At 40.7% G+C, this 72,089-nt stretch overlaps 1 pseudogene; it reads right to left on the bottom strand.

The window, feature by feature from the left end:
- Positions 1-45,056: 45,056 nt before the first annotated feature.
- LOC138434684 (transmembrane protein 126A-like) lies at positions 45,057-45,844 on the bottom strand (annotated as a pseudogene).
- Between the last annotated feature and the right edge of the window lie 26,245 nt (positions 45,845-72,089).

Genomic DNA, 72,089 nt, shown 5'->3' with positions numbered 1-72,089 from the left:
CTCCTGTACAATGTCACGAACCTCAGTCCATAGTTCATCAGGCAGTCTATCTATCAGATCTAGGCCCTTAAATCTATTTCTCACTTCCACTGTATAATCATAAGGGATTTGATTTAGGTCGTACCTGAACGGTCTAGTGGTTTTCCCTACTTTCTTCAATTTAAGTCTGAATTTGGTGCCATCATGGTCAACAAAAGAGTCTGAAATGCAGTACTGGGATGCAATCTCAAAAACGACAGAATGATCTCTGTTCGTCCAAGGCAAACCATTCAATATCACAATAATCCAACTCTATGCCCCAACCAGTAACACTGAAGAAGCTGGCTGAACGGTTCTATGAAGACCTACAAGATCTTTTAGAAATAACACCCAAAAAAGATGTCCTTTTCATTATAGGGAACTGGAATGCAAAAGTAGAAAGTCAAGAAACACCTGGAGTAACAGGCAAATTTGGCCTGCAGAAATTTGGAATGCAGAATGAAGTAGGGCAAAGACTAATAGAGTTTTGCCAGGAAAATGCACTGGTCATAGCAAACACCTTTTTCCAACAACACAAGAGAAGACTCTACACATGGACATCACCAGATGGTCAACATTGAAATCAGATTGATTATATTCTTTGCAGCCAAAGATGGAGAAGCTCTATACAGTCAACAAAAACAAGACCAGGAGCTGACTGTGGCTCAGATCATGAACTCCTTATTACCAAATTCAGACTGAACCATTCAGGTATGACCTAAATCAAATCCCTTATGATTATACAGTGGAAGTGAGAAATAGATTTAAGGGCCTAGATCTGATAGATAGAGTACCTGATGATCTATGGAATGAGGTTCATGACTTGGAATATTACATAATTATAAATATTTTAGTGTTCAATCAAATGCATTTTGATCACATTTCTAAGTAGGAACTAATAGTGAAGTGAAAGTTGCTCAGTCGTGTCTGACTCTTTGCAACCCCATGGACTATACAATCCATGGAATTCTCTAGGCCAGAGTACTGGAGTGGGTAGCGTTTCCCTTCTCCAGGTGATCTTCCCAACTCAGGGATTGAACCCATGTCTCCTGCATTGTGGGCAGATTCTTTACCAGTTGAGGTCTCAAGAGATGCCCCAGAAACTAATAAGGGGTAAGCAAAATTATTTGCTCATAATTAATATCACAGCTATTTTTAAGGAATAAATATTCTTCCCAACTTCTACTTTTTTCTAAGGATGCGCCAGGAATCAAAATAGCTGTTTCTAACATTGGGTTTCATATGATTGGCATCTCTTCCCCCACAAATGTTCCATACTCCCTTGGATAGAGCTGTATACCTAGGGATGATAAAGGGCTATTATAGGCTGAAAGCTTGTGTCCCCTTCAAATTCACATGTTGGAACCCACATCCCCAGTGTGATTATATTTGGAGACAGAACGTTTGAGGGCTGAGTTGGTTTAGATGAGGTCATAGTGGTGGGACCCCCATGATGGGATTGGTGCCCTTATAAGAAGAGGAAGACAGAGAGATTTCTCTGTTTTTCCATGTGAACACAAAGAGGAGGTTGTGTGCACACGAGGAGGAAGTGACCACCTGCAAACCTGGAAGCAGGCCCTCACCAGGAACAGAAATTGCCAGCAACTTAACCCTGGACTTCCCGGTCTCCAAAACTATGAGAAATAAACGTTTGCTGTTTAAGCCACTATGGCATTTTGTTATAGCAGCCCAAGCAAACTAAGACATGGGCATTGTGGTTGAATGGGAGAAAGGAAGCACTGCTTTCTTTCTCTCACTTTTAGAGACCCAGTGCCTTCTGCTCTTTAAGTTTAAAAACCTCTCCCCTCCTCCCATCCATTAGCCTTCTGCTTTTTTGTTCTCCTTTTCTCTTTCCAGTAACCCTTTCTCTTGCCCTGCCCCAAACTGTGGTGGTAAGTAGGTGCATTTAAGATGTGGACGCAGGAAACATTTTAGGATTTCATTTCCCCTGACTGGCAGTACTGCCAGGAACACACTCCTGTTTTCTCAGTTCACTCTCTTGCCTTGGTAATCAGATTTTGTTTGTCATCTTTTTTTTTTTTTTTTTTGGCCAGTTCTCAAGTTATACAGTCCCATTATATCATGCTTAGTTGTGAACCCTTTTAGTAATCACATAATTTTCTTAGGGAATAACCTATAGTTCTTAAAACCCTGGTATAACAAGTCGTCCTTAAATCTAAGTTGTTTCCTACATTAGGGAAGAGTAATACTTGGCACCTAAGGATGTCGCCGAGTACTTCATGTACTCATCCCTGTTCATCATTGTCAGCTGTTTGTTGACACCCAGAGTTTATAATATTGTACAACAGAGCCTAGCACAGGCTCTTGAGCAAAAGACAATAAATACTGACAGCTTTTAAAGAGTTCCTTACAACCTACAATCTCTTAGGAGATGGCAGAATCTTAAAATACCTTTCTTTCCAAATAAGTCCACAGTGATTATCCCAAGTATTATAATTATATCATTAATTTATAATGATGCCACTTTAAGTCAAGTAGAGTCTCATAATTTTCAGCTTAATTTGTAGATATAGTGTATTTGGAAGTAAGGCAGTGGTGGATAAGGAAAACATGAACAAATCTGTTGAAAAAGAAAACTTTAACCAGCACAGGTGAGAATAGAATTAAATCCCATGTTTACTTTTAAAAAGGTCATCAAACCCTGGTTTGAGACTAGTTGGAAATTAGTTAATTCTGCCAGCAGTTAAAGGTTTAAAGCCTAAAGCCACTGCATTTAACACTTCAGTTTAAGGTGGAGGATGAGAACAGGAGCTGGGTTTAAATACCTCCCAGGTAGCTTGTGCTCTATGTGTGTGAGTGTGTGTGTGGGGGGGGGGGGGGGGGCGGTGCAGGGGCAGAGAGTGGTGGTTGACATGCAAGACATTTATTTTATAATTTAAAGGCTGTGGGAAGACTTTTGAATCACTAATTGGGGGTCATGCCATTAAATGTGGGCTTTAGTAGGATAGGGCTTAGCAGGATAGGAGATTCAGTTCATTGTTGGGCCTGTAATTTAGGGTTTGAGTGCTGGATGTCTTTAAGCAAGACTGGGTCTCATGAGTCCTGGATGATCTTGAAACTCTAAAATTCTGTAGTTTCTGCATTATTTGTAACAGTGCAGAATCCTAAAATAAATTATCAGAAGTGGAAAGAAACTTGGGGACTGTAGGATCCAATTTTTTGGCTTTGAATATAAAAAGCATATAAAGAAATCTTTCCAGGTGACACAGTGGTAAATAATCTGCCTGCCAATGCAGGAGACACAAGAGCTGCAGGTTCCATTCCTGGGTTGGGAAGATGCCCTGGAGAAGGAAACGGCATCCCACTCCAGTATTCTTGCCTGGAGAATCCCAGAGGAGAGTCCCAGACAGAGGAGTCTGGCGGGCTACAGTCTGTGGGGTCACAGAGAGTCAGACATGATTGAGTGACTGGGCATGCACACACATACACGTAGAGAAACCAGAGCCAAGCATGGGAGCAAACTAACTCAGGATAATTCTGGTAATTACTGCAAAGTCAGGCTTAGAAACCAAAGTTGGTGATTCCCAGGCCAATGTTCTTCATGGTGACTCAAGATAGGTACCAAGGAGCACCGCAGAATTTCAAGTGCATGTTCATGGCACTCCCTTGATGCCTTGATGCACTCCAGCTTTCACGTCATCCTCCTCCTATCACCTGCTTTCTCTCCAAGCTGTGAAATGTATGTGCATATAAGAAGTATCTAGAATGGGAAAAAAATCAGAATTTCTTCTTAAAATCTAGCTTGAGGCATCTACCTGGGTAGACTTTTAATCCAATTATGAACCTGTAACTTGTTGTGTTTGAAGTGTTATCTTAGTGTGTGATAACACAGTAACATTCTGGTGTGATGAGATAATCTCAATTCACTATAAAACATCTGTATGTGGTGCATTGTCTGATGCTCTCAAGTAGGAATATTGCTTCTCTAGGTAGAATTTTCAGCATCTCAATTTTCTGTCTGACTTTTAAATTGTGCCTAATTAAAGGATTTCACATTCTTTCATAATATCACCTCCTCAAGCAGAAATAAAATGACAGAACCACTTTTTTGTTTTGTTTTTGTTGTTGTTGTTGTTGTTATGAAAGACATTCTGTTAATATTTGGGTGGGTTATTTCTCTTGAAGTGTGTTAATTACATTAATTAGCCTTACTTCAAGAACAGTAGCTAGAAGTTGCTGGAATGAATCTGAGCTGGATTACTGTCCTTGGAAAACCTCCCTTCCCTTCCTCATCCCCCACCCTTCCCCAGCCTTCCCACCAAAAAGAGACCAGGTTATTGGAACGTCCTACTCACTCGGAATTGCCATCATATCAAGTGCGTTATTTTTGAGAGGAAATCATAGAAGCTAGAAAAATATTCAATAATTTTATTAATGTCACAAAGAATGATGAGGATCACAGAATAAAAACTGCACAGGAGTCATGCACACATAATGCAGGATTCTAATATTAACAGAGGCAAGGCCACCTTATGTTTTCCCCATGGGTGTTCGTTGAGTCACCTACCTGGAAAAGACAAGAAAAAAAGAACAGTCTGTGGGGTGGCAGCCCTGAGCAGGCCGGGCACAGTGAACTTCCAATCACCTTTACTGAAGCAGAAAATACTGTGGGCTAAACTCCCTCCACAGACATCACTATTTATGGAAACTAAAAAGGACCACAATTTTTTTGTGTGTATGCTGGCTGCTGATGGAAAAACATTACAAAATCCTGAAAGAATAAAGAACTTGGCTGATGTAAACTCTGTCATCATTTCCGAGGCAGCCATGCCCTATGGACTTTGACAAGGGTCACCTCCTACTAAGGCAGGCGAGGAAAAACAACCGTGATGCCAGGTCTCTATTCAAACTTTGCAAAGGTCATTGCCCTCACTCCAGCTCTCAGTGGAATGCAGAGATTGTATTTTACCCGCCTGTAGGCTCAGTGAAGCTACCTGCCAAGATGGAGCTTCTCAATCTTCCATGTATATGTAAATCATTTGAGGATCCTGCTGTAAAATACAGATTCTAGCTCAATAGGTTGGGGGTGTACCTGTGTCTCTAACAAGCTTCCCCCCAGGCTGATGCTGTTGATGCATAGACCATACTTTGAGCGAGTCAAGGACAGTGGCTTTTAAAATGTGTTGATTATGACCCAAGTAAGAAATGCTTTTATATTATACATTATATTTATATATTTTATACCATAACTTTGTATAAATGCATATTATGTGTCTGTGAATATGAATATAAAACAAAACTGAAACAGCAGCTTCATGGAGCAATTCTTATCTTTATTAGTTAGTTGATTATTTTCTAAACCAATTTCATTTCTGGTGTTATCTTGTGTTGGTAGGGGCTTCCCAGGTGGTTCAGTGGTAAAGAACCTACCTGCCAATGCAGGAGATGCAAGTTTGATCCATGGGTCAGGAAGAGCCCCTGGAGAAGGAAATGGCAACCGACTCCAGTATTTCTTGCTTGGGAAATCACATGGACAGAGGAGCTTGGAGGACTACAATCTATACAGTTGCAAAAGAGTTGGGCATGACATAGGGACTAAAACAACAGCAACAATCTTGTGTTGGCATTTTCATGAATCTACACAATGTGATAAAATTGCCTCTGAGAATATATATGCACAGGGCTTCCCAGGTGACGCTAGTATTAAAGAACCCACCTGCAAATGCAGGAGATGTAAGAGACACTGTGTTCCATCCTGGGGTCAGGAAGATCCCCAGGAGAAGGGCATGGAAACCCACACCAGTATTCTTACCTGGAGAATCCCATGGGCAGGAGCCTGGTGGACTACAGTCCATAGGGTTGCAAAGAGTCAGACACAACTGAAGCGACTTATCATGCATGCATATATATGCACACTCAAATATGCATGTATTGTTAAATCAGTAATGTAATTACATGTAATGTAATCTGAATAACTCTGGGAGCTGTGCCAATGTCAAGTTCCTGGTTTGGATATTTTGCTCTGGTTACATAAGACCTCAACAGTGGAAGTGGCAGTCAAGTGTGCAGTGGAGCCTCTCTGTACGTTACTTTGTAATATCCTGTGAGTCTAGCGCAGTTTCAAAGTGAAAAGTAGGGTGGAATAGATTGGGAGATTGAAGTTGGCATACATACGCTTGTTGCTCAGTTGCTAAGCCCTGTCCAACTCTTTGGGCCACCATGAACTGTAGCCCACCAGTCTCCTCTGTCCATGGGATCTCCCAGGCATTGTCGGTTCTGTCTCCAGGGGCTCTTCCCAACCCAAGGCTGGAACTCAGGTCTCCTACATTGGCAGGTGGGTTCTTTACCACTAGTGCCATCTGGCAAGCCTGCTACCTTGTATAAAATAGATAACTAATGAGAACTGACTGTACCACACAGGGAACTCTATTCAGTGATCTGTGGTGACCTAAATGGAAAGAAAATCCAAGGAAGAGAGGATATGTATACATGTGGCTGACTCACTGTGCTGTACAGCAGAAACTAACACAACATTGTAGAGCAACTGCACTCCAACAAAAAAGTAAGAAAGTGAATCAATAAGTGGATTGGAACATGCAAAATTGGTATCAAGACTACTAACGCTTTGAGAGTTTGGATGACTCTAGGATACTGTGAACTTTGATGGGTTGTTTTCCCAGAGCAGCTGCTAGAGGTGGGTGGGGCTGATCTGAGCCTTGGACTGGGATGTGAAGGTGGCCAGGGTATGAGAGGAATGTGAGGAGGAAGAGAGGAGCCTGGGAAGAGGCTCTCAAGGGCCTGCTGGGCAGGAGATGACACAGATACTGTCTCACAGAGCTTTAGGGGTAGCCCACAAGGGAGGGAAATAAGAACTCACCACTGTCGACTGTCTGCCAAAAATGTATCTCCTGACACTTCCAACCTTTCAGAGTGGAGTCCATTCAGAGTTTTGTTTTTGCTTGCATGTGTTTTCAAAGTCTGTGGTGCTGTGTAATGCAGTGTAAACAGGGACCCAAGAGGACCTGAAGGAGAGGTTTGGGGAGGAGGGAATCTGGAGGATATTTGGAACACAAAAAGTGGGAAATGCTTGTATAAAGGCAAGTCTGGAAAAAAGGGTCAGGGCTTGGGGAATGGCCATGATTGTTAGCCCAAAATTCAGACGAAGGAATCTAAGAAGCAATTTTATGTATTTAGCTTGTTAGATATCATAATAGAGCAACAGTACCAAGCAAACCACAGAATTGTACAGCCTCATTTTTCTCAGAGTAACACAAATCACAGGAAAAAGAGTAAGGAAAAGTACGTTCTTTGGTCAGAGGCTCATGAATGTAGAATAGGTGACAGGGTGTGTCTTCATCAACCTTTACTGTTGTTCATTTCAGTTCAGTTACACAGTCATGTCTGACCTTGCGGCCTCATGTTCTGCAGCATGCCAGGCTTCCTTGTCCATCACCAACTCCCAGAACTTGCTCAAACTCATCTCCATCAAGTCAGTGATCTCATTCAACCATCTCTGTTGACCCCTTCTCCTCCTGCCTTCAATCTTTCCCAGCATCAGGGTCTTTTCAAATGAGTCAGTTCTTCACATCAGGTGCCCAAAGTATTGGAGTTTCAGCTTTAGCATCAGTCCTTCCAATGAATATTCAGGACTCATTTCCTTTAGGATTGACTGGTTGGATCTCCTTGCAGTCCAAGGGATTCTCAAGAGTCTTCTTCAACACCACAGTTCAAAAACATCAGTTCTTTGGCACTCAGCTTTCTTTATAGTCCAAGTCTCACATCCACACATGACTACTGGAAAAATCATAGCTTTGACAAGATGGAACTTTGTTGGCAAAGTAATGTCTCTGCTTTATAATATGCTATCTAGGTTGATCATAGCTTTTCTTCCAAGGAGTAAGCATCTTTTAATTTCATGGCTGCAGTCACCATCTGCAGTGATGGGAGCCCCCCAAAATAAAATCTCTTACTATTTCCATTGTTTCCCCATCTATTTGCCATGAAGTGATGGGACCAGAGGCCATGATCTTAGTTTTCTGAATGTTGAGTTTTAAGCCAACTTTTCACTCTCCTCTTTCGCTTTCATCAAGAGGCTCTTCAGTTCTTTGCTTTCTTTCATAAGACTACTGTCATCTGCAAATCTGAGGTTATTGATATTTCTCTCAGCAATCTTGATTCCAGCTTGTGCTTCCTCCAGTCCAACATTTCTCATGATGTACTCTGCATTTAAGTTAAATATGCAGGGTGACAATATACAGCCTTGTCGTACTCCTTTCCCAATTTGGAACCAGTCTGTTGTTTCATGTTCAGTTCTAACTGTTGCTTCCTGATCTGCATACAGATTTCTCAAGAGGCAGGTTAGGTGGTCTGATATTCCCATCTCTTCAAGAGTTTTCCACAGTTTGTTGTGATCCACACAGTCAAAGGCTTTGGCACAGTCAATAAAGAAGTAGATGTTTTTCTGGAATTCTCTCACTTTTTTGATGATCCAGTGGATATTGGCAATTTGATCTCTGGTTCCTCTGCCTTTTCTAAATCCAGCTTGAACATCTGGAAGTTCATGGTTCATGTACTGTTGAAGCCAGGCTTGGAGAATTTTGAGTATTACTTTGCTAGCGTGTGAGATGAGTGCAATTGTGTGGTAGTTCGAGCATTCTTTGGCATTGCCTTTCTTTGGGACTGGAATGAAAACTGACCTTTACCAGTCCTGTGGCCACTGCTGAGTTTTCCTGATTTGCTGGCATATTGAGTGCAGCTCTTCAACAGCATCATCTTTTAGGATTTGAAATAGCTCAACTGGAATTCCATCACCTCCTCTAGCTTTGTTCGTAGTGATGCTTCCTAAGGCCCACTTGACTTTGCATTTCAGGACGTCTGGCTTAGGTGAGTGATCACACCATTGTGGTTATCTGGGCCATGAAGATCTTTTTTGTATAGTTCTTCTGTGTACACTTTTCACCTCATCTTAACATCTTCTGCTTCTGTTAGGTATACACCATTTCTATCCTTTATTGTGCCCATCTTTGCATGAAATGTTTCCTTGGTATCTCCAATTTTCTTGAAGAGATCTCTAGTCTTTCCCATTCTATTGTTTTTCTCTATTTCTTTGCACTGATCACTGAGGAAAGCTTTCTAATCTCTCCTTGCTATTCTTTGGAACTCTGCATTGAAATGGGTATATCTTTCCTTTTCTCCTTTGCCTTTCACTTCTCTTCTTTTCACATCTATTTGTAAGGCCTCCTCAGACAACCATTTTGCCTTTTTGCATTTCTTTTTCTTGGGGATGGTCTTGATCTCTGCCTCCTGTACAGTGTTACAAACCTCTGTCCATAATTCTTCAGGCACTGTGTCTATCAGATCTAATCCCTAGATTCTATTTGTCATTTCCACCATATAATTGTAAGGGATTTGATTTTGGTCATACCTGAATGGTCTAGTGGTTTCCCTACTTTCTTTAATTTAAGTCTGAATTTGGCAATAAGGAGTTCATGGTCTGTGCCACAGTCAGCTCCCAGTCTTGTTTTTGTTGACTGTATAGAACTTCTCCATCTTTGGCTGCAAAGAATATAATCAATTTTATTTTGGTATTGACCATCTGGTGATGTCCATGTGTAGAGTCGTCTCTTCTTTTGTTGGAAGAGGGTGTTTGCTATGACCAGTGTGTTCTCTTGGCAAAACTCTGTTAGCCTTGGCCCTGCTTCCTTTTGTACTCCAAGGCCAAATCTGCCTGTTACTCCAGGTATCTGCTTACTTCCTACTTTTGCGTTCCAGTCCCCTATAATGACTTCCTTGGTAGCTCAGATGGTAAAGTGTCGGCCTACAATGAGGGAGACTGGGGTTTGATCTCCAGATTGGTAAGATCCCCTGGAGAAGAAAATGGCAACCCACTCCAGTAATCTTGCCTGGAAAATCCCATGGATGGAGGAGTCTGGTAGGTTACAGTCCATGGGGTCACAAAGAGGCAGACATGACTCAGTGACTTCACTTCATTTCACTCCCCTATAATGAAGAGGACATCTTTTTTGGGTGTTAGTTCTAGCAGGTCTTGTAAGTCTTCATAGAACTGTTCAAATTCAGCTTTTTTGCATTACAGTTGGGGCATAGACTAGGATTACTGTGATATTGAATGCAACTGTTGTAATGTGAGGGAAAGACTGACGTAGCCCAAGACACAACATAAACCGATTAGAATCAAATGGTCCAAGATGCCAGACAAGTCGACTTTGATTAGATCTTGATCCTCAATCAGCAAGCTAAACGACACACCCAATTACAAGGCACTTCCAATGACAATTCCAAGGCACTGTCCAAAGACCAAGGAGTGGGCAGTGGCCAAATTCCTGGAAATCTCCACCCCTTCCCCAAAGTTCAGTTCAGTCACTCAGTAGCGTCTGACTTGTTGTAACCCCATGGACTGCAGCACTCCAGGCCTCCCTGTCCATCACCAACTACTGGAGCTTGCTCAAACTCATGTCCATCAAGTCAGTGATGGCATCCAACCATCTCATCCTCTGTCATCCCCTTCTCCTCCTGCTTTCAATCCTTCCCAGAATCAAGGTCTTTTCCAATGAGTCAGTTCTTCACATCAGATGGCCAAAACATTGGAGTTTCAGCTTCAGCATCAGTTCTTCCAATGAATATTCAGGTCTGATCTCCTTTCAGATGGACTGGTTGGATCTCCTTGCAGTCCAAGGGACTCTCAAGAGTCTTCTCCAACACCACAGTTCAAAAGCACCAATTTTTCAGTGCTTAGCTTTCTTTATGGTCCAACTCTCATATCCATACATGACTACTGGAAAAACCATAGCTTTGACTAGACAGACCTTTGTTGGAAAAGTCTCTGCTTTTTAATATGTTGTCTAGGTTGACCATAGCTTTTCTTCCAAGGAGCAAGGGTGTTTTAATTTCATGGCTGCAGTCACCATCTGCAGTGATTCTGGAGCCCAAGAAAATAAAGTATGTCACTGTTTCCTTTGTTTCCCTATCTATTTGCCATAAAGTGATGGGACCAGATGCCATGATCTTAGTTTTCTGAATATTGAGCTTTAAGCCAACTTTTTCACTCCCTTCTTTCACTTTCCTCAAGAGGTTCTTTAATTCTTTGCTTTCTCCCTCTATTAGCATATGAAATTATCCAGCCCATAAAAACTAACCACACCACATTTCACTGCTGCACTCACATTCTATAATGGCCCAGAGTATGTCTGTGGTGGAGTGTGCTTCTCCCTGAATCTGAATAAACCCATTTCTTATCTATCACTTTGTTTCTCACTGAATTCCTTCTGCAATGAGACATCAAGAACCTGAGCTTCATTAGGTCCTGAAACCAGGTACCGTGCATTTTGGCTGGGTTTGAGTCCCAGCCACACGAGTTCAAGTCCTAATCTGAGACAAATGGTTTCACTGTCACGAAGTGCCAAAAATATAAATCATACAATTGTTTGAAACTAATACCTCATGGATTTATTTAGCTTAAGGATGAACTTATACCATTTTTGTCAGGCTTGCTTTCTGTCATTCACTTCATTTTTGCTGAGATGCATGTTCCTTTTCTAACTAAATAATTCTGAAGCATTATATTGCTCTCATAATTCAATTGCAGGTAAATCAGAGATATCTGCAAAGTCTAATGTAGAAGCAAAGAAGGATTCTTCTGCCTGGTATAATAATTCATTTCAATTAGCATGATGAAACCAACTGCAGAGTCATTTTTCACTGAAAATGTTGTGGTGGAGTTCAGGGAAATATTAAAGACATTTCTAGAAGCACAAACAAGCTTACACATGCACTTAGTCACCCTAAGGAAATAGAAGATTACAAATCATCTCTTCACACAGATAACAATGCACTTTCCTCTTCAACACTATGGTGAAAGGGGATTGTATGTAGCTTATTTACAAGCACTCATCATGATCCCAGGACATGTCCCATAAAAGGAATCCTTTTATTTGCATTTTTCTTTTTTAAGGCAGTTATCTAAGGAAAAGATAAAATAGAGTCTACTGTGGGTTTTAATGAAAATATGATAGAAAAATATCAATAAGAACAGATACCATTTCCAGGAACCAAATGATATTGAATAAAACTGATATAAGTAAGGGTTGCCAAGAAATTTCTGATACAAGCTTAAGGAGATTTTAAATTTTGTAAATAAGAAATGTAAAAAGATAAATCTAATTAATACAGAGTCTGTCTTGCCCGTGAATATATGTATTGGTACAGATGGAATGAGCAAAGCGAGTTGACTTGTAACAAACTGAAGAATGAAATAGAGGGAGGACAAGATGAGCTGTAAAACTAATTGGGGTCCAATATGTTTTGGGCTGCATTTAATTTTCTTGAGGGGAAAAGAGGTCAGGAATGGAATGAAGTCAATGAGAACTAGAATAAGACTCACCGGAAAAAGTAAAAAGCAAAATAGCCAACATTGAAAGGTCAGTGAATGTCCTAGAGACAGGAAATGAACTTTAAACAAAATAGAAGGTGGTATTTCTATCTGTTTGAGAGCTGTTAAAATTGCTATTGAAAAAGGCAACATAAATCGCCAGGTGTTGCTTGCATGAAATCTATTTAACTTATTAGAAATATCAAAAACATAGATGTTTTGCACTGGGCCATAAAAGAAATATTAAAACACAGCAAAATTGTTGCTATTTATCAAAATTCACTTCATATTTTACTATAATACTTTTTCTTGAAAGGAGAAAAAAACAACTAAATTATCTCACTTGGGAAGTCTTCATTAAGCTAATGATTATTAGTATAAAACTTTACCCATAAATGTGAAATTAAATAAGATAATTTCCTTCTTTCATTAAAAAGCTGCTGCCAGTCAAAACCTTTTAGGTTTGATATCTGACATGCAGCATTTTACATCAGAAAAATATGACTGCAAGCTTGGTTGATGTTCTCTTGCACTCACTGTCTTAAGCAGTAGCAATGACTTAATAATGCAAATAACAAATTAGCATCCAAATACTTTCAAAGTAAAACTAAAGCAAATAATTGCTATTTTGAATTGCCCCATCTTTTTGATTTTAGAGAGATTGGTTTTAGAAATAAACGTTCATGGGGTGTTTTGAGGGTTAATAATCTGCCTACAACGCAGGAAACTCAGGAGACGCAGGCTCGATCCCTGGGTTGGGAAGATCCCCTGAAGGAGACCATGGCAACCCACTCCATGGGTTCTGCCCTGGAGGATCTCATAGACAGAGGAGCCTGGCAGGCTACAGTCCATGGGGTCACAGAGAGTCAGACATGACTGAAGTGACTCAGCAGAGCACACGGCAATCATTGACATTAACACCAGTTTTTAGACAGTTTCTCTCCTCAAGGAGGCATTCATAATTGTGATGTATTGGTATCCTTGTCTTCTCCTGCCTTCCTGTCTGATGCTACAAGATTCTGGGAAAGACCATATGATGTAGCAGGATGATGCTGGGGTAACAGACAGCATAAACAGGCTTGTAAAACTCCAACAGGTCGCCAACAAACCCGGTGTTGTGCCTAGAGCTTCCAGTTAACACTCGCGTTCTCTCTTTTTCCCCCAAGCATTCTGTTAAGCTTTTTTTTCATATATCACTACTGCATGTAAATATTTGGACTGGCCCTTTCTGGCACTATACACCTATGTTATGCTTTTAAAACTGTGACTTGTCCGCTTCCACCCACTTGTGGCAAAAACTGTTTTGCCTACATTTTTTCCCTAGTCACACGTATTCCGAATCTTTTTGGCATCGCCGCCACTCGACAGTTCGTTCTCATTTGGCTCTGCAGTGGAGTGTCACCAAGGCTCTCTTTCCCCCTCCCTTTAAGTAAAGGAATGAATTGGAAAATGTGCTATACTTTGCTATCTTGGCAAGAGATGAGGAGGGTCAGAAAGGAAACAGGAATGTTCTTTGCTCCTGCAGCGGAGCTCTTATAGAAAGTTGGAATTCAATGGAAGAGTAGCCTATGACATTCATTATAAAGACATATACCCAAAACTTCAAAATTGCTTAAGGGCAGCACTCTGATTGTTGAGGGGACAAAGGGACTTGCTTTGAAGCCATATTTGTTCCACAAATGTGCTTTTTTACTTTGATTGTATGGGAAGAATTTATTTGGGAAGAATGATGGGGTTTGTGGATTAGGATTAAAGATCTAGAGTTCTCCCCTCCCCATTACCCCTCCTGCAAAATAGACCTCTTTATGCCCCAAATTTAGCCATCACGAAAATCTACTGACATTTATTTATAATGTAGTTGAACTATGAAAGGGTAATATATGTTTACACACTATATATGTTTTTTCCCTTCAGTCCCTTGTTAAGCACATGAATGGTAAACAGAAAGAACTTATCTTAAAAATCAGCAGGGCAGCACTAGCTGGAATGTAGTTTTACAAAACCTGGACATCTTTCAACAAGAGTGGGTGGATTTTTAGCGCTACAAATGTTTGTGTATTATGAAGTATTTGCCATGGTGACAAAGCTGGGAGAAACATCCCATTAGCCACAGACGGGCTACAGATTGTTCTGATTATCCATGTCCAAAACTCAGTCTGGCTACGGCTTTGTGTTATTTTCAGTGTTTATAAGTGCTACGTTTTTTCTCTCTTTTTTTTTCCCCTAACACACTAACCTACAACTTAGCAAATATGGGTAAATGTAGGCATTTCATTTAAAGTTATCTTTAAACATGTTTAGGGCTTATTCGTATAATGCATGTGTGGATTCTGTGTGTGTTGTAATTACGTTTAGAGTGAATGTGTTTACAGTGTTAAAAATAATACGCTTTGAAAGAAAGAGAAACTTGTGAAAAACATCCTGCAGCACTTATTAAAAATAAAAAGGGTCATGGAGAGAGAAAGTGAACAAGAAGCAATGAAGTATCTGCCCTAATTTATTTCCAGAGATTTCTGACTATTGATTTCAGTTTTAAAAGTTATAGCCTCTATTTTTAAAAGTGACTTTTATCTCAAGTACATGGGGAGAAATGTGAATTATAAATAGCTGACAGAAAATCTGCCACCGCATGTAAAGAATCCACATTTTTCCTGTTCCAAACATTTCCCTGCTAAGAAAAACATAGGAAAAATTTTAATGACTCCTTTTGCCCCTATTTTTGGGGAGAAGGTTTATAAGCAAACGTCGTTTTATATAGTAGAATGAATCGCCATGTAACCAAAATGTAGTATCAGACAGAGAATTGCTTTGAAGTTACTCATGGCTGTGCAAGGTAGAAGGCAGGTAGAATAAGAGAAAAAGTAGATCTAAAAAAAAAAAGGTCATATAAAGGTTAAAGAAAATAGGTCACAGCAAATTAATCCTTATCATCTGAGTAGCATTGCTGCTAAATTAAACCACAGTGGAAGCTGGAACAGTCTGAAAACTTAGTGAAAAGACATTACACAATTACTTCTGCAACAGCGATGTCTCAAACTTTTTCTTAGTTTTCTGGGTGACTTTTAGTGGAGGTGACATTGATGTTTCTTTCTTACATAAATGAAAAATTTCTAATTCACTTATTTATCATTTGGTCTTTCAGGGCAGGCAATGTAGCAGATCATTTCACTAAACAGGGCTGAGGACAGACATTTTAATGAGGAAATAAAATGCCTGTTACAGGTATCTTAAGCAAATAAAGTTTTGCTTACTCCTTCCAAAAGTTTGCTAATTCAAGTGTACATCTGTGCAAACTAAACAGTTGTTTCAATAAAATATGATAAGATTTTCATAAACCCTAAATATACTCATGCTCAAAAGAGGTCCTACCAGTACATTATACAATTTTGGAAGAGGCAAATTAAAGAAACTTAGTTTTCCAAAGACAAAGGATTCTAAAATCTTATTTCTAGGATATTGAATATGTCTGAATCAAGCATTTTAAATAATCCTATTTCTAAAGTTTGTCTTGAGATTTGATTCTAATACCAGTTACATTTGTTCTTGCCCATAAACAAGTTAGTTAAGGCTGGGAATATACATTGAAGACTTCAGCACTCATGCAACTCAAGTTCCTAGCACAGCTAAACAATTTCAGTGGCCAAGGAGCAGAGAGTCAGAATGGTGCATGAACACCCAGGGCAGTATTCTATGTAATATTTGGCTATAATCATTTATTTCTGGCCTACATTTGCTTCAGAATTTACATTTGGCATTCTCCAAAAGACAATCTGGATCACTGCCTTCTAAACTTCAGCTGAGATGTTCTTTGGAGATTTCTCTATCATATTTGGCTCATGACTAAATAGAAATAGACAGACATAAAAGACTAAATTTCTGACACATCTCTTAGAATGGCAAATTTTAATATTTAAAGAATGCCCGGCACATATTTGTGTTTCAATTGAGCCCTTACACATCTGTTACTTATTTTGGAGCAGCCTCTATCACATATGCAAAAGTCTCTTGCAGATAAATTACTGCATTTCAATCTAAAATTACATATAAAGGATTTCATTCTTTAGAGGAAAATTCTTTGCATGGTTATCACAAAAGGATCACGTGGGTCCCCACAAAGGAGTTCGGCATCATAATGCGAGTGCGTTAACGTATGTTGAGCTACCGGAGGTACTGCTGTAATAATAGTATGCATGCTTTTTTTATTTGAAGGCACAGATGCACAACAACATCATTGAGGGTGTAGACAAACAAAAGCCTCCTATTTACCTTACAACTGGGGGCCTAGGATTTATATAGATTCCTCTTTGGAAAATGCATTGTGTACCTTCTTCATCCCATAACTTCTCTCCCAAAGCCTAGAGAGTCAGCAGGAAGATACTTGCAAGAATGCTTCCTCTGTATTTGCTCTGTACACCAGCTCCTTCACCCCTCCCTCCCACTTGATAAGTAGAATACTAGATGCATACCTCTCAAAGAACCAGCCATTCAAATCTGGGAAGTTTTGAAACCCTGGAAGGCATAGCGCTAGAAGACCCTACCACCCCTTATCTTTATTCCCATGGGAAGAGGACTGGCTTACCTGAATGGTGAGACTGGATACAAGGCCATATTCCCATTAGAAACCCAGCCTTTCAAAAGTTCCCTGGACCTGACTCCCCACAAACAAACCACATTCTCCTTCTTGTTTTCTGCTATCTTGTCTGTACTAACCAGAACAACTGCTCTGCTCACAACTCCCTGAAGGTCAGTTCGGGGGGAAGTAAAGCCTAGTGGCCTTGGGTTTAAGCCATATTCGCTAATACATTATTAGCAAGAAAGCCTTCTTTTGATTCCTATCTGACCCCTTTGATTTACTTACCTACGTCAAATTCAGAGAGAATAAGTAAGCTATCTGGGATTTTGAAAACATCCCCAAAGTTCTCCTTTATAGCAGTTATCTTATTGGGCTTTAAGATTTGCTTGGCCATATACTTTCTTACTGGGCTTCCCTAGTGGCTCAGACAGTAAAGAATCTGCCTGCAATGCAGGAAACCCAAGTTGGGAAGATCCCCTGGAGAAGGGAATGACTACCCACTCCAGTATTCTTGCCTGGAGAAATTCATGCACAGAGGAGCCTGGCGGGCTGCAGTCCGTGAGGTAGCAAAGAGTCAGATATGACTGATCGACTAATGCTTTCACTTTTCATTATTTTCTTGCTAGACTAAGCAACTTGACAGTGAGACGTATTTCTTTCCATCTATGTAAACCCTGGCTTAAGATACAACACAATATTCAATTCATGTGGTTTATATCCATCAACCAATGGCACTAGTACCAAATAAAATAGTAATGAAGTGATAATCTGGTTTAAAAGGACTTCACTCAACCAATTACATCAGCTGTATTAATAGACATAAAATTATCATCTAGGGAAAGTGACATATTGTTTGATTTAACCTAGTCACTCTTAGAAGTACTGACGTGTACCTCCCCTCCTGTTACTCCCCCTAGTACGCTCCCTTCTACTACATACAAACTACTATAATGTATAAAATGCTCCACTTTTCAACAAGCCATTATGGAGACTGAGTAAATAATTAGACAGTGAGTATGTAAATGTCTCATGTATCAGGAAGCTCCAGTCTTTTCTTGAAGAAAATTGTTGTTTAGTCGCTAAGTTGTGTCCAGCTCTTCTGTGACCCCATGACTGTAGCCCTCCAGGCTCCTCTGTCCATGGGATTCTCCAGGCAAGAATACTAGAGTGGGTTGCCGTTTTCTTCTCCAAGAGATCTTCCCAACCCAGGGATCAAACCTGAATCTCCTGCATTGGTGGGAGGATTCTTCACCACTGAGCCACTAGGGAAGCCCTTCTTGAAGAATAACACTTTGTTATTTCCCTAAAGTGTTTCCAATTATTCTGGGCCCAAGGACTGAGCTAGGAGCTTCTTCTCTTCTTTTGCTCTCACAGAAAGGAGAGAGGGCCAAGAGCAAGATGACATGGACCTCTGAATACCTTCACAATCCTTGTGGAATTTCCTGAAGTTATACACACAAGCTTGAAAGTATTTTTCACACAAAATTTGAGTCCTGCTAAATACTTTTCCCATAAATATATGTGGCTCTAAATATGGGCCAACTCAAGTAAGTTGTTGTTCTTAGCAATAAGCATTAAACAGTCATAACTAAACTAGAAAATTTAATTTTAAGAGTCACTGTAAGACAAACAGATTCACATGAAGGGAATCAAAGCAACACAGATTATAAGATCCAGAGAAGGGGCTGAAGAGCTGTGAATGAACAATTCTCCTTTTTCAGCTCAGCTACCCATGAATGAATTGCCGTCTTTCATTTTGTTGTTGTTGTTATTGTCATTGTTTGAGGGTTTGCATAGTTTCTGGTGACAGGTGGTTATGGTCAAGTCTCTTCACCGTTGTGCACACCTGTAATGCTCATATTCTGTCTCAGATAATTGGAGTAATTAGCAATTAATTTTTTTGCCAATAGAGACTACTAAATAAACCTGAAAACCCATTAACAGCACCAATACTTTCTCTTGTGTATTCTGACCCATTAATTTGACTAAATCCACTGAACTAGTCCACTAATCTATTTAATCAAATCAAATCTCTTCAAATTGTCCCTCATCATCTTTATCAGAAAAGGAAGAATGGACTTAGTCATACATATTCTGGATAGAAGAAAACATTGAGAAGCAATATTTACTTAAGTCCTGGCTTAGTATGAGGTGGAAGAAAGAGTGGATCACAGAAGAGGTAGTAATAGGATATAGATGGTCCCCAACTTCCAATGGTTCCACTTACAGTTTTTCCAGTTTATGATGGTGGGAAGGTGATAAGCATTCAATAGAAACAACACTTTGAATTGTGAATTTTGATCTTTTCCTGGGCTAGTGATATGTGGTATAATCTTCTCTTGTGATGTGAGGCAGCCACACTATCAAGAGAGTAAACAACCAACACACTTACAGGTACTCTGTTTTATACTTTCAGTGGTCAGTAAAGTCCATGAGATATTCAACTTTATTATAAAATAGGCTTTGTGTTGGAGGATTTTGCCAACCTGGGAGCTAAAAGATTGTTCTGAGTGCCTTTAAGGTAGGCTGGGCTCAGCTATGATGTTCGGTTTAGTTCAGTTAAGTTTAGGCACTCAGTCGTGTCTGACTCTTTGCAACCCCATGAATCACAGCACACCAGGCCTCCCTGTCCATCAACAACTCCTGGAGTTTACCCAAACTCAAGTCCATCGAGTCGGTGATGCCATCCAGCCATCTTATCATCCCCTTCTCCTCCTGCCCTCAATCCCTCCCAGCATCAGGATCTTTTCCAATAAGTCAACTCTTTGTATGAGGTGGCCAAAGTACTGGAGTTTCAGCTTCAGCATCAATCCTTCCAATGAACACCCAGGACTGATCTCCTTTAGGATGGACTGGTTGGATCTCCTTGTAGTCCAAGCAACTCTCAAGCGTCTTCTCCAGCACCACAGTTCAAAAGCATCAATTCTTTAGTGCTCAGCTTTCTTTATAGTCCAACTCTCACATCCATACACGACCACTGGAAAAACTATAGCTTTGACTAGACGGACCTTTGTTGGCAAAGTAATGTCTCTGCTTTTGAATATGGTGTCTAGGTTGGTCATAACTAGGTGTAGTAGATACATTTTTAATTATATTTTCAAGTTACAATGGTTTTATTGGAATGTAATCCTATCATAAGTTGAGGAAGATCTGTATGAGGGTTTTGGAGAAGATGAATGAGAGAGGCCAAGGGTTGAGAGGAAGATGAGAGGCACTGTTGGGTGATGCAAGACAGGGAAATCTGGGAATGTGACCTAATGTCACTGGGAAGGGTGTTGACACTGGTTAACACTGACGTTTTTTCCCAAATATTATAGAATGAGCTGTGACATGATTGTAAGGTCAATGAGCTATAAGGTTACTTTGTAGCTGCTCAAGCAAACTTTCCTTCTAGGCTACTTCCATATGGATGTGAGACAGAACTCCATCTAAAGGAAAATAAATAAGCCCACTTCTCTGTTTTTCAAAGCAAGATGCCCCTTTTGCTGCCTGATATTGAAAATATATGCATCTAGCTTTAATATAAACTATATCTAAACTCTAAATATCTTTCAGAGAGCTTAACCTGGCCCATTGTGTGCAGTTTGATTGCATTTTACCTTGAATTCTCTTCAGGAGTAAGTAAGATATAAATTATAAATAAAACAAGCTTAAAAAACAAACCCTTCTGCTCCAGGGTTGACAACACTATTAGGTATCCCTGAATCAAAAAGAAAATATGCCTTGTATTTTCTTTGCTCTGTTTAACAAGGCAAGAACCTATTGTCTATTTTAGAAAGATTTTTATCCACAATCTTACCTTAAAATGTAAAGGTGTTGGCATAAGAAAGAGTTGGCTTCAGTTATCTGGAAAATGTGTTTACGTGGAACACTTCATTCCCCTGCAATGTCCACCAAACGATGTTTGTTACGAGAAGCATGGATGAATAACATCAAAGACAGTTGGACCCACCACATTTCATCACCCTTCTGCTAGCATTCCAGAAGACCTTCTCATTCTGCCTTCTTACTGTTGCTGCAAGAGTCAAGTGAAATATCCAGAGTTATCCCTGACAATTATATAAAGAATATTTTGATTTTTGACTCTCCATTAAACTCCGGGAGATAGCGAAGGAGCCTGTGCTGCAGTTCATGGGGTTGCAAAGAGTTGTACACGACTTAACGACTGAACATTAGAAAGTAATGCCTAGCTATGTGACAAGGGAAAAGGAAGCAATAATGTGAAAAGCTTAGGCACATCATAATTTTATCATTTTCTGCAGAGGTTCTTACATGTTAAAATAGAGAGCAATGAGTCATTAGAGGAAAGGTATTGCATCCTTGTGTTACCCCGTTACTGAGTTTAATGCTGAACGTGTTTTCATCAGCCACAGAGAGGGAAGGAGAGGGTAGAGCTGCTCTTCACTGACCTTTCAGGCATTATTCAAGACCATGGCCACATCATGCAAATATTTAATCAGCTTCTGAAAATTGTCAGCAAGAGGCAGTTAGAGGCAGCATTCTTCATCTATTACTGGCATTGCTGTAACAGCACTTAAATACAGAGGAGCATGTAAATCCCCTGTCCTTTAGCTATACTACTGGGAATTCTCACTCCATCAGCAAAACGTGTCTGCCTAAAGGGAGATACAAAGTCCTGAAGACAATTTCATTTGAGAAAACATGGAAAAGTGTTAAATGATGGAAACAAAATCTGGAAATTTTTGATTCTCATTGGCTTACAAAGGGCTTTCACTGCCCCTCAGATTGTAATATGCCCCCCTTTCTGGTGATAATATAACAAAGCTCCCTAAAACCATCTTCTTGATAATTTTTTCTAGACTGTCCAAGATACCTAATCCAGACCACCATGGAAATCACGAGGCTGCTCCAGATGGAGGCTCAGGCTCAAAAATCACAGGACTTCTCCTTCTCGGGTCCCTTTCTTAGTTTTGGGTTAGGGCTCTGGACAACCATGTCAGATGAGGACACAAGGGAAAGACAAGATTGTGTAAAACACAGAGTTTTGCAATCCAGAGATCCCTGTCGACCACAGATCCATAAATTTAGACAAGTCACTTAAGAATAGGAGGGCACACGAACTGGTTTGTCTACAATGGTGCCAGTTAATGGCTACTGTCCCAGAAAATTGGTAAATAGTGCCTCGTTACTCTTAAATATCCCAATTTCCATTCTGTATTATCTGGGCATACTATTAGAGACACCATTTACAAAAATGACCTCTGACTGAAAAATGTATACAAAGGATCATTTGTAAGTGGAAACACACTGTAGTTAGCTAAAATAGGTTCTGTTTACTAAAGAATCAGCTCTGGTAAATTGACAATAAAAAGTAGAATATTATAGAAATGTAAACCCTTTAAGAATTGCTATCTTCATCTCTATGTTGGCAGCAGTGGTAGTAGTTGGGAGGTGTTGTGTGTGCGTGTGTGTGAAATTATTTATTTAAACTGCCTCTTAAAAGGCTTTAGGAATCTCTAAGTAAAAATTTCATAGAAAGTAGCATTATTACAGGGCTTCCCAGGTGGTGCAAGTGGTAAAGAATCTACCCGCCAATGCAGGAGACCTGAGACATGGGTACAGACTTGTGATTGGTGAAAAAGGTTTCAAAAGCACCTGAAAAGGCACAGAGGAAGGGCATGGTCGGGGAAATGGAGTGGCTACATTTCCGAATGACTGTAAGACCCTAGCTTCTGTCTCATGAAGAATATGTGGGATGCAACATACACATGTGCACGCACTCACACACGTGTACACTCAGAATGAAACCGAAAGCCAACACATCTATCACCATGAGAAGCTCAAAGTCGCGTGCGTTTGTCGTTTACTTGAGGGCGTGGCGTAGGATTGCTGGGGCATTTTGTATCAGGAAATTGTGCCAAGAAAGAGAAACCCTGATAGTGTTTCATTCTTTCCAGAGAACTTTGCCCCTGAGAGTGGACTGAGCTAGTTGTCATCCAGCTCGCTGGGGAGTAAAGAATCACCTTTAGGGTCTGGAAGCAGAGCACAGATGTTGCTCTCAGAAGCAGGGTGGGGTCGTGGTGAGGCTTTGGCTATTTCAGAGTCTTGCTCGGATCCCTTTAAGGTCCCCTGGTCTTTCCGTCAATCACACCTAGATGGAAACCACTTCACAACACTCTTTCATTTCTGCCCTTTTTGTCTGTAGCTGTAAAGCGCATGAAAACCTTGTGAAGTATAACATAAGAGGGCCTGATATGATGGTGATTTTGTTCCTCTCCATTCAAGAGGCAGGAGTGAGTCCAGGTATGGGTACCAGGGTCCAGGAGGTGGAAGCCCCATTTATTTCCTTGTAATGGCTCCAGCCGATGTTGCCTTGTATCCACTTAGGCCCACACGACAAGTTCACTCTGGAAATCTCTTCAGCTTGGCTGCGTGCAGATGTAATCGGACCTGCTCTGGGTAGCCTTAATTGCAAACACATTTCTCTCCCTCCACAGCCACTCCTAAGCAGGCAGTGGTCAGAGCCTTGCCAGGGTTTTCTGGCATCTTTTTCCTGCTTTGTTTCCAAACCTGCATTTTTCTATGAGAAAAGATGTACGAGAGATTGTAAACAGGATAATTATATGGCAATATGATTTCCAACGCAGGCTTTCCTTGTGGATTATTTCGAATGTGTAGGGGTTTGTTTTGGTGTGTTTTTTTTTCCACTCTGCCTGTGAGTCAGGGAGATGAAATGTTATTTTGAAAGCACGAGTATATGGATCCACGAGAAACCTCCTACGACGTTCAGACATTTTATGAAAGATTATCGGGAGGAACCGCAAACAAAAGAGAAGCGACGGGAGGGGCGAGTAGGTGCACAGACTCCGGCGTCTGGCTCACACCGCAGTGGACATGGGGGCTGTGTCTTCTCCTTTCTAGAACAGCAGAGAGAAATAAGAAGACACACAACAGCTGTAAGTTCAAAGTGTTAGGGAGTTACAGAGTTATCCTGACTGAGATGACAGTGCTTTGGCTTGGGGTGAGGTGTTTAACAGGACGATCCTCTGAAAAGACACATCCTCCTGCCCCCGCTGTGCCTTCGCTAAACTTCGTGATGTTCAACAGTCCTGAATCTATAGATAGGATGGGGTAATGTCAACACATACTCAGCCTTCACGTTGCCTGTGTAGACACAGTGCGTTGGTTTCTGTGGGTATGTGGAATCCTATGACTTGTGACAGTTTGAGCAAAGAAGCACACCAGAGGGCTGTGGGGCATACTCCCAGGCTGCATTGGGCACGTGGTCAGTGGCGTGATTGGTGCCCCTGTGAGGAAAGGTTTCACAGAGCAAATGATCGGAGCAAAACATACTTTGCAGTCTGCCGTTCGGAATAGCACGGGAAATAAAGCTAGTGTCTGATCTCTACCAGTCCCTACATTTTCAAGAGGGCAGCAGTGATTGCAGATCTATTAGAAACTTTACTAACTTTGAATAATAGAAACTAACATAATTTTCCTGTATATCTCCCTCAAACAGAGCAAGTTCTTTTTCTGAAAAGTTCTTCCATCATGTATTGGGGAACAACCTAATGCTAAAGAGTCAAGCAGTCCTAGGTGTACGTTTATTAGCTGAGTGGTCTTGAGAACATTACTTGTCATCTTTGGTGATACTTTTATCCTAAAATGATGTTCAGTTCAGTTGCTCAGTTGTGTCCAACTCTTTGCAACCCCATGAACTGCAGTATGCCAGGCCTCCCTGTCCATCAACAAATCTCAGAATTTACTCAAACTCATGTCCATTGAGTCAGTGATGCCATCCAACCATCTCATCCTCTGTCACCCCTTCACCTCCTGCCTTCAATCTTTCCCAGCATCAGGGTCTTTAACAATGAGTCAGTTCTTCGCATCAGGTGGCCAAAGTATTGGAGTTTCAGCTTCAACAGCAGTCCTTCCAATGTATATTGAGGACTGATTTCTTTTAGGATGGACTGGTTGGGTCTCCTTGCAGTCCAAGGGACTCTCAAGGGTCTTCTCCAACACCACGGTTCAAAAGCATCAATTCTTGGGCACTCAGTTTTCTTTATAGTCTAACTCTCACATCCAAACCTGATCACTAGAAAACACATAGGTTTAACTAGATAGACCTTTGTTGGCAAAGTAATGTCTCTGCTTTTTAATATGCTGTCTAGGTTGGTCATAATATTTCTTCCAAGGAGCAAGCATCTTTTAATTTCATAGCTGCAGTCACCATCTGCATCAGTGACTCCAAAATAAAGTCTCTCACTGTTTCCACTGTTTCCCTATCTATTTGCCATGAAGTGATGGGACCAGATGCCATGATCTTAGCTTTCTGAATGTTGCATTTTAACCCAACTTTTTCACTCTCCTCTTTCACTTTCATCAAGAGGCTTTTTAGTGCCTCTTCAGTTTCTGCCATAAGGGTGATGTTATCTGCATATCTGAGGTTATTGATATTTCTCCCAGCAATCTTGATTCCAGCTTGTGCTTCCTCCAGCCCTGCGTTTCTCATAATGTCCTCTGCATATAAGTTAAATAAGCAGGGTGACAGTATGCAGCCTTGATGTACTCCTTTCCCAATTTGGAACCAGTCTGTTGTTTCATGTTCAGTTCTAACTGTTGCTTCCTTACCTGCATACAGACTTCTCAAGAGGCAGGTCAGGTGGTCTGGTGTTCCCATCTCTTAAAGAATTTTCCACAGTTTGTTGTGATCTACACAGTCAAAGGCTTTGGCATAGTCAATAAAGCAGAAATAGATGTTTTTCTGGAACTCTCCTGCTTTTTCCATGATCCAGAGGATGTTGGCAATTTGATCTTTGGTTCCTCTGCCTTTTCTAAATCCAGCTTGAACATCTGGAAGTTCATGGTTCATGTACTGTTGAAGCCAGGCTTGGAGAATTTTGAGCATTACTTTGCTAGCGTGTGAGATGAGTGCAATTGTGTGGTAGTTTGAGCATTCTTTGGCATTGCCTTTCTTTGGGATTGGAATGAAAACTGACCTTTTCCAGTCCTGTGGCCACTGCTGAGTTTTCCAGATTTGCTGGCATATTGAGTGCAGCACTTTCATGGCATCATCTTTTAGGATTTGAAAGAGCTCCACTGGAATTCCATCACCTCCACCAGCTTTGTTCGTAGTGATGCTTCCTAAGGTCACTTGACTTTGCGTTCCAGGATGTCTGTCTCTAGGTGAGCGATCACACCATCATGATTATCTGGGTCATGAAGATCTTTTTTGTATAGTTCTGTGTATTCTTGCCACCTCTTCTGAATATCTTCTGCTTCTGTTAGGTCCATACCATTTCTGTCCCTTATTGTGTCCATCTTTGCATGAAATGTTCCCTTGGTATCTCTAAAATGGGTTAGTATACATCAAATGCCCATGAATACCATTCCCTCTCTTATAGTCCCCACCTGAGGTACACTGGGCATGTTAACATTTTTATAAATAACCTACTTGAAGAACAGGGTTGGTAACCATCACAAAGGTGGTAAAGATTCGTATTGAATAGATCACTGATATTTTGCCTCTTAATCTTCTCAAACCTAAACAATAGCAACACTGTTTCTTTTTGAAGAGCTTCCTGGGGGAGGCAGGGAGTGAGACTCTAAAACATTATCTGAAGTACCAATAGTTCACCATTATCTTTATCAGAAAAGGAGACTTTGAAGACTATCAAGGAACACATCAACCTCTACCAACTGACAGGGTAGATATTTGTAACCTGTGGTACCCTTTAGGCATTCCATTGTTAATATTAGTAAGGCAAATCAAATCTTTCACAGAATATTTTAAAATTAAACATATTTGATAAGTCTATTTTCTTTTGACTCCTATGTATATTTTCATTTTAAAAGTTCTTGATTGCCATGTCTAATTTCACTCTAGGAACAGTTAAAATTTTGCTGGAAAGAGTTTCAGGGAAGTCTGTTTGGAAGAAATCTTTGAAAGGTGTTCAGCAATCTCCATAATTCACATAAACAGAGGCAAGAAGAAAACCCAGATCAATGATGTTTTAGTTAATTCCAGAGTCTCATTTATAGCAATTCAGTTGAATTTATTTCAGCTTTCTTCCTTGAAGACTTTTCTCATGGCTGCTAAGTAACATATTCCTTTTCTTAGTCTGCTGGTTGTATTATTAATTAGCATCAATATCCTCTCTCCCCTCCCAAGCAAAAGAGGGTAGGAAAAGAAATTAGAATCTTATGTAATTAGACCTAGCTGATACATTAACTCAATAGCTGAGCTATGACAAATTCTACCCTTAATTCTAGATTATCCATCCATAGATAATGCTTAAGGCAATAATTACAGAGCATTGTGTGACATCTGCTTTAGTAGGTACTAAGACATTTTTTTCACTACTTTATCTATCCTCAACACATAAGATAGCATCTAGTCCGTTGTGGAGTCTCAATAAATGTTTGCTGATTGAATAAAAGAATAAAAAAGGACAGCATGGATCTTTCCATGTGGTCACCATCTAGTGGGAAAATTGACATGTATACCATTAATTAAACACCTCACAGCCCATCGTGGTCTCTTTTCACCCCCCTCTTCATGATTTCCAGACTTCTTTTAGTCACCTTGTAAAGTCTTTTCTAATTCCAGATTTCAAGTAAAAGAGGCTTGGCTTTAATTTTTGGCTTCACTACTAGCTGTGTGCCTTCAGACAAATTATTTACCAACTTTAATTTTTAGTCTTTGATTTATCAAATGGAGGTAATAGTACTTGCCATGTAGAGACACTCTGGAGAATTAAATGACACTGTGTAAAACCTTTAGTGAGGGTTTGTCACACAGTAATTACTTAAGGAACCGAATCTCCAATATTGATCTCTTTCTTTCCTCCTCCCTAGCTCTTTCCCCCAGCTGTATTCACCTTTCCTGGGGAGCCCTGTCTTGCTAGTCACTTTAAGGTAGTGGTTCCCGACCATGGTTGACTTCAGAAGCACTGGGCTCAGCCCAGACCTATAAAACTGGATTCTCTTGAACAGGTCTCAAAACTCGATCAGCTATGTTTGGGGATCACTGCTCTTCAGCAATCAAATGTTCCTCAGGGCAGTGGTTCTCAAACTTGAGTGTGGTTCAGAATTTCCTGGAGGGCTTGTTAAACTATAAATTGCTGGGTCTCACCACCCCCAGAGTTTCTGATTCAGTCGGTCTGGAGTGTGACCTAAAAATCCACATTTCTAACAGATTCCCAGGGGATTAGATGCTTCTGATGCCAAGATCACACTTTGAGGCCTTGTTTTAAAGTCTTGCTACTCAGAGTGTGATCTGCTGACCAGCAGCCTCAGCATCTCCAGGGAGCATCTTAAAAATGCAGATCCTCACTCCCCATCCCAGACTGACATTGAGGTTTGAGAAGTAGAGATTAAGGGAAGAGTTTCAAAAAGGTGGTTTTGAAATGCAGGTTCCTGGGCTCCATATACTAGTGATTCTGTTAGAGCCAAGGAATCTTCATTTTAATGATGTCATTGGGTGCATTCAGTTCCTAAACCGCACCCAGAAAAGCACTGCTCAAGTGGCTCCCTGCAGCAGACTCTTAGCCGCAACAGTCTGTTAGCCACAAAATCAGTCACAGTGCTTGCTGCTTGAGTCTGCCACATGAGCCTGGCCAGCCTTGCTAATTATCTTGCTGTTACAAGGATTCTAGCAACCATGCAATCACATTGCACTGATTTTTTTCTATGTATCAGTCAAAGAGATTATCTGTGCTTCCCAGCAATCTAATCATGACCTGCTAGAATAAGATAAGGATTGAAATGGATTCATTTTGAAGACAGATGTGTCTACAGAAGAATGTCTGAAATCATTACTTATACCCATTCGTCAAGGCTATTTTGATTCTAAGTAACAGAAACCCACTGTCTCAGGCATGCACACACTCAGAGTGAAAAAGTGCATCTTCTGGAAAGAGACAAGGTATATAACAAAAACAAGGGAAGACAGTACGATTGGACATCATCTCCTGATGGTCCAGAATTGAGATTATTTTCTGTGGCAGATTGCATTTTCCAAAATGGTCACAGCAATGTTTTACACCCACATCTCTTCCTGAACCTTACCACTCCTACAAGAGTTGGAGTCTATGACCCTTCTTGTGAAACTTCATGGGCTTTTGTGACTGCCCAACTAAGAGAGAACCATAGTGGCAGAGCGCCATGACATGGGAAGCAAAATCATGTCATAGAAAATTATATGGTTTTCATTTGGCCACCTCTTGTGGTTTTTACTTGGCTATCGCTTGTGGCATTTGCCCCTATAACCCTGAGCCTCAATATAAGAAGTCCAGGTTTCCTGAAGCTGCTTATGTGGAAAAAACCACTTAGAAAGGCCACATGGAGTTAGAGATGCCCAAGGAACCCCATCTGTTCCAGTCCAGCTGTTTGAGTCTTCCTAACCCAGGAACCAGACACGTGAGACAGAAGTCATCAAAATGATTCCATGGGTACTGTCTGACTGAAGCCACATGAGAGACTCCAAGGAGAGCCACCAGTTAACCCCAGAACTGTAAGAGATGTTAACAATGACTGTTGCTTTACACCACTTTGCAACAGTAGTAATGGGAGTGCTCACTGTTGGTCTAGAGCTCCGTGATTTTGCTCCTCTGTTTCTCTTGGCATACCTGATTTATTCTCTTCTGTCTGCAGATCAGGCTCAGGTATGTGTTCAAGTACACAAAACAATATGGTTGTTTGGTTAGACTGCTTACCCTATAGAAGTGCTGTCTTAAGCTTCAACATGCATAAGAATCACCTGGAAATTTTGTTAAAACTCAGATTCTGATTCAGTAGTTCTAGGTGGGACCCAGAAGTGTGCATTCCTACAAGCTCCCAGGTAATGTTGTTTTTTCTCTGTGAACCATTGGACCAGGGTTTCCCTGGTGGACCTGCGCTTCCCTGGATTTCCTGGTAGCAGACAGTAAAGCATCTGCCTGCAATGCAGGAGACCCAGGTTTGATCCCTGGGTCAGGAAGTTCCCCTGGAGAAGGGAATGGCAACCCACTCCAGCATTCTTGCCTGGAGAATCCCATGGACAGGGGAGCCTGGTGGGCGACACCCCCATGGGGTCACAGAGAGTCGGACACGACTGAGTGACCTGCAAATTCCCATTCATATGCTCGTTTGCTCTCTGCCTCTCTTTGCTCTCTCTCTTTTTCTCACTCTCCCTTTGCCCTTCCTTCTAATTATCTTGGATCACTTGAAAACAAGGAGCAGACTTCACGGAAGTTCACCACTAGATCCTTCAGTATAACTCTTCTAAGAAAAAGAACATTTTTTTCTATATAATCAGGATATTATTATACAGTTCAATCTTTCAGAGAAGTTCCTTCCATCACCTTTGATCCAGGATTCAACCATGGATCATGTATCTTTGATACCCTATACTTTAGTAGAGTTACTTTACTTTTTCTGAAGTGCCTTTGATATTCTGGAAAGTCAGTTGCCTAATGAAATGGCCCATAATCCAGACTTGATTGCTTCCTCATGAAGGGACTCAAGCTGTACATTTCTTACTTCCCAGCTCTCAAGGATGTATACCACATGGCAATATGTCAGGAGACTCATGGTATCTCTTTGCCCCTTTTTTTCTGACTAGGTTGGATCACTTAGTTATTATGGTGTCTCTTGTTCTTTTTGAAGTGCAAAGAAGTTATTTTTCAAGAGAGCCCCCATCTGACTTCTTCTTTCATCTTATTGGCCAAAATAGATCACATGGTTACCACCAGTCCACTCATCGACAAAGAAAAGAATATTTTATGACCTGCTTATCACAGGGGATGGAGAGCAACTCAGCCTTCCTGGAGGTGGAGATTTATCAACCTGTGGATGAGCTGATCAATGAGAGTTATTAGCCTGGAAGAATGGCATGTGGGTAGACAATCAAGAATGCCTGCCGCATTTACCTAATGTTATGGAGCTAGTTAGAGGAAGAAATGCTCTCTGATTCCTATTTCAACTTAGCATGCTGCCTCCTCAGGAGATTAAGGATTTATGGCTTATAAAATACTTTATAGGTCCCTTGTGAGAAATCCAATATTTATTTGCCCTGTAAGATAAAAACAGAAATTTATTTTTTTCTTATTTTCTTTTCAGATTTTCTCAACCCATGATTCTTTACAGCGTGATAATGATATAGCCATATACATCCTCTGCAAAAACCCACATTTTTTCCTTCCAAAATGGGCCAATAAGTTACATACAGAATAGGTTCTTGGAATGTAAATAGTATAATTTAAAACACTTTGCACTCTATTATTCTTTCAAAAAGTTCTAGAGATGGAAAATCAAAAGGAATTATAATGCTATCAGAAGAAGCAGCCAAAATTGTAGATGTTTTTATAAAGTTTACCGAGACCATTATTAATGGCTAACCAAACTTTTGGAATCTGCAGACCTGTGGTGGATATATTCAAACTGTAGTTTTCTTAGGAGAATTCTGGCACTTCTGATCTTGCTTCAGCTGAAAACTAAGTATGGAAAACATTAAGTTGATTCTGAATCTTAGAAAAATGTTCAGTTTAATTCTGAAAATCAAATGTAGTGTCTTGGGCTGGATACAAGGACCACTGGTCATGCCAACCAAGTGATACTTTTCCCCAGCTATAGTAACCTGTTGTTCCTGCCTTCAGAAGAAGTAGGATAGGCAACTCTCCATATTCTATGATTTACAGGATTCAAATACAACTGTTTTACTAACTTGTACCAGCACCTAAAAGTTTTATCATTTGAATCTTAAAGTCACACCTCACACCATTTCCAGCAATGATCTCTACCCACACCCACACCTATCCTCACTGGGCCAAAGCTATTTCCCCTTTATTTATCTAAATAATGGGCCCAAAGTTGACTCTGCCTAGGTTTAAGCTATAGTCACCTCTCCACATCTCTCTCAAGCATTGGTCAGGACTGTAGCAATAGAACTTTAGGTTCCATTGAAAGCTAAGTGCCCAGAGACCCAGAGGCCCAGATAAACATGTGCAGAATGGGATTAAGGTGAAGGAAAGGAGTGGAGGTGTAGGGGGAGATGAAAAAGGAGACAATATTGAAGACAAGCTTTACTTGCTTCACAATTTTGCCAAAACCAAGCTTCCATTTTTAGAGCTCACCGCTCTTCATTTTCAGTAAGCCTGACCTCGATCTTCATGAACTCTTTCTTTCTTTGTTGTAATCTTGACTTCAGTAGAATGGTGCTTGTGATTTATCTAACCTTGTTTCACCCTGAAACTTAAAAACAGGAGATGGCCAAATACCACAGAGAACTGTGGGGTTATTTTTGTATGGGCACCAAACAAGATTTCTACATAGATTTATCATCTGCTCCCATACAATGAATGGGTTTTTAAAACATGGAGAGATTGCTCAAAACTATTATTCCAGCTATTTTGCTCTTTGGCATTTACCCACATACCCCAAGAGAGGCAGATATGAAAAAAAACAGTATTTGACCATGTAGCTATAGTTACAGGCCACAAACAGCAAAGGGAACAGAAATTTAAAGATGAATGTAATATGCAACTTTGGCCTGATTCTGTCTCCTTAGATAAACTCTGCTCACCACTTACATCTAAGTGTTCCCTAGCCCTAGGTAATTGACAGGCAGTGGGAGAAGGTAAAATCAAGTCTAAATTGAACACCGAATAGAAAAGCAGCTCCTTTCCAAGAAAAATTCCATTTATTGTGGAATGATGAAAATGCCCCATTCTTTTGTTTAGGTAAATTCCAATAGTGTTTGTGCTGATTTCCCCACAGGGAGAAAAAGAGGCTCTGAAAAACAATTGACACAAAAAAGATTCAGGTTCAGTTTGGTTTCATCCTGAAGGTCAAAGTAAAACAATTCTTTTAAGGGTTTATAAATAAGATATTCATTAATTAAGCTTTACAATATTACTTTGAAGTGAATACTATTGAATTCATTTAACTACTGATGAGATTCTGGTAGAAAAATTAAGCAATTAGACTTGTTCAGTAAAGCATTTAAAAGTCTAGAAAAAGAATTTGAGAGTTTCCTCCATGTTGAATTCCTCTCTGTTTTAGAATCAGAAAATCAGCGTGTAATTGCAATAAGGGAACTTTGCTGTGACCTAGATAGAATTGTAAGTATAACCTAGACAAACTGCTTATTATAGGATCAGTATTTCCCATCTGGAATAGCTATCCAAAACATATCACATCTGGATGAAGAGGCTTCTGGTAAGACCATGAGTGCTTTCAGAGGCCTTTCCCAGAGCTGAACATCTGTCCTGACCACTTCTCTGGTTTTGAAGCAATCTCAGACATCCCGCCCCAAGGCAGTTCTGCTCCTAGATAGTTCTGATATTATGGCCCCGAAGCATCTTGGGTATCAAAATTTTTCCTCAAGGTCAACCTAGCAATCTACCCCTGATGGAACTCTGCCTGCTTCTGATTCCTCTTTTTATATCTCAACAATATCCACACATGCCAGCTTGTTGCTGGTCCCTAAGCCCAGGCATTTTTTGGTTGCCACATCCCTCTTCAACCTGACTCAGGACTTAATTATCGTATACTGTAATCTCTTCCTTCAGCACTCCCTTCTTCCCTGTCTGTCCTTCTGTCTATTGCTAACATTTCTTTCATTTTGTCAGGAAGGATACCTTCACTGCCTGGTCCAAGTCACGGTCTTCCCCCTCAGCCTCAAGGTCTTCTCCCCTGATGCCCAGAATCCCTTATTCTCATCTCACACGCAGGGAGGCAAGGCCTCTCTAGGTGTCCCACAGGCACCTTTCTTTCATTTCTGTATCATTGCTTCCTCAAATTTCTTTGCATGTCTTCAGGATCAGTTCATCTACTAACCTTTAACTGATCCTCATGGTCCACTTCTTGTCCATCCTTCCCCTGTGTGGTTTTACACAATAATTCAACAAATATTTATTGCCATGTCCTTGTACAATGCATTGTAATGTAACAAGGATGCTGCAAGGATAATTCAGATACACAACTTGAATTTGAGGACCTTCCTGTCTTGTAGAGAGGTAAGATATAGATGGACCACATAAATAATTCTAATACACAGAAAGTAGTAAACACCACTAAAACAATATAGATAAAGTGATATAATAGCTCAAAATCAGGAAAAATTACTTCTGAAAATGAAAACCAAGAGTAGAATCAGGACAATGTCATGGGAGAATTAGCTTCTTAGTAAGCCTTGTAGATGGATATATCAGACAAAGAAAGGTATTTCAGGTATTAAAACTACCAGCAAAAACATGGAGTGGGGAAGAAACCAGAAGTAACAGATGTGACCAGGTGCAGACTTGCTAGAACATGGAATATATAGAAGGATGTTGGGAAATAAATATGGAACCAGGGGTGCAGCATTAGAATGGTATGCTATGGTGTCTAAACTACCATTTTGAAGCCTCTGATGATAAGCGAGATGATCAGAGCTGAACTCTAGAAGATGAAGATAGTGTTGGTACAGGCAAAAAGAAGAAGCAAGGAGTTTTAGGAAACTTTTATAACCAACTCCAAGGAAAAAAAGCATTGAAAAAATGAACCAAGATAGTGACATTGGAATGGAAAGGAAGAAATAGATCTAAAAGTAGAATCAACCAAAATTGGCAATGGGCTGAATTAGAGGATATAAAGACTAGGGGAGAAAGTGACTCCAAGATTTTATAATAATGCCAGAATATCGATACACTAAATAGCTGCTCTTTTATTGAGGTAACAAGTACTTACTGAGCACTGACTGTATTCCCAGAAGTAGGCAAGAAAGAGATACAGTAACCAATAAAATGAATAGACTCCTGCCACGAGGGAGCTGCCAATCTGAAGACAGAGCTACATTCACAGAAAAAATGTTGGAGACACTGGGAGAGATCTGGCTCAGAGTATAGAGGGCCCCCCAGGAAGGGGTGGTTAGGTCATTGTTGCATAGAAAAGCCTCAGAGCCTAGGTTGTCTCAAACCTGGCTGCACGTGACCACGTGTACAAGTATGGAGAAGCCTAGACTGTGTGGATCACATCAAACTGTGGAAAATTCTGAAAGAGATGGGAATACTAGACCACCTGACCTGCCTCTTGAGAAATCTGTATGCAGGTCAGGAAGCAACAGTTAAAGCTGAACATGGAACAACAGACTGGTTCCAAATAGGAAAAGGAGTACGTCAAGGCTGTATACTGTCACCCTGCTTATTTAACTTATATGCAGAATACATCATGAGAAACGCTGGGCTGGAAGAAACACAAGCTGGAATCAAGATTGCCTGGAGAAATATCAACAACCTCAGCTATGCAGATGACACCACCCTTATGGCAGAAAGTGAAGAGGAACTAAAAAGCCTCTTGATGAAAGGGAAAGAGGAGAGCGAAAAAGTTGGCTTAAAGCTCAACATTCAGAAAACTAAGATCATGGCATCCAGTCCCATCACTTCATGGGAAATAGATGGGGAAACAGGGGAAGCAGTGTCAGACTTTATTTTCTGGGCTCCAAAATCACTGCAGATGGTGATTGCAGCCATGAAATTAAAAAACACTTACTCCTTGGAAGAAAAGTTATGGCCAACCTTGATAATATATGCAAAAGCAGAGACATTACTTTGCCGACTAAGGTCCGTCTAGTCAAGGCTATGGTTTTTCCAGTGGTCATGTATGGATATGAAAGTTGGACTGTGAAGAAAACTGAGCACTGAGGAATTGATGCTTTTGAACTGTGGTGTTGCTTGAGAGTCCCTTGGACTGCAAGGAGATCCAACCAGTCCATTCTGAAGGAGATCAACACTGGGATTTCTTTGGAAGGAATGATGCTAAAGCTGAAACTCCTCATGGCCTCATGGCCTCCTCCTCCTTTGGCCACCTCATGCAAAGAGTTGACTCATTGGAAAAGACTCTGATGCTGGGAGGGATTGAGGGCAGGAGGAGAATGGGACGACAGAGGATGAGATGGCTGGATGGCATCACTGACTCGATGGACGTGAATCTGAGTGAACTCTGGGAGTTGGTGATGGACAGGGAGACCTGGCGTGCTGCAATTCATTGGGTCACAAAGAGTCGGACACGACTGAGCTACTGAACTGAACTGAACTGATCTCCTCTTGGAAAATTCTTCTGCTTCTATTTGGATACCTGCATCTCAGCCTTAATTAAAATTATACACAGGTTATACTGAATTCTTTCTTTCATTGTTACCCAAAAGATGTCTTTTCCTTTGCATTTGTATCAGGTGATGGTATCAGACAATATGACGTGTGGTAGTGAAAGAAGGGGTCTAGCAGCTGATGTCATGCAAAGAGCTCTAAATTCAGTCAGTTAACCAGACTTACTCTCTGGTTCTCCCACTGATTAGCAGGATGAATTTTTAACAAATATTTAACTTCTCTTAGCCACAGTTTTCTCACTCATAAAAGGGCAATTTAAAAGGAAAGTCAGTTTTGCTTACATCATATTTTGTTGTAAAGATCAAAAAATAAAATCAATTTGCAAAAGACTGTGGGTCCGCCAGGCTTCTCTGTCCATGGGATTCTCCAGACAAGAATACTGGAGTGGGTTGCCATGCCCTCCTCCAGGGGATTTTTCCAACCCAGGAATCAAACCCAGGTCTCCCGCATTGCAGGTGGATTCTTTATCATCTGAGCCACCAAGGAAACCCTATAAAACAATACTAGATGTATCTGTTTCAGTCAAGATTCCTAGAGAAAGCAAATGGTGTACTTACATTAGATTGGAGGAGAGTTCATTTACAAAGGGCTATTTTGAAAGGGCAAACAGCATCAGGGGAACAGAACAGTTCTCCAGGGTGAGTAAGGTCAGAGGAGCTGTTACCACATCCGGGCCCAAAGGGATAAGAAGTGTGAGTCACTGTGGGATAAGAATCAGGAAAAAAGAAAGTCCTATGGGCTACAGAAGGCTGCCTTCAGGCAGCATAGCTAAGGAAGCCCACAAAATACCTCTGTCATATTTCTTCTTTCCAGTTCCCAAGGTCCACTGGCCAGTGAAGCAAGGGGATGTGTTAGTCACTCACTCATGTTCGACTCTTTGTGACCCCATGGACTGTAGCCTGCCTGGCTTCTCTGTCCATGGGATTCTCCAGGCAACATTACTGGAGTGGATCGCCATGCCCTTCTCCAGGGGATCTTCCCAACCCATGGATCAAATCTGCATCTCCTTACATTACAGGCAGATTCTTTACCATCCGAGCTACCCCACTGGCCAGAGCCAACCAGAATTCAGAGAAGGAGAGGTCTTGGCTGATGTGATCCATCTAGGTCAGCCTCTGGGATCAGTGACTGGGATGGAGAGGGTACCTGTCCCAAAATCAGCGGTTATCTATTAGTTAGCTTTAGTAGTGAATGTGAGCTTGTTAGACATCAAAGTCCTATGTACCCAGCAATGTGATGCTTTACTGAGCACCCCACAGATTCTAATGCACATGGCCAATGGACTACATTTTGAGAAGGCTGAAGTAGGTAGCTTAGTTTTCTAGATAGATTAATAAGTTATTTCAAAGAACTTAAAAAGATCTTGTGATGGGGGCATCTTAGGAGTAAGATCAAACTAACCCACTAGGAAAGAAAGCATTTGATTCACTTCCCCACTGATCTGTATACCTTGAAAACTGAGGTGTGAGTCTTAAAGTTGCATTTTTTCTAGGACTCTTGCCTTGGCACAGTCCAAAGGGGCTCTAAGATCACCCTTTGCCTGTAATGAGACCTAAATCAGGTAAGAAAAGAGAGTTTGGCTAAAACACATTTCCTTGCACTTTTGTTTAAGGAAATGATGCAGAATATCACTCCATAGAGAAGGGTTCAGGTTTTTTCACAGTATCCTGTTGCACTGGAAATCACTGCATTTTTTTCTATCTTTGTATCTCTAGTACCAGCACATAGGATAGATGATAAATGCTCAGTAAATGTCATTACATTTACATTGCATTTACATGCCATTTTATTACTGGACAGAAAGAGGAAATGAGTGTAGTTTAAATGTATGTTGTAAGTCTAGTGTGTGTTACAAAGGCATGGCAAGTGCAAGCATGCTCAATCATGTCTGACTCTGTGTGACACTATGGACTGTAGCCCACCAGGCTCCTCTGTCCATGGGATTCTCCAGGCAAGAATACTGGAGTGGGTTGCCATTTCCTACTCCAGGGGATCTTCCTGACCCAGGGATTGAACCCATGTCTCCTGTGTCTCCTGCATTGCAGGTGGATGCTTTACAGCTGAGCCACCTGGGAAACCCATGTGTTACCAAAAAAAAAAAAAAAAAGCCAAAAAACTTTCTTTTAAACTTCCATTTAAAACCAAACCCTACAAGAGTTCAAACAAGTTTTGAAGAGTGCGTGCAGTTGCAACACTTTCCCAACATACTGAGCGGGCCTCTGGGAGAGAGAAGCCTGCAGATCTGTCTGTCACTCCTCCCAGGCTCCCACCTACTGTTTTGCACGTCTGTGTCGTTGTTATTAAAAGTAACTGAATCTTTTAAGAAATGATTATCTTGTGAAGACAATGCCACCTTGGAAATGTAGGCTTCTCTTTTTAAGAGTCTTTGGGCATTTCAGTCATAGACCTGCTTTCCTATGTGTGTAACTCAAAAGTCAAATCTTAGCAACTAGATTACAGAACTCGAGCCTAAGAGTAAATTTATTTCACTCTGGTGTACACTGCCCATGGCACACCTGTTCCCTGCGGAAGATATTAAGCATTTTGTGCACACCTACACATATTCTTGGGGCAGGAATCACAGCTGTTTGTAATTTAACTGTAGCTGTAATCCCAAGTGTGAAATAGAACTAAAACAGTCAGTTATGAGACCTTAAAATAAAGACTCATGCAGATGACCTTTTTGTGGTAAAGTCTCAAAAGTGTAAAATAAAGAACGAGGTAGTTATTCAATAATTTCCAAAAGGAGTGAGCACAGTTGAATTATTTTCTGAAGATGAATAATGCTTTCAAGATTTCTTCCACTGTATGGGCTGATTCATGTCAATGTATGGCAAAACCCACCACAGTATTGTAAAGTAATTGGCCTCCAATTAAAATAAATTAATTATTAAAAAAAAAAAAAGGGTTTCTTCCACAGAATGAAACAGCCTGTCACCACAGGAAATCTCTTCACTGCACCTTTGTTCCTACTTATATATCAGTCCTAAGACAATTATTCGTTTCTGGAATCTTAAATGCACTCATTTAGCTTGACCTTCTTAGCCAGTGAAAGTTAAGTTCTTTGTTATCTGAAGGAAAATGACCCAAATACCATTATGTCATTATCTTAAACTCTCTAGAGTTGACTAATGTTTATTGCCTAATAACTGTCTTCTGATGGTTTCTGTGTTAGTTTGGTTGCTCTCAGCTTCAAGTAGAAGCGTGAAGACCCAATTCAAAATGGCTTAAAGAATAAAAGGATTTATTTTCTCTCATCACAAGGAGTCCTAAACAAGGGAGTTTCTGGGACTGATACTCAAAAGTTAAAATCGTATTATAAAAGACCCAAGTTCATTCCATTCACTCTTTCATCTGGATTTCCAGACTGAAAAAAGGACAGTGTATTAGGGTTCTCCAAGAAACAGAACCAGAAGGTTAGCTAGCTAGCTAGAGAGATTTCAAATAATTGTTTTCCATGATTGTGGTAGCTGGAAAGTTTGGAAGCTCTCAGGCAGGAGCTGTTGCTGCAAGCTTCAGGCAGAATTTCCTCTTCCTCAGGGAATCAATTCTGCTCTTGGGAGCTTCCAACTGATTGGAAAAATCACTCAGATTATCAAACATAACTTGCTTTATCTAAAATAAATTGATGGTAGATGGTTACCATATCTGTTGTACTTTCACGGCAACACCTAGATGAGTATTTAACTGAATAACTTGCTACTATAGCCTAGCCACATTTACACATAAAACTATCACAGACAGCTTCTTCCCTGTGCAACTCTTAAGAGCAAAAAAAACACCTTTCACAGAACCTGTCCCCACCAACAGGCTTCCTTTCAATTTCCATTGGCCAGTGCTGAGATGGAAAGATGGAAAGATGAAAACAATCCTTTGCAAGGGAAATGAAATCAACATTGCTTTAAACCAACTGGGTTTCAGCTGTGCCATGTGGGCCAAGAGTAGATATTAAGACTAAATTTTGGGGTTGTACCACGTGGAAGAAGGGAAACATTGTTGGTGGATGGGCACATGGAACTCAGGGGGAGCTCAATAAATACTTGAAAAAAGTCAATAAATGAATGGAATGCCTACTGAGGATAATGAGTTCTAATTGTCATTCAAGAAACAACTTTAGCAGGTAAACAGTATATGTGCTATATGCATGACATATGACTCTTGTTTGTGTGAAATCACACTCAAATCTTTGCCACACAATGTCAGGGATGATCACTCATAAACACTAAATGAATATAAACTACAGTCATGGGAATGAACTGAAAAAAGAAAGGCAGAGAAATATTATTCTATGTTTATAATCTATTTAATTTAGGATTTCAAATGCAAAAGCTTCCAGGTTGGTTTACCTTAATTCCTGACTCTAGAACACACACCAAGATATAGTGTTTTGATAAATAAGACTATAAGACTACAATCTAGAGAAATCTCCTAGAAAATCAGAAAAGCTCATGTGGGGACTATGCATTTTTCCAGAGTATCAAGGTATACTCAGGGGGAAAAAAAATGACAACTTCTTGTTGCATTTGTTAAGGGATTTTATGTTTAACTTTCTAGTCAGGGCTTCTTTGGGCCAAAAATCTGAGTTGATATAACATGTGATATAGGAATAAATTGAGATATGTTCAAAATAATTGGGATACTGATTTACCACACACACACACACAACACTACACCTAGTATTTACTATTTTCTCATGAAGTTAGTAATTAGAGACTGTGCCGCATTCCTTTAATATTACTTTTTCAGGGTAAACACTCAGCTAGCCCAAAAGAAATTATTTCTAGTTTTCTGGCTAAAATGCAACATTATGTATTAAAAATATCAGAAACTTGTGAGGAGTTCCTGTGCATAAAAGGAAGTCTATGACTAATTTCTCCTTCTTAAGCATTTTTAAAACCACTTCCCTTCATCTTCCTCCTTTCTGTGTGGACCCTGGCCAATTTATTTCTATGTATTTGTCTTGTAATCCTGGCAGAGTTCTTCACTCTTTCGAAGATTTAGTTGGTTTCATTCCATGCAAAATAGGAAGAACAATAGTTTTCTTAAATGCCTTAGAAGGTTCTAGACTTCTGTTTCCGATGTCAATTTTTTCCACTAAAATGTGATATTCTTGGACTCAGAAATTATGCCATTTTCACCTTTATCCCTAGGTTTTCAATAAGTATTGGCTGGTTGAGGTAATGAAATCTCTATGCCATATCAATTAAGATTCTGCCTCAAGTATTTTTAAAGCATTTCCTTCTACCAACCTATTTTCTGACGTTCACTTGAGCTTTTGGTCTAGAACCACTTTTGTATTGTTCTTCATGCTTCTTCTTCCCAGTGGAGTTGTGCTTCTTGAGAAGGGTTTTGGACCTTGGCTTTTGGTCACCATGTCTTACTTTTAGCAAAGAGTGGTTTAGATATGGACAAGATGCTAGGCGAGGCTTATACAAGGTAAGAGGTTGCTAACAAGTATTTATTGATGATTATATTGATACATATTGCTAGTGAATCACCATGTATTGCCTGTCATAGTATGGTGTGGTTATCTGAATAAGAATTTGAATATTTAACCAAGAAGACAAAAAGTCTCTTGGGAAAGCAGCAATAAAATATTTACTTCATGTAGACCAACTGAATGTGGGAAGAGCAATGGTAACTGAATCCATTTTATTCATGAAAAGGGTACAACTTAGGCCCATGCACATCATTTCCATTACACCAAAACAAAGTAGATAGAAACAGTGACAGGTGACCATTTTTTAAATTGTGTGGTTTGAGAAAAAAAAAAAAAAACTCTCTCCTTTTTGATTAGTGCAAATGTTTTCTGGAAGCGGTTAAAATAGGAAATGTCATTTTGGTAAGATTTGGGAGGGCTTCCCTGGTGGCTCAGTAGTAAAGAATCCTCCTGCCAGGAGGAGACATGTGTTCGATCCCTGATCCGGGAAGATCACACATGCCATGGAGAGACTAACCCCATGTGTCACAACTATGGACACAACTATGCTCCAGAGCCTGGGAGCCACAACAACTGATCTGCAACAAGAGAAGCCACCAAAATAAGAAGCCCGTGCGCCACAACTAGGGAGTAGCCCCGGCTTGCCACAGCTAGAGAAAACCTACGCAGCAATGAAGACCCAGCACAGCCAAAGGTAAATCAATAGATAAATTAAAAAATGAAACTATCATAAGACCTGAGAGAGTGGCTGATGACCTGGGATAAAACTAGGACTTCACTCTTACTTTATTTGAGAAAGGCAATCCAGGACCAGGGCAGATAGTGAGAAGTGTGAGACATGGCAGTGAGATCACAGATAAAGAGTGAGAAAAACTCAAGAAGTAGATGTTCAAAGTAGGACTGTAAGCAGCCCAGGTTCAACACCTGGGCAAATAAAGAAAGAAAACAGGGTCATTAATGCCTCTATCTTGAATTTGCTCCTCAAAATTTTGAGTATATAGAGGGGATTTAAAATTTTATTGAACTATAGTTGGCTTACAATATTATATTACCATCAGGTGTACAACATTGTTATCCAATATTTCTATAGATAATGCACCAAAGTACATATACAATTATTGACTATATTCCCTGCGCTATACGTACAGCCTCGTAACTTATATATTTTATAAATGGTAGTTTTTACCTCTTAATCCTGTTTATCTGTTTTCTCCATCTCCCATTACACTTTCCGCATTGCAAACACTAGTTCCTCTATATTGGTGAGTCTGTTTCTATTTTGTTATAATCATTAATTTATTTTATTTTTTAGATTCCAATATAAGTGATAACATACAGTATTTGTCTTTGTCTGACTTATTTCACTAAACATAGTGCCCTCCATCCATCCTTAGGTCCACTCATGTTGCAAATGGCAAAATTCCATTGCTTTTTTTTTGGCTGAGTAGTATTCCATTCTGTGTGTGTGTGTGTGTGTGTGTGTGTGTGTGTAAATGTATATATATGAATCACATAGTAGTTCTGTTTTTAGTTTTTTGACACACCTCTATGATGAATGGGTATATGTCTGAGGGAAAATGAAAGTGCCAGCTCAAAAAGATGCAGGCACCCTGATGTTCATAGCAGCACCATTTACAATTGCCAATGTATGGAAGCAACCTAAGTGGCCATCAACAGATGAATGGATAAAGAAGATGTAATATATAAGCGGTATTGGGAGAAAAGGATGCTACATGTGAAAGAATGAAACTAGACCATTTTCTCACACCATATATAAACTCAAATTGAATCAAAGACTTAAATACAACAGCTGAAGCCATGAAACTCCTTGATGAAAAAAAATGGGAATTTAATATTCTTAATTTAACTTCCCATTGGAGACCAAAAGGAACAGAGTGTTAGAATGGACTCATTGTGTCCTTTTTGTGGGTGTGCAGCCTAAAGCGCAGAAGATAAGATGGAGGCTCTTAAGAGGTACTGTCATTACAAGAACTTATTTCTGAGACTTTTGAAAACTACTGAGATCTCCTTGTCATTTTCCAAATCTGAAGTAAGAAACTTTCAAAAACTGCAATGCTAACAGGACCAGGAGTATCTTTCAGTTTACCAGACATCAAGGAAACAGTAGACATTTTTCTAGTAGTGTATTATCATGCAGACAAGTTTCAACTATTTGGTTTCCCTAAAAACTGAGAACAGAGGTTTGCAATTGGGTGATAGGAAGTGGGCCCTGCGGCGGGGAGGGGAAAGCATACAGAGCATACAGCCTGGCATACCACTGTGCCATCCACACGGAAGATGATACGGGAGAGTGGAAACTTGTTTGCCTTTCTTGCTTTGAGTTCGACTTGGATTATAATCATGGAATGCAGGCAGCCCTTGGCAAACCGTGGTTTGAACTTGCTGGAATGAGATAGTACATGCAGACCTAGTACCAGAGTACACTTGACATCTGTATGGTCAGTCTGGCTTTTTCTAGATTTCACGGGATTTGGAGTTCTTCTCTCTACCTTCAGATTTCCATCTGTAGTGTGAAATTATGAGTCTCCAAAGATGAGGTTAAGGTAATTCTGTCCCTTAAAATAAAGGCCACAAGTGTCTCTCTAGGCATTATATAGTATTCTTCTGTTGGGGGCACTTGAGATGATATGTGTGAGCATGCTTTATAAACTGGAAAGTTTATCTAGAATCTAGATAAAATTTTGTAGCTACTGCATCGTTTAATGAAGCTTTGCAATGAAAGGAGAATTGTGATTGTGACTGAACTGCAATTCTCAGTCTGGAGCCCACTTTTAACTAGGTTTATAGTTTCATCAATTTCCTATTTAATTGTTTTAAGTCATCCAAGTGTCAGGCAATGTTCTTGTATTCTTTCTTTCATTAAGCAGTAGAATAAATACTTAAGTTTAATGTAAAAGTTGACATAGAGAAAATATTTTTGATTTTAGGACATTAAAAGACAGATATTTGGAGAAATGCTGTTGAAACATTTTGGATGCTGGCTAAGTCCATGGCTTTCACCAGCTGCCCCCCTAGCTTGCCTCTCTCTGCTTCCTCCCATCTTCAAGAGCCTGTATTGAAGCTTTCCTCACTGATGCTGGTTGGTCCAGTGGCTCCATGTGTTGGATGTCTAGAGAGGGTTCTGTCACTTTATTTTTAGACTCATAGTGACTTAAAATATTAAGAAATTATCCTAATAGGTTAGCAAAATTATGGCATATTTTTTAAAATTATGTCTGCTTATTCATACTTGCTATTGCTGCTGCTACTAAGTTGCTTCAGTCGTGTCTGACTCTATGCGACCCCATAGATGGCAGCCCACCAGGCTCCCCTGTCCCTGGGATTCTCCAGGCAAGAACACTGGGGTGGGTTGCCATTTTCTTCTCCAATGCATGAAAGTGAAAAGTGAAAGTGAAGTCACTCAGTCGTGTCTGACCCTCAGTGACCTCATGGATTGCAGCCTTCCAGGCTCCTCCATCCAGGGGATTTTCCAGGCAAGAGTACTGGAGTGGGGTGCCATTGCCTTCTCCTATTCATACTTAGATGTAGGTTATTTTTAGTTTTATTTTTGTGTACAGATTTGCTTAACAGTCACTGAATTTCTAGGCCAATTTCAGGTAACTGAAGCACCTTTGAAAGTAGTTCATATTGTCTGCAGCTGGGATGCTGCAGCCCAGTCTGGAGCAAAATTGGAAAACACATCCTTCTAAAGACAGGCTTGGGCTTCCCCAGTGACTCAGTGGTAAAGAATCTGCTTGCAATGCAGGAGAGGCAGGTTCAATCCCTGGGTTGAGAAGAGTCCCCTGGAGTAGAAAATGGCAACCCACTCCAGTATTCTTGCCTGGGTAATCCCATGGACAGAGGAGCCTGGCGGGCTACAGTCCATGGATTCACAAAAGAATTGGACATGACTTATTGACTAAAGAACAACAACAACAAAGACAGGCCTAGAAATCCTAGTCCAATCATTTAAGATGTTTCCTTTCTTGGGCAGCAGGACTGAGTTATATCTGGCTGCTAGGCCATTGTTCACAGAACCACGAAACAATGCAGGCCACCAAAAACAAGACCAACCAATCCACCTCACATATTGGTATAGGTTTCACAATGCAAATCACAAAACATTTGTATGATATGTGTGCCATCAAAAATGGAATCACTGCCTTTGGTAAGCCACCAGCTGTATGAGCCTGTGACACAGGTAAGACGGGTTAAAAAAGACTATTTGCTATTAGGCCACGGAAAGCAGCATTCAGTCCAATATGTGTTGATCCATTTTTAAGCAGATTCCTTTCTGCTTCCAGTAGCTGGTTGATTTTTCTGATTATAATATCAATTAAGTTCTTCTTGACAGTATCATCTGGTTCATGATGTTCCATCTTGAGCTTTTCCCTCTTCTCCCAGAAATCTTCCTTGGTCTTCTTCAGCCACACAAGGGCTCACTCAAGCCTTTGCTCAACTCACCCAGGCGCAGCCATCTTTTCGGCTTATTTTTAATGTTCATACCTAACAAATGAACACCCTTGACACAAAGGAACAGATATTTTAAAAACTTAAGTTGATGCACTTAAGTTTGATATACTGGACATAAAGATGATTAAGACATAATAATTCCTCAAGGAATTCTCAGTCCAGCAAACTGTAAAATAATATATGATAAATAATTGCACACAACTGTTGATTAGATTAGACAACCAGAAAGTACTTCTGCATCGTCTTTTTTCATAGAGAAGGTCAAAACTTCAAACCGAAATTCTTTCCTATGTGGAAACCTAGACCAAAGAAACTCTCGACCCCTTCATGGACCCTGAGTGCACTGGGCTGGCTGTTCACTTCCCCAGGGACCCACTCTCTGGGCCATTGAGGTTGCTGGAGAATATGCAGCCACATTCTTTTCACTGTGATCTTCAAGGTGACAGTGTGAGTTGCCATTCACAACTGGGAAAGCCCCATTGTCTCCTTGCCCATCAGTGATGCTGAAGCTTTTTTCAAATCAGTTCTCTTACTTTGAAAGCTCTTTTCATGTTTCAAAACACCAGAGAGAGAAAACTGATGCTAAATTACGTAAGCTGTAGAGCAATCCATCGGACTAGGGAAAAAAAAAGTTGGTCTGGCTATTTTGTTCCACTCTGCACAGATAACACTCAATATCCTAATGGAACTAAAACACATTACTGTCTAAGAGAGAGAGAGACTACAATAACAAGTAGTCAATTTTCCCTCCTGAAAAACTCCTTTTTGAGAAGACATACTGAATACATTCTACACAAATCCTAGTTCCTATTTGCACATTGTAATGCTTCAATATACCTGAGGATTTTTTGACCTCATGAGATACCTCCCAATCTGTGCCTTGTGTATCTCCTGTGTCACCATCAACTCAGAGCAATTGGAAGAGACTAAGAGATTCAGTTCTGTAAAACAACCTCATCATAATGGAAAATCCAATTAACTTTAGATACCGTAGCCACATACCAGTAACAGCACTGTAATTTTGCCTTCTATGAAAATGGCTTAGCTGTTTGTTGGGTAGCATGTCAAGAATTAAACAATGCCGATTATTTTCCTTGTCTTGAGATCTAACACTACCTGGTGAATTAGAAGACCAACTACTGATATACATTTAACTAGATTTAATTCCTGGAATCTTTGTGTTTTACTGACTTGTTTTGCATGTTCTGGGGTGAAGGAAAATAATTATCTCAGGGAACCCAGACTGAACTCTTGTTCCACAGTTTATAGGTTGTGGAATGATGATGTTGATAATGTTTGATGTCATTTTTAGCTTTCCTAAGTGAAAAGTGATATGAACTAGTGATATTATCATGCTTACTGTCTTGGCTGCTTTGTGAGAGAAGTCAGAAAGTGATTGTTATCTGTTCTCAAGAGAAGATAAACTGGGAGGCTACAGGAAATGTTGCTGAAATGTTCATCGTGATTGTTGGTGGAGCTGAAACAAAAGCCAGTCTCAATACCAAGCTCAGTGTCCAGCCTCCAGATATTCCTTCTCACATTGGCAAAGGGGGCACACCCTGGGTTTCCAGTGCAAAGCTTACTTTTATTAATTTTTAAAGATATGAGTTAGTTGCATTCAAAACAAATATCCAGTTTTTACCAAAAATGGCAAAGGATAGAAAGATGGTTAAGTCCTAATCCTTGCCCTCTAGAAGGTTTAAACAATATGACAAATACAAAGCAGAGAAATCATAACCAGCATATTAGACACACAAGAAAATTATATTAATGTCTTCTTGAAAGTAGGTAAACTATAAATTATGGGTGTGTAAATACATACTTGGGCTTCCCTGGTGGCTCAGACGGTAAAGAATCCACCTGCAATGCAGGAGACCTGGGTTCGATCCCTGGGTCAGAGAGATCCCCTGGAGAAGAGAATGGCAGCCCACTCCAGTATTCTTGCCTGGAGACTCCCGTAGACAGAGGAGCCTGGAGGGCTACAGTCCATGGGGTCTCAGAGTCGGATAGGACTGAGCAACACACTTTCACTTTTCTAATACATACTTTTAAGTTCAAGAGTGATGTGGAAGGAGGTCTCTTGAAAGGAAATCAGGGAAAGCAGATGAGGAAAGAGGGAAGAAGCCTGGGCTGCACTTCCCTCCCTGTGGTTTCTTTTGGTTTAGCCAGCCTGCTCTTCCCAAGGCAGTTTCTGCAAGTTAATACTGCATGTAAGACCTACCGAGGGAATTTTTTTTTTAATGCAGATTCATGGGTTCCACCCACAGACATCCAGATACCACTGGTTCAGAGTTATATTTAAAATCTCCATTTTAAGTCAGCCTCCAGCAGCTGAGAGTCAAGCTTTGGACTTTGAGTTGGGAAACAGTGCTCTGAGATCAGTCGTGTGTTGTAAGGAAGGGAGAAAACTGACTTGGAAGATCTGGGTGATGTGGGGGTTCACACACGGTGATCTCTGCAATCTTTGTCTTATATCATAGGAGAGTAGGACTGGAAGAGAAGAGGAAAAGTCAGCTCTCCGTAATTAACTAACAGCCTTCTCCCAGCCCAAGTGTACTTGGGCACAGCCCCATGTGCCTGCATCAGAGAAATCTGACTCCTGACAGTGTTTCCACTTTCCCTGTCCGTCTCTTGCATTTCCTCTGACCCTCCTATTATGCACCATCTGGGGCATGGCTGCTCCCACTTTCCATTTATGAATAATCTGGAACTATATTTAGGCATCTCCAGTCATTAGGTACCTACGGTTTCTGTATACAGCCTATAAGGTTTTATTTTTTAGAATTCTAGAAATTCATGAGAAAGAAAGCTCTTAATATTAGGTCACTTAGTCAATTACCTCCTTTCCTGCCTAATGCAAAATTATTCCCAATAGTCCTGTTTCTAGCACTCTGTCGCCTATTTTTAAATGTACTGATGGTGATTCTGCCCCTCCCCTCAAGAGACCCTTATCCTGCCTCTCCGAGCTCAGTGTCAGGGGCTTTCCCTGGTAATTAGCTCCAACTTGCTATTTCTTCTCTTTCCCATTATCCTTGGTTATCAATTCCCTTGTAACAACATTATTTCTCTCACATAGGCTTTATATTTTTAGACAGTTTCCACAGTTTCACAAGCCACTGTTAAAAAGAGTTAGGCTACTTAGTACCAGCCCCTATCTTAATGAGTCGCACTATTGGACGATGAAGACAGACCTAATGGAAACTGTCTTTGGGTCCCACTGTGTTCCACCACGAGCCACATTACCTCATGCCTGCATCTCTGTGCTTGTCTGCATTGATTTTATCAGTCTGAGGTCATCCCCCTCTACAGAGCAGTGTCTCTTTAAGCATAATGTGTCTAGATCACATGAAGGTGTATAAAAAAGGGCCATCTTGTTATCTGAAAATTGGGAATGAGACTGCCTACTTGGTTACATTTCTATCAATGTTAAATGACACCAGGTTCAGAAAAAAATTAGCAACAATTCTACTGTGCAGTCAACATAGTAAAATCCTGAGGCATATCTATATGGTACTAATATGAATATACCTCATTCTGTTTTTAGCTCTCTCACTTGCTGGCCGTATGACATCAACACAATGTGCAATGACCTATTATATAATCCTTCACAGTTGCTGGACTGAGTATTCTTTGAGGAGAGGAGCTGCGCCTTATTCATCTTTCTGCCCAGGGCATCAGACTTAAATGTATCAGCCTAAGTTGTTTTACCTTCCTGAGCCTCAGTGTTCACTTCTGTGAAATGAGCACAGATAATCTGCTTTTGGCTCAGACACATTTTATGCCTTAGCTGACATCTTCCCAGCCCACAGTTTTGCTCCAGCCATTGCTGCAGATAACACACTTGCACAAGAAGAGATGGAAGACACCTCACTTCCCCCGCACCCTGAGGAATCCTGTCAAGGGACATCTGCAGGAGCCTGGGTCCAATCACCCAAGCAGTGGTTCTCACCAGGAAGATGCGGTGATCACGCTGTGGGAAGGAGCTGAGAGAAATACATTTTGTCTGCCCCAAAGTTGCAGAAGCTGTGATAATCTGTTCTAGGAAAATACACCCCACTAGAAACAGGCCAGGGACACTGTTAACAACCTACAGTACACAAGGTAGCCCCCATGACAAAGAATTTCCCTACCCATATGCCAGTGGTGCTGCTGTTGAGAAACCCAGACCAAGAGACCCTACAAAAACTGCATCTGAGGAAAATGCCTCATAAGATAAGCTCCTTCCTCTTGTGTTCAGACCCTGTCACCTTCTCCACTCCAGAATGGACCCACTAGAAGGTTATTACTCTGCTCTATAAGTGCATACACAAATACAAAAGATTTCTTTTATACAGAGTCGGACAGACTGAGTGACTAAGCACAGCACAAGAATAAGACATTTACCTACCCTGTAGTGTCAAAGCTGTAATGCTAGGAGTGCTCAGGTCACAGCACCAGCACAGGGGATATATGCTCCTTGCTGTGGGAAGAAACAGCAGAGCTAAAGAACTGCAAGGCAGAAACCAAGGGAACAAGTGGAGGAGCAGATGCTGAGGTGCTCATATAAAAGGTTAGAATATAATACTAGAGAGGGGAGAATTCACTGATATTGGAAACTTATCCCATGATCTTGAGTTTGATGTCTTAGTGAGGACAAACAAAATTGGTCCTAATGCATTGCTGGGATCATTCTTTGAAGGTTGTCTGACCAAAGTAAATCAGGAATAGAATTGCCTTGGCAGAGTATTGGGGAAAGCATCAAAAGGCTCAGAAAGATGGAATGTTGTCATGGATTTATGTTAGAACAAAGTGCTCACCACCCAACTATGATCCCTGAGGAGGTCTAAAGGACACTCTTCCACCTGGTTAATAAAGAATGTGTCAACATGGTGGAGAAACTTGGCTGTGGCTGCTGACTGATGCTGGGAGATACTACATTGGAACTGGTTTCCCTGCTATAGCTGGGATTCTAAAATAGCAGAAGCAATTTTGTCTTTATAGAAACAAGTTGGACATGATTATTGAAATGGGCAGCAAGGCCAGAGTTTCAATCAGAGTTTCTTAACCTACAGGGATCTGTGGGAATGGTTAATAGATCATGGGTGCAAGATGGATGGGTAGCCAACTAGAGTTAGGTTTCATCTGTATAACCAGAAGATGAAATTCAGCAAGCAAAAAACTGCTGCCAGTCACTACAATAGAAAAATCATACACCTACCCATTTTCTAGATCAAAGTCAATTCTCAAGAGTCTGAGCTCAGTCTCAGATCCTGAGCTCACCAACTAACGAAGAGGCTAGATCCTGTCAAGGAAGTATCCTGAAATACCACTGTAAATACGTGATAAATATTTCCCAATTCACAAGGAACTCTGAAGCTAGTTGCCAGAAAAAGTATGTACTGGGAAAAGAAGTGGAGAAGGCAATAGCACCCCACTCCAGTACTCTTGCCTGGAAAATCCCACGGATGGAGGAGCCTGGTAGGCTGCAGTCCGTGGGGTCACTAAAAGTCAGACATGACTAAGCAACTTCACTTTCACTTCTCACTTTCATGCATTGGAGAAGGAAATGGCAACCCACTCCAGTGTTCTTGCCTGGAGAATCCCAGGGACGGGGGAGCCTGGTGGGCTGCCGTCTATGGGGTCACACAGAGTCGGACACTGAAGCGACTTAGCAGCAGCAGCAGCAGCAGCAGGGGAAAGAAGAATTCCCAGACCATTCAAGAGGCTATAAGGCAGAGGATCACAGTTGACTCTGATAGCAAGAAATCTAAAATTCCACTATGCCCTTCATTAGAGCCAGGCTCATGTAAGCAAGACAATGAATGGAATTCTGGCCCATGTCCCTCCCAGAGAGGTCCAAGGGGTCTGCTGACATCCGTGCAGTTATTGTCCATTCCCTTATGCAATCAAGATTGGCTCCTTGACTGAGGAATCAGAGCAATGGTGCTTGGAAAGGACAAGAGGAAGTCTCTAAACCTGCATTGTTATGTCTCAGAAAGAATTTCAGAAATTAGCATCACTATCAAAGATTTAGTTTACCTATTTGGTTGCTGCAAAAACTAGAGGGATCATGGTGAACGACAGTGGACCAAAACAAACATAAAAAGTGGTTGTCATAATCACAACTGCTATACCAGATGTAGTATTTTCCTAGAAAATCATCACAGCTTCTGGTACTTAACATGCAGCTTTTGAGCAGACAAATGTGTTTTTCTCAAACCCCATAAATAATAAGGATCAAAAACTGTTTGCTGTGTTGTAAGAAAAACCTACACATCTGAATGCAGAGTTCCAAAGGAAAAACATATCCATCTGAATTCAGACTTCCAAAGAATAGCAGGAGAGATAAGAAAGTCTTCCTCAGTGATACAGAGGAAAACAATAGAATGGGAAAGACTAGAGATATCTTCAACAAAATTGGAGAACAAGAATACACAGAAGAACTGTTCAAAAAACAACTTCACGGCCAAGATAATCACTATGGTGTGATCACTCACCTAGAGCCAGACATCCTGGAATGTGAAGTCAAGTGGGCCTTAGAAAGCATCACTACAAACAAAGCTAGTGAAGGTGATGGAATTCCAGTTGAGCTGTTTCAAATCCTGCAAGATGCTGCTGTGAAAGTGCTGCACTCAATATGCCAGCAAATTTGGAAAACTCAGCAGTGGCCACAGGACTGGAAAAGGTTCGTTTTCATTCCAATCCCAAAGAACGGTAATGCCAGAGAATGCTCAAACTACCTCACAATTGCACTCATCTCACACACTAGTAAAGTAATGCTCAAAATTCTCCAAGCCAGGCTTCAACAATCTGTGAACAGTGAACTTCCAGATGTTCAAGCTGGTTTTAAAAAAGGCAGAAGAATCAGAGATCAAATTGCCAATATCCGCTGGATCATGGAAAAAGCAAGAGAGTTCCAGAAAAACATCTATTTCTGCTTTATTGACTATGCCAAAGCCTTTGGCTGTGTGGGTCACAATAAACTGTGGAAAATTCTGAAAGAGATGGGAATACTAGACCACCTGACCTGCCTCTTGAGAAACCTATATGCAGGTCAGGAAGCAACAGTTAGAGCTGGACATGGAACAACAGACTGGTTCCAAATAGGAAAAGGATTACGTCAAGGCTGTCTATTGTCACCCTGCTTATTTAACTTCTATGCAGAGTACATCATGAGAAACGCTGCACTGGAAGAAGCACAAGCTGGAATCATGATTGCCAGGAGAAATATCAACAACCTCAGATATGCAGATGACACCACCCTATGGCAGAAAGTGAAGAGGAACTAAAAAGCCTCTTGATGAAAGTGAAAGAGGAGAGTGAAAAAGTTGGCTTAAACCCCCACATTCAGAAAACTAAGATCATGGCATCCAGTCCCATCACTTCATGGGAAATAGATGGGGAAACAGTGTCAGACTTTATATTTTGGGGCTCCAAAATCACTGCAGATGGTGATTGCAGCCATGAAATTAAAAGACGCTTACTCCTAGGAAGGAAAGTTATGACCAACCTAGATAGCAAATTGAAAAGCAGAGACATTACTTTGCCAACAAAGGTCCGTCTAGGCAAGGCTATGGTTTTTTCAGTAATGATGTATGGATGTGAGAGTTGAACTGTGAAGACAGCTGAGCGCTGAAGAATTGATGCTTTTGAACAGTGGTATTGGAGAAGACTCTTGAGAGTCCCTTGAACTGCAAGGAGATCAAGCCAGTGAATCCTAAAGGAAATAAGTCTTGAATATTCACTGGAGGAACTGATGCTGAAGCTGAAACTCCAATACTTTGGTCATCTGATGTGAAGGGCTGACTCATTAAAAAAGAGCCTGATGCTGGGAAAGATTGAAGATAGGGGCAGAAGGGGCCGGCAGAGGATGAGATGGTTAGATGGCATCACCGACTCGATGAACATGAGTCTGAGCAAGCTCCAGGAGTTGGTGATGGACAGGGAAGCCTGGGGTGCTGTAGTCCATGGGGTCGCAAAGAGTTTGCTAAAACTGAGCAACTAAACTGAGGAAAGATCTATTATTCATTGTCTGTTTTATCCTAGGACCAGATGAAATCTCTGTTTCTGTCACAATACAGTCCACAGAGATCTTGATCATCTTGATATTCCACAGAACCAGCATGATTGCTGGTTGACAACACTGATGACACCAGGGTAATTGGTGAGTAGGAAGTGTTTAGATTGTCCTGGTAAAATATATTTTACTTTCTTAGGCTCTGAAATCACTGTAAGCTGGAATCAAGATTGCCGGGAGAAATATCAATAACCTCAGATATGCAGATAGACACCACCCTTATGGCAAAAAGTGAAGAGGAACTAAAAAGTCTCCTGATGAAAGTGAAAGAAGAGAGTGAAAAAGTTGACTTAAAGCTCAACATTCAGAAAACTAAGATCATGGCATCCAGTCCCATCACTTCATGGGAAATAGATGGGGAAACAGTGGAAACAGTGTCAGACTTTATATTTTGGGGCTGCAAAATCACTGCAAATGGTGATTGCAGCCATGAAATTAAAAGACGCTTACTCCTTGGAAGGAAAGTTATGACCAACCTAGATGGCATATTTAAAAGCAGAGACATTACTTTGCCAACAAAGGTCCATCTAGTCAACGCTTTGGTTTTTCCAATAGTCATGTACAGATGTGAGAGCTGGACTATGAAGAAAGCTGAGTGCCAAAGAATTGATGCTTTTGAACTGTGGTGTTGAAGACTCTTGAGAGTCCCTTGGACTGCAAGGAGATCCAACCAGTCCATTCTAAAGGAGATCAGTCCTGGGTGTTCTTTGGAAGGAATGATGCTAAAGCTGAAACTCCAGTACTTTGGCCACCTCATGCGAAGAATTGACTCATTGGAAAAGACTCTGATGCTGGGAGGGATTGGGGGCAAGAGGAGAAGGGGACAACAGAGGATGAGATGGCTGGATGGCATCATCGACTTGATGGACATGAGTTTGAGTAAACTCCGGGAGTTGGTGATGGACAGGGAGGCCTGGCGTGCTGCGATTCATGGGGTTGCAAAGAGTCGGACACAAATGAGTGACTGAACTGAACTGAAATCACTGTAGACAGTGACTAAGCCTTTAAACTAAAAGACACTTGCTTCTTGGAAGGAAAGCTATGACAAACTTAGATAGCATATTAAAAAGCAAAGACATCACTTTGCCAACATAGGTCCACACAGTCAAAGCTATGGTTTTTCCAGTAGTCATGTACAGATGTGAGAGATGGACCATAAAGAAGGCTGGGCCCTGAAGAATTGATGCTTTTGAATTGTGGTGCTGGAAAAGACTCTTGAGAGAGTCCCTTAGACACCAAGGAGATCAAACCAGTCACTCTTAAAGGAAGTGAACTCCGAATATTCACTAGAAGGGCTGATGCTAAAGCTGAAGCTCCAATACTTTGGCTATACAGTGTGAAGAGCCAAATCATTGGAAAAGATCCTGATGCTGGGAAAGATTGGTGGCAAAAGGAGAAGGGGTGGTAGAGGATGAGATGGTTAGATAGCATCATTGACTCAATGGACATGAATTTGAGCATACTCCAGGAGATAAAGACAGGGAAGCCTGGTGTGCTGCAGTCTATGGGGTTGCAAAGAGTTGGATATGACTTAATGACTGAACAACAACAAGAAGAAGGCAATAAAACCCTCATAGTTTTCAAGTACCTATCATATGAGTGATGCTTTTAAAGATACAATGAACTGAAACATCTGGGGAAAATCTCCTCTAATATGTCATGTCCACCTCTTTGCCACCCCATGGACTGCAGCCCTCCAGGCTCCTCTGTCCATGGAATTTTCCAGGCAAGAATACTTGAGTGGGTTGCCATTTCCTCCTCCAGAGGATCTCCCAGATCCAGAGATAGAAACAACATCTCTTGTGTCTCCTACACTGGCAAATAGATTCTTTATCACTGCACCACCTAGGAAGCCCTTTTTAAATATATCAATAAATGCCAAATTGTTCGCCGGCATGTCCTACCACTAAGCTAGAGGCACTGCACCTGGTAGATTTATTGTTTTTTGAAGCACTTTGACTTTTTATTTTGTGTTGAAGTGTAGCTAATTGACAATGTTGTGATAGTTTCAGGTGGGCAGCAAAGGGACTTTACATACACACATATCCATTCTCCCCCAAACTTCCCACAGGGAACTCTGCTCAGTGCTGTATGGCAGCCTGAAGGGTAGGCTTATTTGGATACTGATGTCGGCACATACCACACATACTCTGTGAACCAGTTATCAATATCTTGGAAGGCTGACATTTGTAGGTGTGGTATATGCTGCCCAGAATCATCAGACCTGCCTGGAGGAGGTCCGGGCTGCACTCTGAACTGCCCTGATGCTCAGGTAGTATAGAAGATGAATGCCACATTAGGATGCTGTATAGAGTGTCTGTCAAACCTCATTATGAGAGCCCCAGCACAAACCCTGGTTCTGAAGCAAGGTCAAACCTTTGAAGATATGGAACAACTCACCATTTCAAAAGCCGCTCCTGGCATGCTTCTGAGCACTAGTAGAGGCCAGGACTCAAGTGTGTCTAAGTACCTAGAGCTGCTTATGATGAGCAGGATTATGAGATCCACAAAATCATAAAGTTATCCAGGAATGGAGGGAAACCTCTATATGATGTGAATAGTACATTACATGGAGGACTGAACTGAGGCAGACCAAAGAGCACAAGTTGCATAACCACATGGCTTTGACTTCCACGTGACTTTCCTTTGTTACACTGATGTCTTCCTTTAGCTACACCGACGATCTCATGGAGGCTTCCCTATGACCAGCTTACAGAGGAGAAAACATTTGAGCCTGGTTCACAGGTGGATTAGCTCAATTTACTTATGATAACTGAAAATGCATATTACAGGCACACTTTCCTGAAGGTAAGTGGAAAATGAAAGTTTTCCCGGGAGCTATAAGAGGAGCCAAGGGTTTACTGTTTATATACCTTGTATGCAGGGAGAAAATACCTGAAATGGAAATAGGCAGTAGACTTCTGGGCAGACAGATGGCTTTACTGATTGGTCAGGATCCTGAAACGCCCACAATTAGAGGCTTGGGGACAAGGAAGTTTGAGAAACAGGTTTGTGGATGAATCTTGGCAGAGAAACCAAACCATGTATTGGTATTTGTGTCTTGTGTTAATGTTCACTTTATACATTCTAGAGTGTTCAGAGAAGTTCTGGACAATCTGGTGAATGGGTTTACTTGTCCAGGGGACATCCGTCAGCTTCTGACTTCAGCCGCCCTGGTGCTTGCACAGTGGTCCCGTGGATGAAGCAACCTTAGAGGCAGAGATGGGCTCTCTCTCACTAAGATGGAACTGACTACTATCACTGCTGTGTTCCTAAGCTGCCACCAGCAGATAGGCAGTATGGTGCCTCAGTATAGAAACACCCCTCAAGAAGCTCAACTATGTAGTGACAAGTTAGTGACATCCTAGAAGGGCAGTAATATATCTTAACACTTGCTTTGATTATGAGTTTGCTTTTCTTTTTTTTTTTCTGTTTTTTTTTTTTTTTAGTCTTTAGCTTTATTTTTTATTTTTATTTTTTTTTATTTTTATTTTTACTCTATTTTACTTTACAATACTGTATTGGTTTTGCCATACATTGACATGAATCCACCACGGGTGTACATGTGTTCCCAACAAGTTTGCTTTTCTTATCCAAGATTCCTCAGTTAGCCTCATTCTGAGGGCTTGAAGACTGTATGGTTTACAACTTAGGATTTCAGTAACATTGCCTCAGATCGAGGGACACATTTTATAATGAAAGTAAATGAAATGAGTGCATGGCAAAAGAACCCTCAGATCCCACAGTGTACCATAGCACTTTGAAGAAGCCAGTCTAGTAAAATGATGAAATCACCCATTAAGGGTCCAGCTAGGAGACCAGCTTGGGGACAACATCCAGCATGACTGACTGTGGCCTCCAAGATTCCGTAAATGTAGTGAAGCTATAGCCAACACAGAGTGAAGTGTCATTAAAATGCAGGGTCTGAAAAACAAGGGATAGAAGTAGTATTGGCCCCTTTATCCCCAACCCTAGTGACCACTCTCAGAATTCATGCTGCCTATTTCTACATCCTTAGGCTCTGTTGTTGTTGTTATTGTTGTTTAGTCACTAAGTTGTGTCCAACTCTTTGGCAATCCCATGGACTGTAGCCTGCCAGGGTCCTCTTTCCATGGGATTTCCCAGGCAAGAATACTGCAGTGGGTTGCCATTTTCTTCTCCAGGGGATCTTTCTGACCCAGGGATTGAACCCACATCTCCTGCATTGAAGAGAGATTCTTTACTGCTAAGCCAACAAGGAAGCCCTCCTTAGGCTCTACTGGATTAAAAACCCTGAGTCCTGGCATTTGAGGTGAAAATGAAGGGTAGGAGAAAGAGTCTCTGCCAGAGAACACAGAAAGAGTTACACTGAATTTAAAGCTATGACTACTACATATTCTGTCATTTGGGAGCCTCTCAAACCAGTGGGCCAACAAGCAAAGAAAGGAGTTGCCACACTCCCAGGCAAGTGATGGGGCAACTGACTCTGATTAGCTTCGGGAAATTTGGTATTTCTGTATGATATCACTATGCATGCATGCTAAGCCACTTCAGCTGAGTCTGACTGTATGTGATCCTACGGACTTTAGCCCACCAGGCTCCTGTGTCCAGTGGGATTCTCCAGGCAAGAATACAGGAATGGGTTGCCATGCCCTCCTCCAGGGATAATATCACTATCTGTGGAACCTAAAATATACAACAAAGTAGTGAATATAATATAAAAGAGACAGACTCACAGATACAGAGAACAAATGAGTGGTTACCAGTGAGGAGGGCAATATAGAGTGGGGAGTGGGGGGCACAAAGTTTCGGAGGGAAGAGGTTCAAGTATGTATTGTACACATGTGAAATAAAGGCAATACTTTGTAATAACTGTAGATGGAAAATCATCTTTAAAAGCTATATAACAGTTTTTTTTTTAATTTAAAGAAATTAGATATTTGCTACACAATTGGGGCATGAAGGAATGTAACTCTAACCCATGATATTCACTGGGGCTTCTCTTGATCCTTGCAGACAATTTCAGCAAACAGTCTAACACAGGTAAAGCAAGTAAGAGATCCAGATTCTGTTTGCAGATGACATGATCCTCTACATGGAAAACCCTAAAGACTCCACCAGAAAATTACTAGAGCTAATCAATGAATATAGTAAAGTTGCAGGATATAAAATCAACACACAGAAATCCCTTGCATTCCTATACACGAATAATGAGAAAGTAGAAAAAGAAATTAAGGAAACAATTCCATTCACCATTGCAACGAAAAGAATAAAATACTTAGGAATATATCTACCTAAAGAAACTAAAGACCTATATATAGAAAACTATAAAACACTGATGAAAGAAATCAAAGAGGACACTAATAGATGGAGAAATATACCATGTTCATGCATTGGAAGAATCAATATAGTGAAAATGAGTATACTACCCAAAGCAATTTACAAATTCAATGCAATCCCTATCAAGCTACCAGCCACATTTTTCACAGAACTAGAACAAATAATTTCAAGCTTTGTATGGAAATACAAAAAACCTCGAATAGCCAAAGCAATCTTGAGAAAGAAGAATGGAACTGGAGGAATCAACTTCCTGACTTCAGGCTCTATTACAAAGCCACAGTCATCAAGACAGTATGGTACTGGCACAAAGACAGACATATAGATCAATGGAACAAAATAGAAAGCCCAGAGATAAATCCACACACCTATGGACACCTTATCTTTGACAAAGGAGGCAAGAATATACAATGGAGTAAAGACAATCTCTTTAACAAGTGGTGCTGGGAAAACTGGTCAACCACTTGTAAAAGAATGAAACTAGATCACTTTCTAACACTGTACACAAAAATAAACTCAAAATGGATTAAAGATCTAAATGTAAGACCAGAAACTATAAAACTTCTAGAGGAGAACATAGGCAAAACACTCTCAGACATAAATCACAGCAGGATCCTCTATGATCCACCTCCCAGAGTTCTGGAAATAAAAGCAAAAATAAACAAATGGGATCTAATTAAAATTAAAAGCTTCTGCACAACAAAGGAAAATATAAGCAAGATGAAAAGACAGCCTTCAGAATGGGAGAAAATAATAGCAAATGAAGCAACTGACAAACAACTAATCTCAAAAATATACAAGCAACTTATGCAGCTCAATTCCAGACAAATAAATGACCCAATCAAAAAATGGGCCAAAGAACTAAATAGACATTCTCCAAAGAAGACATACAGATGGCTAACAAACACATGAAAAGATGCTCAACATCATTCATTATTAGAGAAATGCAAATCAAAACCACAATGAGGTACCACTTCACACCAGTCAGAATGTCTGTGATCCAAAAATCTGCAAGCAATAAATGCTGGAGAGGGTGTGGAGAAAAGGGAACCCTCCTACACTGTTGGTGGGAATGCAAACTAGTACAGCCACTTTGGAGAACAGTGTGGAGAGTCCTTAAAAAATTGCAAATAGAAGTACCTTATGACCCAGCAATCCCAGTGCTGGGCATACACACCGAGGAAACCAGAATTGAAAGAGACACATGTACCCCAATGTTCATCGCAGCACTGTTTATAATAGCCAGGACATGGAAACAACCTAGATGTCCATCAGCAGATGAATGGATAAGAAAGCTTTGGTACATATACACAATGGAGTATTACTCAGCCATAAAAAAGAATTCATTTGAATCAGTTCTGATGAGATGGATGAAACTGGAGCCGATTATACAGAGTGAAGTAAGCCAGAAAGAAAAACACCAATACAGTATACTAACACATATATATGGAATTTAGGAAGATGGCAATGACAACCCTGTATGCAAGACAGGAAAAAAGACACAGATGTGTATAACAGACTTTTGGACTCAGAGGGAGAGGGAGAGGGTGGGATGATTTGGGAGAATGGCATTCTAACATGTATACTATCATATAAGAATTGAATCGCCAGTCTATGTCTGACACAGGATACAGCATGCTTGGGGCTGGTGCCTGGGGATGACCCAGAGAGATGTTTTGGGGAGGGAGGTGGGAGGGGGGTTCATGTTTGGGAACACATGTAAGAATTAAAGATTTTAAAATTAAAAAAAAAAAAAAAGATTGGAAAAAAAAAAAGAGATCCAGATTCTGGAAGATAATGCTCAAATCAGGAACTCAAAGCATGTTAACACCCTCTAGAGCAACTTTTGGCTAAGGAGGGAATGGAAGCTGGTGGATAAATACTTTCCTTCTCCTATTTCATGTGAATAAGCCTGAAGCACAGCTGACACAATTCTTCAAAAGGCCCCCAGGTAAACTGAACCCTAGCTGCCCAGGTTGGTAACCAGCTCAATACTGTACCCTGAGCCTGGCTTTCCCTCCTCCCCGCCTTCACTCTTCCCAGTACCCTCAGTCTCATTCCCTGTGATAACTTCCCCAAATCAGCTGCCCACACTGTCATCATCTCAGTCTCTGCTTTTTGGAAGAATCCCCAAAGTGTTATTATGACAACCTCTAAGAGTATTATTGTGAATATCTAGTGAAATAGCCTAAGTTGACATAGGATATCAGGGAAAAAATGTACAAGAACTTAAATATATCTTGGTAACTTTTATAATGCCCAAGGATAAAAATAAAATCCTTCAAACTTCCAGGTAAAAAATAACCATAATAATAATAACAGGTCACCTGGAAAGGAAAAAGAATTCTTACTGATATTGAAAATCTCATCTACAACACTAAAAACTAGAAAATAGTCATATTTGCAAGTAAGAAGAATGTGACTCTAAGATTCTATAGCCAAACTATTCTTGTGTGACAGCAAGAAACAGACATTTTCAGATAGATAGGGGTTTCAGAAAGTTGCACAACAGCAGAGACTATCTAGAAACATCACTTGAGGTAATCTTTAACCAGAGGAAACTGTAAAAATAACTTAAGAAAATGGAATACATGGTATATAAAAAACTATGGTCAGTATTGAGATTAGTAAAATGGATAGGTAAGTCAAGCTATCATGATGATGTATCACTACCTTTTATAAAGGTTATAGAAATCTAATAAAAATATGACTACTTATTTTGTGTGCCACCACAGTCCTATGGACATTGTTATTGTCGTTGTTGTTGTTGTTCAGTCACTAAGTCACGTCTGACTGTGAACCCACAAGCTGTAGCATGTTAGGCTTCTCTCCTTCACTATCTCCCAGAGTTTGCTCAGACTCATGGCCATTGAGTCGGTGATGCCATCCAACTATTTCATCCTCTGTCGAGGGACACAGTAAATATTAAAAGCCAATTTGTTCCTTTCCTGACCTGTTATTAATATTTTATGTCATCATGAAACACACATTCAAACAAAAGCATGCATATATAACATATAACACGCATGCATGCTTGCTAAGTCACTTCAGTCACATCCAACTCTTTGTGACGCTATGGACTGTAGCCTGCCAGGCTCCTCTGTCTGTGGGATTTTCCTAGGCAAGAATATTGGAGTGGGATTTTTAAGAGTTTAGGGAAGAACAAGATGGTGGAGGAGTAGGTGAACATGGAGTACATCTCTTTCCACGGATACATCAGGAATACACCTTCAGACACAGAACTGCATGAAGAACACCAGCTGAGAGCAGACAGGAGCACCTGAATTGTGGAAAAGAATTTATAGAACCACACAAAACTAAGACTAAGGAGCTAGCGGGAGAAACAGGAGCATTAGTAGGACTGGACCTGCCCTCAGCAGGTGGGAAACTGAAGCAGGGATTGATCCCCACATTGGGGCAACTGTCTGAGTCAGAGGAGAAACATGTAAGGCTGAGAATGAAACAGCTCATCCGTGGCAGCCTAAATGGAATGAGAATCAGACAGTCCTTGCCGCAGCCATACATACCCCAGACAGGAATGCTGGTCCCCCAGAAGATGCAGTGGCTGGGAGCTGGAGTTTAGGGATTGTGGAGCAATCCCAGGGCCAGGACTGCTGTTGACTGCAGAGAGACGGATTGAGAGGATGTGAGGGAGGAGATCGTGGTGGGCAATGCCAGGAGCCAGGCAGCCATGGAAGCAAGGTGATACTTCTGAGTCATGCTTACGGGGTGGAGCCATCACCATAGCTTCTCTCTCCCCATACGCCAGCATGGCAGCTGAACAATAGAGAGGCTGGCCCATCAAATGCCTGACACACTGAACTACAGAGTAGGACCCTACCCAGGGTGCTCCTTTAAGTGCCTGATGTACTGATCTACAAGGTACGATCCCAGCCGGGGGGCCCCTCTCTGTTCCTGATGTGTGGAGCAACAGAGAAGGACCCAGGCAAGGGAGCCCTCTAAGTGCCTGAATGGGTGGAGATATGGAGAAAGACTAGCCAAAGAGGCCTTCTGATTGCCAGCTACAAGAGGTTCCAAAAGACTCTGCTAGCGCCATAACTTGGAGAAGGCAATGGCACCCCACTCCAGTACTCTTGCCTGGAAAATCCCATGGGCGGAGGAGCCTGGTAGGCTGCAGTCCATGGGGTAGCTAAGAGTCAGACACGACTGAGCAACTTCACTTTCACTTTTCATTTTCATGCATTGGAGAAGGAAATGGCAACCCACTCCAGTGTTCTTGCCTGGAGAATCCCAGGAATGGGCAAGCCTGGTGGGCTGCTGTCTATGGGATCGCACAGAGTAGGACAGGACTGAAGTGACTTAGCAGCAGCAGCAGCAGCAGCAGGGCCATAACTCCTGCGGCAGAGGCAGTCCATGTCCCTGCACTCTTGGAGCTGCCAGGGTCCCCACAAGCCAAGCAGCTGCACCTAACCCTAACTCTAACCCTTCACACTCAACCTTACCTGTGGGGCACAGTGCCACAGGCAAAAAAATGTCTTGAGTCTATGTGGACAGGGTCACTTTGGTGGTGTCCAACTCTTTGCAACCCTGTAGACTGTGGCCAGCCAGGTATCTCTGTCAGAGAGGCATTCTCCAGGCAAGAATACTGGAGATTATTGGCCAACACTGGTTACCATATCCTTCTAGAGCACCATATTTCCTGCTGCCCCAGCTGCCAACCCTCCCCAACCACCACCAGTTCCTGATGTTGCCAGAAATCCTGCAACCCAAGCAGCTGCACCACCTCCACACCTGATCCTTACAGGGGCAAATCCAAGCCCTACAGAGCAGCCTCAGGAGTAAAACCTCAGTGGATGACATACATGTAGAGACGAGCACAGGGTTGGAGGGCATCCTAGGGAGGTAAGGTGGACTGTGACTCCCAGTGAGGGAAAGGACTCTGACAGCAGTGACTCAAGGAAAACATTTATTATTATTTCTTGACTTGTTCTGTAGATTCTTTTGGATTTCCCCCCACCTTTGTAACCCTCTGTTGTAGTTGTTAATTTTATGGGCACTAAGAAATCCAATTAAGATTTTAAGCTTTTTTTTTTTCTTTCCTCACATTTTTTATTGTTGTCATAAACCTCTGCCTCTGCATTGGGCTTTTGCAGTTCTGTGGAGTTTTCGTTTTTCTTTTTTTAATTTTAATTTTTTAAACCTATTATCATTTTTTCTATATTTATTCTTTGGTCTGCTTTTCTTACTGTTCTTTTCCCCTTGCAGTTAATCTTTATATAAATCTTCTTTATCTACCTCTATTTAACATGGCTTATCAATTCTTTCTTTCTTCCCTTTCTCTCCTTTCCTCTCAACATATTTGTTAGTTTTATTTTCATTGCTTTATTTCCCAATTGGCACCTTGCTTTAGTTCTGTTTCCCAGTTTGTGCCTTAATTAGTTTTGTTCTGGTAGAAATAATTTTTGGTTTCCTTTTTCACTGGGTCAGCCTATTGCACTTTTTTTTGTTGGACTGTTTCAATTTTGTTTATGGGTATATTTGTTATGTGTCTATCCCATTATTTTAATTATTACGTGCCTGATTTTGTAACTGCCATTTGTCTGGGGTTCATCTTTGGTTTCTTGTTTTTGGATATTTGTTTAAATCTCATTTAATGCCATAAAAAAACACTTGTGGAATCTGCATTCCTGACCAGAGATCAAGCCCTGAGCCTTTGGAGTGGGATAACTGACTCCAAGACCCTAGAGCACCAGGGAACTAACCCTAGGGAGTGGGGTTAGTGAGAACTCACACAAAGGAAACCATTTGAATGCAAGACCCAGCATCACCCAACCACCAGTAACACCCCACCTAGGATGTCTCATCTAAACAACAAACAGAACAAAAATACAAACCCAATCATAGCAGACAGGATTACCACCTCACTCAGCCTTGCCCATCAGAGGAAAAACAAACAAACAAACAAAAACTCATCACAAATCTCACCCTATAGGAAGTTCACATAAGCCACTGGACCAACCTTAGGAGGGCAGAAACCAAATGGAAGAAAGTATTCAACCTTCTTCAAGGAAAGTGAAAGTGAAGTCGCTCAGTCATGTCACACTCTTTGTGACCCCATGGACTGTAGCCTATCAGGCTTCTCTGTCCATGGGATTTTCCATGCAAGAAACCTGGAGTGGGTTGCCATTTCTTTCTCCAGGAGCTCTTCCCCACCCAGAAATGGAACCCAAGTCGCCCACATTGTAGACAGACAGTTTACCATCTGAGCCACCAGGGAAGTAGAATTCAACTTTCCTTGAAGCCTGGGAAAAGGAGACCTCAAACACAATAAGTTAAAAAAATAATGAAAAGGCAGAGAAAGACTACATAAATGAAGGAACAAACTAGAAACATAGAAATCCAATAAATGAAGAGGAAATAGGCAAAGAACTCAGAATAATGATAGTAAAGATGATCAAAAACCTTGAAAAGAAAATGGAAAAAATTCAAGAAGCATTTACCAGACACCTAGAAGAATTAAATAATAAACATACAGAGACAAACAACACAGTTACTGAAATTAAAAAATACTCTAGAAGGAATCAATAGCAGAGTATCTGAAACAAAAGAATGAATCAGTGAGCTGGAAGATAAAATGGTGCAAACAACTTCTGAAGAGCAGAATAAAGTAAAAAGAATGAAAAGAACTGAGGACAGTCTCAGAAACCTCTGGGACCATATCAAATGCATCAATATTCAAATTATAGGGGTCCCAGAAGAAGAAGAGAAAAAGAAAGGGTATGAGAAAATTTTGAAGAGATTACAGTGGAAAATTTCCCCAACATGGAAAAGGAAATAGTCAATCAACTCCAAGAGGCACAAAGAGTCCCCTACAGGATTAAACCAAGGAGAAACACACCAAGACACATACTAATCAAACTAACAAAGACTAAACACAAAGAAAGAATTTTAAAAGCAGCAGGGGAGAAGCAGCAAGTAACATACAAGGGAAATCCCATACACTTAACAGCTGACCTTTCAGCAGAAATTCTGCAGGCCAGAGGGGATTGGCAGGATGTATTTCAAATACTGAAAGGGAAAATTCTACAACTAAGATTACTGTACCCAGCAAGAATCTCATTCAAAATTGATAGAGAAATAAAAAGCTTTCCAAACAAGCAAAAGTTAAGAGAATTCTATACCACCCAAACCAGCTTTACAACAAATGTTAAAGAGATTTATATATTCCAAAAATACAAGAGAAGAAAAGATCTACAAAATCAACCACAAACAGTTACGCAAATGGCAATAGGAACATATCCAACCAAAAGACACAGACTGGCTGAATGGATACAAAACAAGACTGTCTACAAGAAACCCACTTCAGACCTCAAGACACATATAGACTGAAAGTAAGAGGATGGAGAAATATACTCCATGCAAATCGGAAGCAAACGAAAGCTGGAGTAGCAATCCTCATATCAGACAAAATAGACCCTAAAATAAAGATTACAAGAGATAAGGAAGGACACTACATAACGATCAAGGGATTAATCCAAGAGGAAGACATAACAATTGTAAATATCTATGCACCCAACATAAGAGCACTTCAGTACATAAGACAAACACTAATTGACATAAAAGGAGAAACTGACAGTAACACAATAATAGTAGGAGACTTTAACACCCCACTCACACCAATGGACAGATCATCAAAACAGAAAATTAATAAGGAAACATGAGTCTTAAATGATACATTAGATGAGATGGATCTTACTGATATCTTCCAGGACATTCCATCCAAATGCAGAAGAATACACATTCTTCTCAAGTGCACATAGAATATTCTCCATTATAGACCACATCTTGGGTCACAAATCAAACCTCAGTAAATATAAGAAAACTGAAATCATACCAAGCACCTTCTCTGACCACAATGCTATGAGACTAGATATCAATTACAAGAAAAAAAAGTGTAAGAAGCGCAAACACATGGAGATTAAACAACACATTTCAAAATAACCAACAGGTTACTGAAGAAGTCAAAAGGGAAATCAGAAAATTTCTAGAAACAAATGACAATGAAAACACAACAACTCAAAACCTATGGGACACAGCAAAAGCAATTCTAAGAGGGAAGTTTATAGCAATACAGTCCTACCCAAAGAAACAAGAAAAAATAGAATAGACGACCTATCTTTACACCTAAGACAATTGGAAAAAGAAAAACAAAACACATCCAAAATTAGTAGAAGGAAAGAAATCATAAAGACCAGAGCAGAAATACGTGAAAAAGAAATGAAAGTAAACAATAGTAAAGATTAATAAAACTAAAAGCTTGTTCTTTGAGAAGGTAAACAAAATTGACAAGCCTTTAGCCAGGCTCATCAAGAAAAAAAGAGAGAGGAATCAAATCAACAAAATTAGAAATGAAAAAGGAGAGGTTACAACAGACAATGCAGAAATACAAAGGATTATAAGAGACTGTTACGAACAGCTATAAGGGGATCCAACCAGTCCATTCTAAAGGAGATCAGTCCTGAGTGTTCATTGGAAGGACTGATGCTAAAGCTGAAACTCCAATACTTTGGGCACCTCATGAGAAGAGTTGAATCATTGGAAAAGAACTTGATGCTGGGAGGGATTGAGGGCAGGAGGAGAAGGATACGACAGAGGATGAGATGGCTGGATGGCATCACTGACTCGATGGACATGAGTTTAAGTAAACTCTGGGAGTTGGTGATGGACAGAGAGGCCTGGCATGCTGTGATTCATGGGGTCACAAAGAGTCAGACACAACTGAGCAACTGAACTGAACTGAACTGATAGGGCAATAAAATTGATAACCTGGAAGAAATGAACAGATTCTTAGAAAAGTTCAGTCTTACAAGACTGAACCAGGAAGAAATAGAAATTATGAACAACCCAATTACAAGCACTGAAATTGAAGCTGTGATCAAAAATCTCCCCAAAAACAAAAGCCCAGAACCAGATGGCTTCACAGGAGAATTCTATTAAACATTTAGAGAAGAGCTAATGCCTATACTTCTGAAACTCTTTCAAAAAATTGCAGAGGAGGAGCACTTCCACATTCATTCTATGAGGCCATCATCACCCTGATACCAAAACCAGACAAAGACAACACACCAAAAACAAAAAAAAAAAAAGAAAGAAAGAAAGAAAGAAAAACAACCAAAGAAAAGAAAACTACAGGCCAATATCACTGATGAACATAGATGCAAAAATCCTCAACAAAATTTAGCAAACTGATTTCAGCAGCACATCAAAAAGTTCATACACCATGATCAAGCTGGGTTTATTCTGGGGATGCAAGGATTCTTCAATATACATAAATCAATCAATGTGATATACCATATTAACAAACTGAAAGATAAAAATATAATCTCAAAAAATGCAGAAAAAGCCTTTGACAAAATTCAGCACCCATTTCTGATTAAAGCTCTTCAAAAAATGGGCATAGAAGGAACCTGCCTGAATATAGTAAAGGCCATATATGATAAACCTACAGCAAACATCATTCTCAATGGTGAAAAACTGAAAGCATACTCCCTAAGATCAGGAGCAAGACAAGGGTGTCCACTTTCACCACTATTACTCAACATAGTTGGAACTCTTACCTATAGCAATCAGAGAAGAAAAAGAAATAAAAGGAATCCAGATCACAGAAGAAGTAAAGCTCTCACTGTTTGCAGATGACATGATATTGTACATAGAAAACACTAAAGATAGTTTCAGAAAATTACTAGAGCTAATCAGTGAATTTAGCAAAGTTGCAGGATACAAAATCAATACACAGAAGTCACTTGCTTTTCTATATACTAGCAATGAAAAATCAGAAAGAGAAATTAAGGAATCACTCCCATTCGCCATTGCAGCAAAAAGAATTAAATATCTAGGAATAAACTTACCTAAGGAGACAAAAGAGCTGTACACAGAAAATTATGACACTAATGAAAGAAATCAAAGATGATGTAAACAGATGGAGAGATATTCCATGTTCCTGAGTAGAATCAATACTGTGAAAATGAATACACTACCAAATGCAATCCACAGATCCAACGTGATCCCTATCAAATTACCAATGGCATTTTTCACAGAACTAGAACAAAAAAATTCACAATTCATATGGAAACACAAAAGACCCTGAACAGCCAAAGCAGTCTTTAGAAAGAAGAATGGAGCTGGAGAAATCAACCTTCCTGATTTCAGATTATACTACAAAGCTACCATCATCCAGACAGCATCAGGTCAGTTCAGGCGCTCAGTCGTGTCCAACTCTGCAACGCCATGAATCACAGCACACCAGGCCTCCCTGTCCATCACCAACTCCCAGAGTTCACTCAGACTCACATCCATCGAGTTGGTGATGCCATCCAGCCATCTCATCCTCTCACCCCCTTCTCCTCCTGCCCCCAATCCCTCCCAGGATCAGAGTCTTTTCCAATGAGTCAGCTCTTCACATGAGGTGGCCAAAGTACGGGAGTTTCAGCTTTAGCATCATTCGTTCCAAAGAACACCCAGGGTTGATCTCCTTCAGAATGGACTGATTGGATCTTCTTGCAGTCCAAGGGACTCTCAAGAGTCTTCTCCAACACCACACTTCAAAAGCATCAATTCTTCAGCAATCAGCTTTCTTCACAGTCCAACTCTCACATCCATACATGACCACTGGAAAAACCACAGCCTTGACTAGACTCTGGACCTTTGTTGGCAAAGTAATGTCTCTGCTTTTGAATATGCTATCTAGGTTGGTCATAACTTTCCTTCTAAAGAGTAAGCGTCTTTTCATTTCATGGCTGCAATCACCATCTGCAGTGATTTTGAAGCCCCAAAATAAAGTCTGACACTGTTTCCCCATCTATTACCCAGGAAGTGACGGGAGCAGATGCCATAATCTTAGTTTTCTGAATGTTGAGCTTTAAGCCAACTTTTTCACTCTTCTCTTTTACTTTCATCAAGAGGCTTTTTAGTTCCTCTTCATTCAGTTCAGTTCAGTCACTCAGTCGTGTCCGACTCTTTGCAACCCCATAAATTGCAGCACGCCAGGCCTCCCTGTCCATCACCAACTCCCGGAGTTTACTCAAACTCACGTCCATCAAGTCAGTGATGCCATCCAGCCATCGCATCCTCTGTCGTCCCCTTTTCCTCATGCCCCCAATCCCTCCCAGCATCAGAGTCTTTTCCAATGAGTCAACTCTTCACATGAGGTGGCCAAAGTACTGGAGTTTCAGCTTTAGCATCATTCCTTCCAATGAACATCCAGGACTGATCTCCTTTAGAATGGACTGATTGGATCTCTTTGCAGTCCAAGGGACTCAAAAGAGTCTTCTCTAACACCACAGTTCAAAAGCATCAATTCTTCGGCACTCAGCTTTCTTCACAGTCCAACTCTCACATCCATACTTGACTACTGGGAAAACCATAGCCTTGACTAGACAGACCTTTGTTGGCAAAGTAATGTCTCTGCTTTTTAATATGCTATCTAGGTTGGGCATAACTTTCCTTCCAAGGAATAAGTGTCTTTTAATTTCATGGCTACAATCACCATCTGCAGTGATTTTGGAGCCCCCCAAAATAAAGTCTGACACTGTTTCCACTGTTTCCCCATCTATTTGCCATGAAGTGAAGATAATCACAATGGTGTGATCACTCACCTAGAGCCAGATATCCTGGAATGTGAAGTCAAGTGGGCCTTAGGAAGCATCACTACAAAGCTAGTGGAGGTGATGGAATTCCAGTTGAGCTGTTTCAAATCCTGCAAGATGATGCTGTGAAAGTGCTGCACTCAATATGCCAGCAAATCTGGAAAACTCAGCAGTGGCCACAGGACTGGGAAAGGTCAGTTTTCATTCCAGTCCCAAACAAAGGCAATGCCAAAGAATGCTTAAACTACTGCACAATTGCAGTCATCTCACACGCTAGGAAAGTAATGCTTAAAATTCTCCAAGACAGGTTTCAGCAATACGTGAACCGTGAACTTCCTGATGTTCAGGCTGGTTTTAGAGAAGGCAGGGGAACCAGAAATCAAATTGCCAACATCCACTGGATCATGGAAAAAGCAAGAGAGTTCCAGAGAAACATCTATTTCTGCTTTATTGACTATGCCAAAGCCTTTGACTGTGTGGATCACAATACACTGTGGAAAATTCTGAAAGAGATGGGAATACCAGACTACTTGACCTCCTCTTGAGAAACCTATATGCAGGTCAGGAAGCAACAGTTAGAACTGGACATGGAACAACAGACTGATTCCAAATAGGAAAAGGATTACGTCAAGGCTGTCTATTGTCACCCTGCTTATTTAACTTCTATGCAGAGTACATCATGAGAAACGCTGGGCTGAAAGAAACACAGGCTAGAATCAAGATTGCTGGGAGAAATATCAATAACCTCATATATGCAGATGATACCACCCTTATGGCAGAAACTGAAGAGGAACTAAAAAGCCTCTTGATGAAAGTGAAAGAGGAGAATGAGAAAGTTGGCTTAAAGCTCAACATTCAGAAAATAAAGATCATGGCATCTGGTCCTCTTCATTACTCAGCCATAAACAAGAATGCATTTAAGTCAGTTCTTATCAGGTGGATGAACTGAAAGCCTACTATACGGAATGAAGTAAGTCAGAAAGAGAAAGATAAATATCATATTCTAACACACATATATGGAATCTAGAAAATGGTACTGAAAAGAATTTATTTACAGGGCAACAATGGAGAAATAGACATAGAGAATAGACTTAGGGACTTGGGGAAAAGGGAGGAGAGGGTGAGATGTATGGAAAGAGTAACATAGAAACTTACGTTACCATATGTAAAATA

Source organism: Ovis canadensis, chromosome 2 (genome assembly GCF_042477335.2).
Source record: "Ovis canadensis isolate MfBH-ARS-UI-01 breed Bighorn chromosome 2, ARS-UI_OviCan_v2, whole genome shotgun sequence".
NCBI classification, from domain to species: domain Eukaryota; kingdom Metazoa; phylum Chordata; class Mammalia; order Artiodactyla; family Bovidae; genus Ovis; species Ovis canadensis.
Note: the sequence above shows the minus strand (reverse complement) of the source record. Positions and strands in the feature narration are given on the sequence as shown.